Raw genomic sequence first — 69534 nt, forward strand, 5'->3', positions numbered from 1 at the left:
CTGTGCGACTGTGGGTAAGCGTCTTGGGCTCTCTGGGCCTCAGTGCCCTGCCTGTCAAGTGGGGGGGACTACAGGATCTACCCCATAATGCTGCCAAGGGTCAAACCATCAGAACCTTGCAGGATGTGGGGGCACCGGAGCCCTCAATAAATGATACATCTGAAATCCTTACCTCGGGACCTTGGGTGAGTCACTTTTCCTTCTTCAGGACTCTGCTCCCCAGGATCCTTCCGGGGCCGACTCTACAGCTGTGTGCCCATCCTCCCCGCGCCCGTCTAGAACACGGCGCCGGCATGGGACCGCGAGGGCCACGCTCCAAGTGGCAGAATGACGTGGGCAGTGGGAGGAGTCAATGAGCTGGGGTGGAGAGAAGCCTTTCTGTACTTGAGGATTTCATTTTGTCCAAATGCAGGATTTAAAAAAAATTTTTGCTTTATTTATTTCGTTAGTTAGTTATGAGAAAGAGAGTGTGTGTGAGCAGGGGAGGAGTAGAGGGAAAGAGGGAGAGAGAGAATCTCAAGCAGGCTCCACTCTCAGCGCAGAGCCCCATGTGGGGCTTGATCCCATGACCTGAGCCAAAATCAAGAGCTGGACACTTAGCCGACCGAGCCATCCCGGTGCCCCCAAACACAGGATTCTACTTAAAAATCAGGTTGCGGTTTTCTCCACTAGAGAAGTAAGCTAAGTGTCCATGAGGGCATTTGGAAGAGGGCATCGGCTCTCATTTCTCTGCCCTCACCCCCCAAGCTTCCAAATGTTCCATGCTTTCCACATCTCCAGGCCTTCACCCCTGCTTCTGGACACTCACTTTCTGCTCCTCTTTTAAAACCCCACTCCGGGAGCACCTGGGGGGCTCAGTTGGTTAAGCATCTGATTTCGGCTCAGGTCGTGATCTCACAGTTGGTGGGTTCGAGCCCCCCGTCGGGCTCTGTGCTGACAGCTCGGAGCCTGGAGCCTGTTTCGGATTCTGTGTCTCCCTCTCTCTCTCTGCCCCTCCTCCTCCTCTCTCTCTCTCTCAAAAATAAAAATAAGCATTAAAAAACAAAATTTAAAACCCCACTCTGGTGTTTTCTCTGTGACGCTCTCCTGAGCTCTCTCAGACTTATTCACTTCTGTTACCTCTCTGTCCTCTCTGTTTTGTGCCTGTTCTTTCCCGTGCCTTCCTTTACCTTGATTATTTATTTAACACAGCTGTCTCTTCCCGAGTTCTGGAGGGTAGGGATTATGGATCACTTATTTGTTTAGTCCCCAAATTTATCGTGACGCGTCTTACAAATATTTGTAGAGTTAATCACATTGAATACACGTGGGGCATACACTTGTTCGAGCAGATTGAGTTTCTTCTCTGATGATTTCCTTTTGGTATAATAAGTTTGTTTTCAGTTTAAGGAATCGAAGCATAATTGGATATGTATTCCTATATGGATTAAAATAACTTCGATATATTCCCAGTGTTGAGGTTTGCAGGACTGGAAAGCAAAAAAAAAAAAAAAAAAGATTTTTCCCCTTATTTGTGTCTGAATGAGAGAAAGAATGAGGGGAGGGGAATGCCTTCAACATTTCATCTGTGACGGAAAAAAAACGGTACAAGTAGAAAAATAATGACTTGCAGATCTAACTTCTGGTTCCTACGAAAGAAAGAATGTGAAAACTGGGAAGGCTGGTTTGTCCACAAGAACCTTTTATTTTGGGTTGCATAGCTCAACGCGCCCACCCAAGACCTCTGGTGAGAACGCAGTTCGGTATGAAGGCAGAAATAAGTTAAATAAAGATCCCAGGTGGTTAATATTAACTTTTTCTCTCATGAATACACTGTCATCCGGAACAAATGGGTGACAACTCACATGTCTTTCAACTAAACCAGGAAATGGCAAACTTTCTGGGACAGGCCAGCTGGTAAATGTATTTTATTATTATTTAAAAAAAAAACAGTTTATGTTTATTCATTTTTGAAAGACAGAGAGAGACAGACAGAGCACAAGCAGGGGTGGGGCAGAGAGAGGGAGACACAGAATCCGAAGCAGGCTCCAGGCTCCGAGCTGTCAGCGCAGAGCCTGAGGCGGGGCTCGAACTCACGGACCGCGAGATCATGACCTGAGCCGAAGTCAGCCGCTTAACCGACTGAGCCACCCAGGCGCCCCCCGGGTGTTGCCATTTTAACACAGAATCAAATGAGTGGAAACAAGCAAACCTCTCGAGTCTGAATGGCGGCTTTTTTTTTTTTTTCAGTCTGCCTTAAGAGTTTATTTTTTTTTTCAATATATGAAATTTATTGTCAAATTGGTTTCCATACAACACCCAGTGCTCATCCCAAAAGGTGCCCTCCTCAATACCCATCACCCAGCCTCCCCTCCCTCCCACCCCCCGTCAACCCTCAGTTTGTTCTCAGTTTTTAAGGGTCTCTTATGCTTTGGCTCTCTCCCTCTCTAACCTCTTTTTCTTTTTCCTTCCCCTCCCCCATGGGTTCCTGTTAAGTTTCTCAGGATCCACATAAGAGTGAAAACATATGGTATCTGTCTTTCTCTGTAGGACTTATTTCACTTAGCATCACACTCTCCAGTTCCGTCCACGTTGCTACAAAGGGCCAGATTTCATTCTTTCTCATTGCCACGTAGTACTCCATTGTGTATATAAACCACAATTTCTTTATCCATTCATCAGTTGATGGACATTTAGGCTCTTTCCATAATTTGGCTATTTTTTGAGAGTGCTGCTATAAACATTGGGGTACGAGTGCCCCTATGCATCAGTACTCCTGTATCCCTTGGGTCAATTCCTAGCAGTGCTATTGCTGGGTCATAGGGTAGGTCTATTTTAATTTTCTGAGGAACCTCCACACTGCTTTCCAGAGCGGCTGCACCAGTTTGCATTCCCACCAACAGTGCAAGAGGGTTCTCGTTTCTCCACATCCTCTCCAGCATCTATAGTCTCCTGATTTGTTCATTTTGGCCACTCTGACCGGGGTGAGGTGATATCTGAGTGTGGTTTTGATTTGTATTTCCCTGATGAGGAGCGACGTTGAGCATCTTTTCACGTGCCTGTGGGCCATCCGGATGTCTTCTTTAGAGAAGTGTCTTGAATGGTGGCTTCTGATCCAGAAGGACGGCTGGCCTCTAGCCAGGGCAGAGCTCACTTCCTGCTGTTGCTGACCCCTTCCTTGCCCAGCCCCCCATTATCTTCCAGGTCTGTTTGCCCAGAAGGGAGCCTGCGGGCTGTGTTGATCTACTGCAGGGTGGGGAGGGTACAAAACTATGCAGAACCTTGGGGCCGGCAGCGTGGCTGAGAAAGCCCCATACGGCCTGACTGGAAGTGTTGACTTTTAATCAATGTAGGACAGTAAATTTGCTTTTGGTATCACTCAGGAGATTTTTCGCGGCTTCCTGTATTAGCCGGGGTTCTCCGGAGAAACAGAACCCATAAGATATATAGAGTGACGTATATGTAAGAGGAAGCTTATTACAGGAGTTGCTTACATGATGGCAGAGGTTGAGAAGGCCCACCATCTCTCGTCTGCAAGCTGGAGATCCCGGAAAGCGGTGGCACAATTCAGTCCGAGTCCGAAAGGCTTGAGAATGGAGAGCGCCAATGTCCAAGGGCAGGAGAAGATGGGGTCCCCAAGCTGAGAGTGAGAACTCACCCTTCCTCCTTTCTGTTCTGATCAGAACCTTCGGCCACACAGGTGAAGACATCTCTTTACCTGATCTGCCGATTCAAATGCTAATGTCTTCTGGAAACACTCTCCCAGAAGCTCCCAGAAATGATGTTTCACCAGCTGTTTGGGCATCCCTTAGCTCTGAGAAGTTGACACATAGAACCAACCATCACAACTACCATTAAAGTAACGTTTACCAAAAGAAAAGTAAGATCAAAGTTAAAAAAAAAATCGTGGTTTCTAAGAATATATTTAAGAATATACATAAGAATATATTTAAGCCCTGTTATCAAACTTATTTATGTTTAACAACCCCAATGAGATAGAGTAGAGTGGTCTTTGGAAACTGCAAGCCTGACTACACTTCCCTCCAGAGCCCCACATGTAGTTCACAGAATCAAGTGTAAACTTCTTCGCCGTGGAGTGCAGCGAGGCTGGGTTATGCCGCAGTGAGAAACTCCCCCCAAGGACAACTGGCTTTTAACAGCAAATATTTAGCTCTTACCTAGGCTCCGTGTCGATCACACGTTAGCCAGGGGATCTGTTCAGTGACAGGACCCCTGGGACAGAGCTGCCGCCATCTTGAACGTTGCCATCACTGTGGCACAGAGGAAGACCATTTGAGAACTTTCAGCAGAACTGATGGCCGAAGTCCAGAAGCGACGCATTCAATTTTGCTCACGAGTCATTGGCTGGAGATTCCAAGATGGACCACTCCATTCCAAGATGGAAAGTGCATTCCTACCATAGACCCAGGAGGACAGGCTTGCTATCAGACAGAGCATTCTAGAGCTACCATAGCCCTCCGGTTTCGCTTCCCATCTGTGACAGGTCTAGTTTGTAAGAACACGGTTAGGAATTTGTGCTTTGATAGTGTGTGTATGTGGGGGGGGGGGGGGCAACTAGGAGAAATTCTCTGGCCAAAGAGCGTCACAAGGTTAGTTTAAAATGAGAACATTACCCGGGCGCCTGGGTGGCTCAGTCGGTTAAGCATCTGACTCAGGGCATGAGCTCACAGTTTGTGAGTTCGAGTCCCACTTTGGGTGAGCTCCACTTTTCTCTCTCTGCCCCTTGTAGGATTCTCTCTCTTTTTCTCTGTGCCCCTCGATCACTTTCTCTCTCTGTCTCAAAAAAAAAAAAAAAAAAGAGAACATTACCTTGATTACTCATCTGCTTAAACTTCTGGGTTAGTAATGTCAGAGGAATTGGTGGGACCGTAGCCAGCATCAGGAAGCAAGAATTCCTGTCCCCTTCAAGGGTCATTCTAGCTGGACTAAGAATCAATAGCAGGAGGAAAGCAGATTTAATAGCATACGTACAGAGAATCCACACAGACGTGGAAACTCCAAAGACAGGCAAAATGAGGTACGTATGCCATTCTGAACTAAGGAGAAGGGGGTAGGGGTCTCAGACTCCAAAGGGAAAGAATGTAATTCACAGGAAGATGAAAAGGAGTACATGTTTGGAAAACCAACATTTGCCCTGCCATGCAGATGGGTCACTCAAGATAAAACTTATCTCTGGTAATAACCCTTATTTCTGGAAAGATCCTCTGATTTAGATTCTTTTACATAGTTGAAAGAGGGGCAAACGTTTCTCTTGAGCCTGTAGGGTCTCAATTGCCTTCAGCTCAAAATAATCCCCATGCCAGTGTGGCTCATCTTGAGACAGGCTGCCCTCGGGCCTCTGCTAGTCCACACTGTACCTTTTTTGGGGGGGGAGGGGACACAGCCCTGATGCACAGGGGACAGCTGGGTGCGTGGAGGATGGCTGAACGGCAGCCTCTTCCGGCTCCTGGGTCAGGCGCTTTTGTTCAGTAAATAATCTGTACAACCCTACGTGTGGGGTGACCAACTCGTGGGTCGAAAGTCCCACAACCCAGGAATACGCTCAGTCCTGGGCAAACAGAGACGGTTGGTCACCCGTACCTACACGGTAACTCTGGGTACCACGGTGGTCATTCCTTACACGGAGGTCAATTCTGCTGATTTTCTCGATATTTGGTTGGAGCCAGAATAACAAAAAGACCACGGGGACTCGACGGACTTGGGTTCGAGTCCCACCATTGTGACTTCCTAGCTTCAAGACCTTAGGCAAGTCCACTGCCCCTCTGAGCCTCGGCTTTGCCGTCCATAAAACGGAGGAAGGAGGTTGCGGAGAGGCTCCTTTAAGGAACCAAGGTCTGTAAAGGGACCAGGAAGTGCCAGCTGTGCCCCCTGGGTGATGGTTGATTGAATTCCACAGGACGGGAGGTCCTTCCCAGCAGGAGGACCTGTGCAAATAATTCATGGGCCGGGACTTCAATACCACGTACAAGTTAAAACACTGTGAATGAAAGGGCCGAGCAAACTTAATATTTAACCCGAGCTTTGACTGGAGACTTCTGTTCCTTTCGCTGCTGAGTTCACTGGAAAATTCTCAGGCCTCCCAGGAGAAGCAGGAATGGACGCATCTTCCCAGCTCTCTGGGGCCACGGGCTGGTTCTGTGCAGAGGGGACCAGCCTGACAGCAGTTTCCACACTGCAGAGTCGCCGTTCCTCGTGGGGATGTTTGAACTTAAAGCTGGACATTTCATGGTTTCGTGGGTTGTTTTTTTTTTATTTTTTAATGTTTATTTTTGAGAGACAGAGTGCGAGCTGGGGAGAGACAGAGAGAGAGAGGGAGACACAGCATCCCAAGCAGGCTCCAGGCTCTGAGCTGTCAGCACAGAGCCCGACGCGGGCCTGGAACCCACAAGTCCACATCTGCACAGGCTTCCCTGTCCGCACCCCACCGCCGTCCTCCCCCCTCTCCCCACCCCTGCCACACAACTTCCTCAGGATGGAAAATAACTCTAATGAAGCCTAGAGTCAAGTACGGGCCAGGTGTGGGTGCCTGAACCTGGAGTAGCCCAGCTCTAGCGGGCCCATCGGTAACTACCACACCCCAACCAGAGCTCCCCATTCCAGGTCAAAACTCACCGGGAAGAGAATGTTTCTTACACGGCAGCAGAGCTCTACGCCGGGGACCCGATCCGTTTTTCCTTACGCGTGAACTGGGTGAGGCCGGAGGACGATGCCTTGTCCACACGAAGACCTTCCCCCAGTCTTCTGGCTCGTCCCCCTACTTCTCGCTCCCAGCTGCGTTCACATCTGCTGACAGAGTCCCAGGGCCTCACTGTCAGACACTGACTCTCGTTTCCTCTGCAGGCCCCGACATACCGTAGGCTGTAATTTCTCTTCCTGTTCCATCTGGAACCTCTCTACGATCAGCTGTCCATCTTCGAGAAAGGTGCTGAGATGTTCTCTGTGATTTTCTCTCCCTTTACAATGCCTTCCCCATCCCTTTTTCTTTTTCACTTCGATATCTTGATTGCAGGGGGGAGGTCTCCAGTAATGAGAAGCAAAAGGTGCCCGACCTGCCATTTTGAACCAGAAGTCCATAGATTTCTCTTCAAGCAATGAGAACAGGTCACCCAATGGAAAGCCTGCACCTTTTTTATTATTATTATTATTTTTTAATGTTTATTTGAGACAGAGACACAGCATGAACAGGGGAGGGGCAGAGAGAGAAGGAGACACAGAATGTGAAGCAGGCTCCAGGCTCTGAGCTGTCAGCACAGAGCCCGACGCGGGGCTCGAGCTCACAAACTGGGAGATCATGACCTGAGCCGAAGTCGGACGCTTAACCGACTGAGCCACCCGGGCGCCCCGAAAGCCTGCACCTTAAACCCTGCTCTTCCACCTTTTAAGAGGGGTAGGAGTCACCCAAGTTTTACCGCATATGATCACAACTTTTTACAATGTTATAGAATCTATCGTGATGTACGCATGCCAACTCTGAGGACTTAAGATTTTTTTTATTTTTTTTTTTTATTTTTTTTTAACATTTATTTTTGAGACAGAGAGAGACAGAGCATGAACGGGGGAGGGTCAGAGAGAGGGAGACACAGAATCCAAAACAGGCTTCAGGCTCTGAGCTGTCAGCACAGAGCCCGACGCAGGGCTCGAACTCACGGACCGCGAGATCATGACCTGAGCCGAAGTCGGACGCTCAACCGACTGAGCCACCCAGGCGCCCCAAGATTTCTTTTTAAAAAAAATGTTTTACGTGTTTTTGGAAGAGAGAGAGACAGAGTGTAAGCGGGAGAGGGACAGAGAGAGAGGGAGACACAGAACCCCACGCAGGCTCCAGGCTCCGAGCTGTCAGCACAGAGCCCGACGCGGGGCTCGAACCCACGAACCATGAGATCACGACCTGAGCCAAAGTCAGACGCCTGACTGAGCCACTCAGGTGCCCCAAGATTTCTGAGTAAGCACTGCAAGAGAGTTCTGTAACTCATTAATTAGCCTTAATGAAGAGCGTTGCCTCTTCCTTTCTCCCCACCCCTCTCACTGGTGAAACCATGAGACCAAATGCAAAAGCTTGGACGCTTTGCAAGAAGACAATAGCAATTATATGAGATACTGCCCTCCAAACGTATCAGCAATAATTGATAGCATCGTGGCTCTCTCAAGTTACTAAGCATTGAAAATAGAAACACGGCTGGCCTGTGTTTCAAATGCTGCATCAGTTTTTGTCTGACCATAAATACTTCCTGTATGTTCCTAATAACCAGACCCTACACGGTGTATCTTTCCTACATAACCGCTGGTGATGCATCGGGAATGGTGGACGATTGTGGAGGTCCCTGCTGCCTCCCGAGCAGGGAGAGGAGATCTGGAGAGTCCTTGAAGCAGGGCGCTTGATTTGGGCTTTAAAAGGGGGGTGGTCCAAGGGCGTTATTGTTCCCCAAGAGTTAAGCAGAGACTCCCAAGCGGGGCCTCGTCTTCCACCCCCCTCACCAGCCACCACCACTGCATAAAGAAGTCCTTTAGGTGAAGAGGTGTGGCCACTATGCTTCCTAAAGAAGGATTAGACCCCATTCCCAATGTCCCAACATTCCCGGGATTTTGCCAACCCCTTGGGGCAAAGAGATTCTTGTTTCTTTCTAGTGATCTTAGGAGGTGTTAGTCATGTGGGAAAGCTTAGGTTGTTTGCTTATTAGGGGAAACTTCTAAAAAAAAAAAATCGATCTGGGTTTTTAGCATATTTGATAGAAGCCAGCTCTCCAAATGTAGCTGATTTTAAATGGATTCTCAAGTGGAAAGAACACAGGCTTTGGCGCGACTGTTACTGAAGCCAAGCCAGCTAGACAAGTCTGGGGAAACAAGATTGGAATCAAGAGAAGTCAGAGAGACATCAGTTGCCCTGGGAGGTGAACACAGGAGCTCTGGATGTATTTAAACTATGAGTCACATGACTAGACTCTACTTGGGCCGAAGTAAAACATGTTTTCCTTTAGATGATTATTCTTAGTTGAACTTAGTTCAAGAGAATGTCCTTTTCCCTCTGAATGTTTTTTTTTTTTTTTCTCCAGGCTTAAAGAGTTTCAAGATGAGATTTGTTTTCTTAAAGAGAAAACTTAAATCAATAGCTTCCAAATTAGACACATCTGTGGACTTAGAACACCCAGATGAGTTTAAATAATGATATAGTGGGCCCATCTCCCACATCTGGATGGTTAAGACTGCACGTCAAAAAAAAGGGGGGGGGTAGTTAGAAAGCTTTCTTTGGTCTGTTGAGAATAAGACAAATGGATATGGACTTGAATCCCATGTTTATTCCATTTTCTCCCGCATGAAGTTTTTTTTTTTTTTTTTCTTCAACGTTTTTTTTTTTTTTTTTTTTTTTATTTTTTATTTTTGGGACAGAGAGAGACAGAGCATGAACGGGGGAGGGGCAGAGAGAGAGGGAGACACAGAATCGGAAACGGGCTCCAGGCTCCGAGCCGTCAGCCCAGAGCCCGACGCGGGGCTCGAACTCACGGACCGCGAGATCGCGGCATGAAGTTTTAATCCCTACTCCTGGAGTGATAAAACAGTAACATTTCAAGTCCGTGGTTGGGAAAGGTTAGCCTACATCTCATCTCACCAATCGTTCTGCAACTCAAGTCAGGATTCTGGTTGACTCCAAGTCAAGATGGGTAAGCAAGGCTCACGATGTTGGCATTCACTTACTTTGGAAAAGTTGGGTTCTTAAGTAAGTGGGAAAGAGAGAAAGGAATCAAGAGTAAATCCAACACAGGCACGACCAACAATAACATCCCTGGGGTTGAAGGAGTCAGCTCTGAGGAGTCTCCTGCCCTTATTTGGGGGGTTAGTTCACTCGGAATAAGCGTTTTCTTTTATTAGCCAATGACCAAAAGCTAGAATTAACGGTCAGTACCTATTGGTATTTCCTTTGCTTTTTTTTTTTTTTTTTTTTTTTTTTTCCTGGGAGGGGAGAGGATGCTTTCTCTGTTCCCCCTTTTTGTAATTTTCCTTTCCTAACAGTGATTACTCTTTATGATGAGGGTTTTGGAAGAGGGGCAGCGTTCGGGCGCAGGCATGGGGCAGGAGGGGAGGGGCGGGAAGCCGAGGCTCGCCCCTGCCTGCCGCTGAGCTCGCTCGCTGGCTCAAAGAAAGGCTGGATGGGGATCTTCCCTTCTTCGCTCCTTCAGTCTCCTCTTAGGTCCCTCCGTGCGCGGGAGGGAGAGGGGCGGAGATTTGAGGCTGGGGGGACCACTGAGGTGCGAGGCCCTGCTCATCATCTTACACAACCTTCAGGTGTTTGTACCCCTTCCCCCGGGTGAACCATTGAGGGATGGTGGGGCTCTGGTGGGGCAAGGCTGTGATGTCACCTGCCTACACTCATCACGTCCTCTCGAGGGCCTGGCTGAGCGTTTGCCTGGGGAGTGTTTCCCGTAAACGAACGAAAAGCCCAGTCAAGTTCTCCCCAAGGCCTGTCCGCGCCCTGGTGGTTTCAGTGCCCCGAGGGCGGCGGAGCGAGAGCCCGGCAGGCGGACCTGCTAGGGGGTCCCGACCCCAGGCGGGAGGAGGAGCCGAAGAAGGCGACTGAGGAGGAGGGGATGCTCCGTTGCGATGTCCTCCACCCCCTACCCCAGTGCTCCGCACTCAGCTCTGGCTCCGCACCACCTCGCACGGGCTAGGGCCGCACCCCCGCCTCCCTCCCGGCCGCCCCTGGCTCTGGCCCTCCTCTCGGGGTCTGGACCCCTCACCCCCGGCCCGGATCCGCGCCAGCCGAAGTCTGCCCCCCACCTCCGCGTCCCCCAGGCCCGGGTCTGCATCCCCGCATCTCATCCACGTCCCTCAAGCCCGGATCTGCACCCCGGTCCTCCGGCCGCCCCTCTAGTCCCCCCATCCCCAGGCCCGCATCCGCACCTCCAATCCCCGGCCGCACCCCCTCCCGAGTCCCCGCCCCCAACCCTGACCGCGTCCTCACCCCGCCGCGGGGTCCGCGCCCCCAACCCCCGGCCGCACCCCTTCCCGAGTCCCCACCCCCAACCCTGACCTCGTCCTCACCCCGCCGCGGGGTCCGCGACCCCATCCCCCGGCCGCACCCCTTCCCGAGTCCCCGCCCCCAACCCTGACCTCGTCCTCACCCCGCCGCGGGGTCCGCGCCCCCATCCCCCGGCCGCACGCCCTCCCGAGTCGCCGCCCCCATTCCCGGATCGCGTGCCCCCCCCCTCTATTCCGGGCCCGCACCCCCGCCCCGGCCGCGCCCCCTCCCGCGTCCCCGCCCCGGCCGCGCTCCCGCCCCGGGGCCGCGCTCCCGCGGGGAGACGGGCCTGCTCGGCGGGCGGCGGGGGCGCCATGGGCAGCGGCAGCAGCCGGAGCGGCCGGGCCCTGAGGCGGCTGCGCGGCCCCGACAGCCGGCCTGCGGGACCCGGCGGGGCAGCCTCGGAGGGAGGGACGCGGCCTCTGGTCTCGGTGACGGCGGCCGCCGCCCCGGAGGAGGCCCGGGAGGCGGAGGCGGCTGAGGGGGCGGCCGACCCCGGCCCCGACCCGGGCCCCGCGGCGCCCCCCGACGGCGGGGACGAGACCCTGCGCCTGCTGGACCAGCTGCTGGCCGAGTCGGCGGCCTGGGGCCCGGGCGAGCCGGCCCCGCGGGGCCCGACGCGGCCCCGACCCGCAGCCGGCGCCCGGAGCCCGGTGAGTGTCGGCGGGGCCCGCGGAGCCGTTGGGGCCGCGCCCTGTCCCCCCCAGCGCCCCAGCCGCGTGCTCGCCCCCACCCGCCGCCGCGCCCGCGGTGCCCTGCCCCCCTCTGCCTCGAGGGTCGCCCACCGTCTCCGTGTCTCCGAATGCCTCCGAGGTCTCTGCCGATCACGGGGCCTCTCCTTGCCTGACCCCCCCCCCTCCCCGCCCCGATCGTCTCCCTCTCTGCCTCTTCCGGGTGCTGGTCTCACTGCCTCGAGTTTGGGGTGACCGTGCCGGGAGCAGCCTCGAAGAGCTGGGGGGGGGGGGGGGTGAGTACACACCCTTTGGCAGATGAGCGTCTCCCGGGCTGTCTTCCGGCCAGAGCTCGCCTTCCTTGGCTTTTAGAGCCGTGCGAGCACCCTCACAGCCCGGCATCCCAGACTCCTTCCAGCCCCGGTGGGAGCCGGCCAGGGCTCCCGTCTCAAGAGGAGGCTGTTAACGTGGTGGGACCGGTAGCCAACGGTGGCTCCCCAACGCCCCGCGCGTCAGACCCATCAAGGTCCTTGCCTTGCTAGTCAAGCAATTCCCAAGCTACTGGCTATTTTTACGATGCTGTGGGATCTGTTTTTGGCTTCCCGACCCTGTCTTCCAGCACACTTGTAATAACAGCCCCGTTGTTCTAGAAAAACAATAAGAACGAGCTCTCCGGTTTGGCAACAGTCTTCGCTCCAGCAGAGCAGAATGCACAAGACCTTTACTATCAGCTCCTGGGCTTGGGGAGGACACCAGAGGCAGCACCCCCTTCCCCGGGGCCCCCACAGGCTTTGCTTAACTGCTGGGGACCGTGGGGCAGGGGACTGGGGGGGGGGGGACGCGAGGAAGGGGTCTTCCCGGGCAGCCACCAAACAGTAGAACCCTGAAAAAGCCCCCGTGAGGGCTGGGGAAGAGCAACGGTTCAAGGCAGACAGTGCCGGGCGACTTCCTCCGGGTCCTCTGGCCCGTCCCCTGCATCCTCCCAAAGTGAGCCGTAGTAGGTGGGACTTGATTAGTTCACGAGATTCCTTCAGGACTACGTCACCGTTCAGTTATATAACCCTGAAGATGGCCACACAGTTGAGAAATTGGGGGGAAATTCTGAGACAGCATGGAAGCAGTCCTTTAGCGCTCCGTCTTCCGGTGCCGTGGAAACTTCCCAAGTGAGAAGGGGAAAGAGACAAAAAGCATGGATTTCCCCTGATGTGCTGAGCATCACAGTGAGTCTCGGGGTGCAGGGCCGCCTCACGCACCCTTGCAGACATTTCTGTGTGCCCGGCACCGCTCCAGGTGCCAAAGCGGACACGGAAGGCACTCGGTCCTTGCCTGAAAGAAATCCGCAGTCTAATGGGGGGGGGGGGGAGACCCGACAAAAAGCAGAGACAGACCTGCATAAAGAGCCCACAGGAGGAGCCCCCTGGAGAAGCCAGGGTGGCCCTCCAGAAGGACAGCAGTGGACCCAAATCTGGAAGGATCTGTGGCATGAGCCAGGCAAATGAGCCAAGGAGAGGAGGGCATCTGCGCAGAGAGAACCCCAGTGCATGTGCAGAGGCGAGGGGCCGGGGTCGGCGGTGCGCAGTCTGTGGGTGGCAGGGACATGGGTTGAAGAGGTCCCAAAGGGTGCGTGCCATGCTGTCATAGGTCATGCTAGGACTTTCCCATGGGAGGGAGTTCAGACTTTGCCGTGAAAGCTCTGGGTGCCTTTGAAGGGGTAGGCAGAGTGATCTTCTGTGTTTTGGGAAGATTACACAAGCAGCTGTGGGAGGGGCTGGGCCAAGCAAGTTTGGAGCCCAGATGGCCAGCTGGGGGCTGCCTCAGTGGTCTGGTGAGCAGGTCCTGGGCGAAGCAGGACAGCCAGGGGGCTGAAGGGGAGATCCAGTCCAGAGGTACCTAAAGGTAAAATCAGCCAGCAGTGGTTGTTCTTATGGATGTGGATTATATGTATCCTCTGTGCCATAAATATTTCTTGAGTGGATCCTAGAATCACAGATTATTCGATCTGTAAGAAAGCTCCTTGGGGCGCCTGGGTGGCTCAGTCGGTTAAGCGGCCGACTTCGGCTCAGGTCATGATTTTGCGTTCCGTGAGTTCGAGCCCCGTGTCGGGCTCTGTGCTGACAGCTCAGAGCCTGGAGCCTACTTCGGATTCTGTGTCTCCTTCTCTCCCTGCCCCTCCCCTGCTCATGCTCTATCTCTCTGTGTCTCAAAAATAGATAAAAACACCAAAAACATAAATAAATAAAAATAAAAATTTTACCCACTGTTGATTAGAATTTCTTGGAGACTAATTATGTACACTATCTCTGAACCATTATCCTGAATATTATGTATTACATTTGACTATGTTCAAGAATAGTTAAAGCTAATATTTTAATGTGCACTGGGGTCCCAAACATGCATGAACTCTTTTAATCTTTAACATTAGCATCATCCATTTTTACGGATGGGAAAGAGGAAACAGGCACAGAGAGGTCAAGCAACTTAACTAAAGCCACACAGCTACGGCAGAGCAGAGATCAGACTCTTGACAGCTCCTGTACCCTTACTATCAAGGTGTCCCCACCAGCTGTGATACCTGTGATGCGTCTCTGCCTTGGTCCACAGTCAGCTGGCAACTGTCACAGCCTCTCTGTATCCCCTGGCCTGGTGGAGCCCTCTCTGGGTGCTGCCCTTCGGGGGTGGAATCACATAAGCACGGGGCTGGTGGCGATTGCTTCAGTTGATCAAGTTCTCTTTTTTTGTCTTCTTTCTCAATTCTTGGCTGTTTTCCCGATACAGTTAAGGTTATTGGATAGGAATGAAGTATTGTCATATTCTAAAGCTGGAATTTTTAAAATGAAGTGTGAAGAAGTATTTCAATCAATCATATATATCTGTACAGATGACATATGTCTCTTTCTCTATAGAGGCATAGAAGGGATATATATCTACATAGAGGGGATACTGCAGTGGTCCTGGTGGCATTGTGTTGACATCATTGAAATGACAATATTCTATTTTGAATTTTTATACTTAATCTCATAACCGGCTTCTCATACTGCTGCATAATATTCTTTTTTTTTTTTTAATTTTCTTTAAGTTTCTTTATTTTTGAAAGAGAGAGTGAGACGGGAGGGGCAGAGAGAGAGGGGAGCAGAGGATCCAAAGTGGGCTCTGTGTTGACAGCCGACAGCCCTGGGCGGGGCTCGAACTCAGGAACCCTGAGATCATGACCTGAGCAGCTGGACGCTTAACCAACTGAGCCACCCAGGCGTCCCTGCTGGATGATATCCTTAATTATTATTTTATTTATTTATTTATTTATTTATTTATTTATTTTTAACGTTTATTTACTTTTGAGACAGAGAGAGACAGAGCATGAACGGGGGAGGGTCAGAGAGAGAGAGGGAGACACAGAATCCGAAACAGGCTCCAGGCTCCGAGCTGTCAGCACAGAGCCCGACGCGGGGCTCGAACTCACAGACCGTGAGATCATGACCTGAGCCGAAGTCGGACGCTTAACCGACTGAGCCACCCAGGTGCCCCAATTATTATTTTAATAAATGCAAAATATCCACCAAATTCATGTACTTTAATTCACTAAACCATCGTCTATTATGTCCTGGATTAATTTCCAACTTCCTGCCTATGCAGTGTTAGGGGTGCAAGGCAGAATTCCTCTCACCGAGTCCGTGGAACTTTAAAATTAACATTATTTAGTGGGATGTTGAAGCTGAAAACTATTTAGGTTGGGAAAAGTATGTGAGAAAAGCTGATGATTTGGATTTGTGTTTTATTAAGTTATGTAATCAAATTATAATTAAAAAAAATTTTTTTAACGTTTATTTTTTTTCTTATTTTTTTTTAATTTTTTTTAACGTTTATTTATTTTTGAGACAGAGAGAGAGCATGAACGGGGGAGGGGCAGAGAGAGAGGGAGACACAGAATCCGAAGCAGACTCCAGGCTCTGAGCCATCAGCCCAGAGCCCGACGCGGGGCTCGAACTCACGGACCGTGAGATCGTGACCTGAGCTGAAGTCGGACGCTTAACCGACTGAGCCACCCAGGCGCCCCTTTAACGTTTATTTTTGAGACAGAGAGAGACAGAGCATGAACGGGGGAGGGTCAGAGAGAGGGAGACACAGAATCTGAAACAGGCTCCAGGCTCTGAGCTGTCAGCACAGAGCCCGACACGGGGCTCGAACTCACAGACCGTGAGATCATGACCTGAGCCGAAGTCGGACGCTTAACCGACTGAGCCACCCAGGTACCCCTCAAATTATAATTTTTAAAAAATGCAGCAGTATCTCTGCCACTCAGTGCTCTATTAATTGGGGAAATGTACCATCTAATATCGACCCATGCATTCAATATATACTATTAGAGCACGTTCATGTGCTAGGTACTGCTCTGGGTGCTGGTCGTACATCAGTGAACCAAATAGACAAATAGACAAAACCTCCCCTAACATTCTGATCGTGTTAAGTCCAACAGTGAACAAAATAAAGAAAGGGGTCCAAGATGACCCCAAAGTTTTTGGTTTGAGCAGCTAGAAGGATGTAGCTGCTGTCAGCTGACGTGGAAATATGGAAGGGACAGGTCTGGGGTCCCTCTCCTTGTAAGAGCCTGGCGCTCAGGGGAGAGGTGGGGTTTGGAGCCAAGAGTGTGGGACTTGGCAGAAGAGAGGAGCTCGGAACTTCGACCAGGGCACCGCTTACAACGATGCCGGCTGGCACCTGCCTGTGTCCCGGGCGCTGGTGTTTGAGCGGGTGACCTCGTTCCCTGGGGGAGAGCAGTGGGGGAAGCCCGATGGGCTGTGGTTCGTGGGGAATGGGAGGCGAGCAGCCAGAGTGTAGTCACCGCTTTCAGGAGGGTTCTTTTTACAGAGCAGCGATAGTGGATAGCCAAGGATGGCTCTGGTAGGATATTGGCCATAAAATCTCAGTCCCAGAATGGGCCAGATAAGTGAAGTGTTTGAGATGCAGTGCGCTAATAAAATTCAAGGGCACCCTCAAAGAGGAAATTTTGCTTCCCATCCAGTGCACATAAATTCAGCACCTTTGCTACCAGATTATGGTTCAGACTTTGTCCTCCCCTGCCTAATAAATCTGGGTCGCTCAAGGTCTAGGGAGGTTTGTTTTCTGGGAACTTTATTGTTGCTACAAATGTAGCACTTTTTTTTTTTTTTTTTTACCAGAAGGTCTAGGCCAATAATGTCTTCTAGTTAGGGTGAATGAATCCACCTTCCAGCATTTTTGCAAAGGCTCCATTTTGGTCTAGCAAAGGAAGACCAGGGTCAATCTTGTCTATTACCATCAGCCAGGACTTCAGAGTAATTCTGGTTCACAGCTGCTATGGGATGTGATGGTGAGAACGAGCGATCAAACTAATTTCATGGCTGGAAAGTAGCTCACAGAGAGACTTAAAAAGTGACGGGTAATGGGATGCCTGGATGGATCAGTCAGTTGAGCATCTGACTCTTGACTTGGGCTCAGGTCATGATCCCAGGGTCGTGGGATCGAATCCCATGTCGGGCTGAGCTTGAGCCTGCTTAAAATTCTCTCTCTCTTTCTTTCTCTCTCTCTCCCCCTCTGCCCCTGTCCCCCCCCCAAAAAAAACCCCAAAAGTGATGGGTAATATGATAGACTTTTGGCAAAAAAGCCACTATTTTGAAGACACTTACCCTCTGTCTGCTTTCAGACCTAACCTATAGCAAAGAACACAACTTTTTTTTTTTTTTTTTTTGGCAGCAGCCTTATATAGTTTTTTATTATTTATTTATGGCATTTATTTATTTATTTACTTATTATAATTTATTGTCAAGTTAACTAACATACAGTGTCTACAATGTGCTCTTGGCTTTGGCGGTAGATTCCCGTGATTCATCGCTTACATACAGCACCCAGTGCTCATCCCAACAAGCGCCCTCCTCCATGCCCATCACCCATTTTCCCTTCTCCCCCATCCCCCCATCAACCCTCAGTTTCTCTTCTGTATTTAAGAGCCTCTTATAGTTTACCTCTCTCTCTGACACTATTTTTTCCCCTTCCCTTGCCCCATAGTCTTCTGTTAAGTTTCTCAAGTTCCATATATGAATGAAAATATATATCTTTCTCTGGCTGACTTATTTCACTTAGCATAATACCCTCTAGTTCCATCCATGTTGCTGTAAATGGCCAGCTTTCATTCTTTCTCATTGCCAAGTAGTATTCCATTGCATATACAAACCACATCTTTATCCATTCATCAGTTGGTGGGCTAGTTTTTTTTTTTTTTTAATGTTTATTTATTTTTGAGAGACAATGCAAGTGGGGGAGGCTCAGAGGGAGAGGGGGACAGAAGATCTGAAGTGGGCTCTGTACTGACAGTAGAGAGCCTGATGTGGGGCTCAAACTCACGAACCATGAGATCATGACCTGAGCCAAAGTCAGACACTTAACCAACTGAGCCACCCAGGCGTCCCAGCAAAGAACACAAATTTAAGTGGTAGTAAGTGGTATTTGATCAATCTAGGATTAAAGAGTAAAACATAGTGCTGACCCCAAAAATGTCGTAACTCTGTTGTGGAGGGTTGTGTAAACGCACAAGCGTCTTTCAGCATGGAAGCCGTGCAGCGGGAGCACGGAGGGGGTGTTATAGACACACAAGGAGTCAGATAATCCCATCTAAGGGAGGGGTCTTCCCAGTGGACCTGATGCCCGAGTTGGTTCTAAAGGATCCGTTGAGTTTTCCAGCAGTGGGAAAAGGATGGAACATTCCATCCAGAGGGAACAGAGTGTAGAAAAACCCGGAGGGATGTGGGTGCTGTAGGAGAATGGCCTGTGGCCCAACATGGCTGGACAGCAAGGTGAGGCCAGAGGCAGCATAAAAGGCAACCGTATGGCTTTGGGTCATGATTTCATGACCTTCTAGGCTGAGGGATGGAACTTCAGCCTGTAGGCAGTGGGAAGCTGGTAGAAGTTTCCTGTTGTTTATTATATTTAAATGTCAGGGCACCTGGGTGGCTCAGTCTGTTAAGTGTCTGACTTCCGCCCAGGTCATGATCTCACGGTTCGTGGGTTCGAGCCCCCGCATCGGGCTCTGTGCTGACAGCTCAGAGCCTGGAGCCTGCCTCCGATTCTGTGTCTTCCTCACTCTCTGCCCCTCCTCCGTGCCCTCTCTCTCAAAAATAAATAAACATTTTTTTTTAAATGTTGATTTAAAAACCAGAATAGGTAATATACATGCACAGGAGAAAAAAATGTAAAAGGTGCCCTGAAAATAGGGTTTCCCTTCTACCGTCCCCACCTTTTCCTGGGTTCCCTTCCCTGGAGACACCACTGTCTTCTCGAGCCTCCTTGCCAGCCTCGCTTCAGAAAAGTCAGAGGCGGCAGGAGGGAGGGAAGGAGAGGAGACTGCAGGAAGCAGGACAGCTCAGATAGGAGGGTACTAATCGAGGTCAGAGAAGGTGGGAGAAGACAAGGTGACACGTGGCCGTGACCAGCAAAGGTAGAGGAGGTTTTAGACGGGCTCCAAGGCTTCTGGCTTGTGTAGTTGAGTGGATAATGATGCTCAGTGTTGTGCAAATTAGGTTTTGTTGTGCAAATTATGTGCGAGTCAGACAGGTTCCCTCGGGCTGTCAGAAATTCACGACCAGTGTAGACAGCCCCGTGGACGGGCCGCAGCCGCCGCCAGCCAAGGCAGTCGGGGGGGGGTGGGGGGGGGGAGGGAGGGAGCGGAGAAGCCTGTGGATTGGAGGAGAAGAGTGCTAAGCCTGGAGAACATCAAACACTGAAAGCAGAATCTGTCCCTCAGGGGATCTACAAAAACAGTGAGATCTCAAACCGTGAGAGGTACAGTGCCAGGAGCTGCGGGGAGGACGGATGACCCCAGAGGGCTCCCTCCCTCCACGGTCGCAGGTTGTTGGCTGCTGTGCTGGGCGGCGGGGCGGGGGTGGGGGTGGGGAGGCTAGCTGTGTTAAGGGCTGAGAGCACGGTCCCGCCGCGCCTGGCCCGCCGCCAGGCCTCAGCAATTGCTACTGAGCGCCGGGCGTAGAGGTGAAGGAATGCAGTGGGCAGGGTGTCGCGCAGCGTGCATGACCTCCGGGGGGCGCTGGCGAAGACTTTCTGGGGCAGGTGATTCAGATTTGGGCTTGGGACAAGCCCTACCTGCGCTCCGGTGAAGGAGGGCCAGCAGTGGCCGGGGCAGAACGGGGGGTTCTTGCGTTTCTCAATGCCAGGGGCCCGTGACCGGCAAGGAAGGTAGCTCCCAGCCCAAGGCCACCAGCTAAGGTGGCCTCTGGACTCTTTTTCCGACGGCCAACGTCGGTAGTCTCTTTAGTTTGAGGATCAGATTGCTAGCGCTGAAGGGTCCTGAGAGACCATGAGGCCCACATCTCATTTACATCGGAGGCCTCTGGGGCTCAGCAGGGGGAGTTGCCCAAGGGTCCGGCAGGCCCAAGATCCTCGCCAGGTCATTTCCCTGCCGGTGCAAGGACACACCGGCTGGGCGGGGGAGGACCCTAGGGTGGGCAACAGGCCCAACTGTAGCCCATCTGTGAGTCTAGCCAAGCCCTCGGTGTTTATAATTATGTGATCAACGTACGTGAGTGTGATTTATAAGGTGATAAAAGGCTATATAAATGCAATTTATTGTCATTTTCCTCCAATTCCGCCCCTTTTAGCTTCTCCGGCGCCGCCTGGCCTTCATTCTCTCCGGAAACCCTTTCCGAAAGGCGTGGCCTCGTGGAGGGAGGTGGGGGCTCCGGAAGGCGGGGCCTCGTGGAGGGAGGTGGGGGCTCCGGAAGGCGTGGCCTCGTGGAGGGAGGTGGGGGCTCCGGAAGGCGTGGCCTCGTGGAGGGAGGTGGGGGCTCCGGAAGGCGTGGCCTCGTGGAGGGAGGTGGGGGCTCCGGAAGGCGGGGCCTCGTGGAGGGAGGTGGGGGCTCCGGAAGGCGTGGCCTGTGGAGGGAGGTGGAGGCTCCGGAAGGCGTGGCCTCGTGGAGGGAGGTGGGGGCTCCGGAAGGCGTGGCCTCGTGGAGGGAGGTGGGGGCTCCGGAAGGCGGGGCCTCGTGGAGGGAGGTGGGGGCTCCGGAAGGCGGGGCCTCGTGGAGGGGGGGGGGGGGTGGCTCCAGGACTGGTGGTCTCGGAGTCAGAACCTCTTTTTGAAAAAGTCTGGTTGTCATTTTAACAATGCAGAACAGGTCTCCTGCAGAGCCCACCGTGGCCCGCAGCGTTTGCTGCCTGGGAAGCGGCGGACAGGGGCTGTGTGGGGACAGGAGCGCCCGCTGGCGGTGGGAGGGCTGGGCCCGAGGGCAAAACCCTGGAAATGGCTGAGGCCGGGAGGTCGGGTACCAGGAATTCCCCTACACTGTTCTCTCTACTGCATGTGTTCCAATGTCCGTAATGAAACATAAAATACCCAATCAACCAAACAAACGTGAGCTTCAAAGAAGGATAATTCTTCACCAACGAAGAAGGGGAAAGTCTATCCGTGCTGTGGAATATTACCCAGCAGCAAGAGGGAGTAAACTATTGGGGCGCCTGTCTGGCTCAGTCTGTAGAGCACTTGACTCTTGATCCCAGGGTCATGAGTTCAAGCCTGGCATTGGGTGTAGAGTTTACCTAAAAAAAAAAGTTGTTTTTTTTTAAGGGAGTGAGTTATTGATACAACAAGGATGGATCTCAGAATCATACTGAATGAAAGAAGCCAGAAAATGGGTGCGCGCTCTATGATTCCATGCGTCTTGGCTTCCAAAGAAAGTACACGAATCTGCAGTGACAGGAAGCAGATCGATGGTTGCCTGGAGACAGCAGGGCAGCGGAGGGAAGGAGGGACCACAGAGGGCATGACTGCGATGATGGTCGGTATACACTTGTCGAAGCCTACCAGATTGAATTCTTTCAGCATCTGTGGCTTGTTCTATGTCAATTACCGCATCCTTGATATGTGTATGTATATATACATACAAATCTGTTAAACATGAAGAGTTAGTGGGGAGGAATCTCTAAACAAAAGAAGCAGAATGTGTACATTTTGGTAAATAAAAGCTGCAGTGGATTTTCTAAAAATCCACCATTGATCCCTCACCTTTCTCGAAAACCCTTAGTTGTAAGAGTCTGAGAAGACTGCAAGAGACCGTTTTATTCACTTCCTCCTCCTCTTTTCTGCTTCTCCGTCAGCTCTGGCTTCTTCAAAGCCTCGGTAAGATCTCGAGTGATGACACATCCCCCGCCCGCCCATACGCACTCACGCGCTCCCCTGAGCTCAGCCCAGTTCCCACGGCCGGCCCCAGCCCAGGCGCCACGGTCCCCCACCGCCCCCCCCCCCCCCCCCCCACCGTCCCGGTGTCTGGCCCAGGGGAGGCAGGCCGCCAGCAGGCAGGCGGCGGGAACTCGTGGCTGCACTAGGTCTGGAGCAGCCGGCAGGGGCCGCTGTGTCTTTGCTTTTCATCCAAACTCCCCGGCGGCTTCTGCAAGCTGTGTTTCTGCGAGGGCATCTAACCCAGTCCGCCTGTGAGAGTCAAGTTAAAGGCTTAAACAAACTGGCAAGGAAAGGACCCTGCGTTCAAACCGCAGGCACAGAAGGAAGCCTCAGTAAGCCTTAAGCAGGTGGAACAGGGCTGAGCCATCAGGGAAATTACAAAAGCAAGAGTATGACCTTCCTTCCGAACCCCGCCGTAGGGTGTGCGGTTCACGTGGGGGATGGCGTTCACGTGGTGGATGCGGTTCCGCGTCATCGGTGCCCTGCGTGGCCGGCAGTGCGTCCCCGTCAGGCTGATCCTGCGAAGGTTTGACCCTCGGTTGCCCTCCCGATGGGAGAAACTACATTTGTAACAACCCTATGACACAGTCTGGGGGGTATAGGGGAAAGCCAAAGCAGGTGACAACAGACGCTGGTTCCAGAAGCTGACCAGAGGGAACAAGCATCCAAACAGGATGATACCATAAAAAGTAGCTCCAGGGTGGTTGGGTAAAAAAGTACTACTTTTCTTCTCTGGCGTCTCTCAGCATGCACGCGGGCCCAGTGACTGAAAGCTGTAGGGAGGCAGGTTGGTACCGATATGAACGAGAACTTTCCGACGTGCCCAAGAGAATCCAAAGCAGGCATCAGCAAGATACGGTGCGTGTGTCCTGCGGGGTATTATTCAGCCTTGAAAAGGAAGGAAATTCCGGCACATGCTACAGCAGGGATGCAACTCAACGACATGCCAACTGAAATAAGCGAGACAGAAAAGGACAAATATTGTACGGCTCCTCTTAAATGAGGTGGCCACTCCGATTCATAGACAATAGAAGGGTGGTCACCAGGGATGTGCACAGGGACCGGGAGTTGTTTAACGAGCCCGAGTTTCTGTTTTGTAGGATGGAAAGAGCTCTTGAGATTGGTCGCACAACCCAATGAATGTACGTGATACCGAAATGTACTCTTAAAAATGGTTACGATGGTAAATTTTAGGCTATGTGTATTTTACGCCAATAAAGCATTTTTTTTTTTTTCAACCAAAAAGAGCATTTGGATAGTCTGCGCTGCTCTGAGAGGGGATGGGTGGCTTCGGGAGGCAGCGGAGGTAAGTGTGTGTGTGAGTTGTGTATGTGTGTATCACTTCCTGTCCTCTGTCTTTGCTCCACCCCCCACTCTCTGTCCCTCTTCCTATTGTGAATTCCCTGCTGACGTGGGAGTCGTCTCCTCTTCATCTTTCTACCCCCCAGAGGCAACAACGAGTGTTCAAAGAAACGTGCCATGATATTGGCTCCCCCATAGCACGATCGCCAGCCACCAGCAGCCGCAGCGGTACCCCTTGGGGTACCCCTGAGACGGGGCTGTGCACCTCTGCCATGCGGCCGGCCCCCACTTGCAGACAGCGTCGGGCGGGCAAGAACAATGCGGACAATGCGTTGAAGCTGGCTGGCCGTCCACTGCCCACCCCCACAGGGCCTGGGTTGGCAGGACATACCCAGTGCGTGCTTCCTTCCATTTCCCACCGCGGACGTTTCCCAAGGAACATGTCAGAACGCATTTCTCCAGGAACAACGTGTCATACTGGACCCTCTCCTTACGCCTTGAAGACCACGATGTTCCCTGGGCCAACCTCTTCATGTGCTCCAATTACCTTCCAGGGGGGCTTTGTCAGACGTCACTCTAGATCGCACGTTGGTTCGGATACTTATTGGTCGTCGATAGGGTGGGTGTTACACTAAGGATGAGCCGGATGGATAATGGGTAAGTCCCCATTATGCAGACGGGTAGACTGAGGCCCAGAGAGCCTCACGATCCGCCCGGAGGCATATCATTATTAAATGGCAGAACTGAGAATTGAACCCTTTTCCGTATTAATGCTATTTTTACTCAACTATGCCGACTGCTGTACAGATTTTAAACTCAACATTATAACAACCCAGCAACTTGACATACAACTTAATTTGGGAAATATTTCGTGTTTATTGTGTGCCCAGCTTGGAGAGCTGTAAACTTGGGAGAACTGATACTCTTGCTGGGGAGGACTAAGTAACGTCAACAGGTTAATAACTAGACGACAGTATAGAATACAGCATCGGTCCGATGATAGAAACGATAATAGCTGATACTGAGAACTTACTAAGTGCCAGGCGCTTTGGAATCACCCTAAAATATCTCACAGAAAACTTGGCGTTTCACACGGGAAACCAGGGGTGCCCAGGTGGCTCAGTCAATTAAGCGTCTGACTCTTGGTTTCGGCTCAGGTCACGATCTCACAGTTCGCGAGTTCAAGCCCCACGTGGGGCTCCGTGCTGACAGCATGGAGCCTGCTTGGGATTCTCTATCTCCCCCTCTCTCTCTGCCTCTACCCCACTAGCTCTCTATCTATCTCTCTCAAAAATAAATAAACATTGGGGCGCCTGGGTGGCTCAGTCGGTTAAGCGGCCGACATCAGCTCAGGTCATGATCTCGCGGTCCGTGAGTTCGAGCCCCGCGTCAGGCTCTGTGCTGACAGCTCAGAGCCTGGAGCCTGTTTCGGATTCTGTGTCTCCCTCTCTCTGACCCTCCCCTGTTCATGCTCTGTCTCTCCCTGTCTCAAAAATAAATAAAACGTTAAAAAAGATTAAAAAAATAAATAAATAAACATTAAAAGAAAGAAAGAGAAAGAAAGAAGAAAGAAAGAAGAAAGAAAGAAAGAAAGAAAGAAAGGAAGGAAGAAAGAAAGAAAGAAAGGAAGGAAGGAAGGAAGGAAGAAAAAAAGAAAAGCAAAGGTCAGGAAAACCACCCACAACCTCATAGCTGGTAGGGCAGGGTTTGGTCTATCACTCTTTCAAAATTCATGCCCTTGACTACCACATGCCCACACTATCCAACACTATCCACCCCCACAGTCTCTGTGCTCTTACACATATTGCCAGCTGTTTAATGTGTCTAAGACTCACTTCTCCAGTGACGTCGCCAGCACCTCAAGAACGTGCAGCGCACGTCTCCATGGCAGCTGATAGAGCCCTGGGCACGCTGGGGGCGCTGGGTGAATGGCTGTTGAATGATTGATCCGTGTGATTACATCTCCGACTCAGAGGAGGGAGGGGGGCTTTGAAAGAGAATGTGGAGAGAATATAAACAGCTTCCTATGGAAGCAAAGTCCTCTCTTTTCACAGTGTAGGATCATGGAATGAGGAACACAATTGCTGTACTATTACAACGAAGACACAAAACCTTTAAACCTTCCCAATGTCTGCAGAATAAGTAAGGTCCCTGTACCCGGCCTGAATGCATAGGTTTAATCTCAAGTGGTCCCAGACTGGAAATGCCCCTGAGGTGCCTGGCAAAAGTCATCTTACTCTTAAGCCTCAGAGGATACTCACAAAGAAGTTTCCAGGGACAATGAGCAGCAAACCATAAAAAAAATAACCGACTGTGGGGCACCTGGGTGGCTCAGTCAGTTGAGTGTCCAACTTCTACTCAGGTCATGATCTCACTGTTGGTGAGTTTGAGCCCCACGTCGGGCTCTCTGCTGTTGGCACAGAGCCTGCTTTGGATACTCTGTCCCTCTCTCTCTCTCTCTCTCTCTGCCCCTCCTTGCTTGTGCTCTCTCCCTCTCTCTCTCAAAAATAAATAAAACGTTAAAAAAAAAAAACAACAACTATGCAAGGGACCCAGTGGAAACTAGAAGAAATAATAGTCAGAAGGGGCACCTGGCTGGCTCAGTTGGTGGAGAGGGTAATTCTTGATCTCAGTGTTGTGAGTTTGAGCCCCACATTGGGTGTAGAGATTACTTAAAAATAAAATTAAAAAAATTTTTGCATTTCATTTATTTGAGAGAGAAAGAGAGAGAGCTTGTGTGAGCATGGGAGAGGGGCAGAGGGAAAGAAAGAAAATGTTAAGCAGGCTCCACGCTTAGCACGGGGCCCAGTGTGGGGCTCAATCTCACGACCCTGGATTGATGACTGGAACCAAATCCAGAGTCGAACGGATGCTCAACCAACTGAGCCACTCAGGTGCTCCCAAAATAAAATCTTGAAAAAATAGATCAGTGAAGACCTCAGTTATTTGGATTACCAGGCACAGGTTATAATCAATTTATGTTTATTCTGTTTAAAGAAAATACCTGCAAAGGACAAGGGCCTAGAGAAAGTGACCTAGTATATTTGAAAAAGAACCAAACAGAACTTGTAGAAATGGAAGCTAGAATAAACAAAGTTAAAGGTCCCGAAGTACAGGTTAGCAGGAGATTAGACAGACACAAAGAGAAGATTGGCGAGCTGGAAGACAGAACTGGAGAAATGACCCTGAGCGTAGCAGCCAGATGAGGGTCGGATCAAGAATGCTCGAGAAAAAAAACCACAGCAGACATTATGCTGTGGAACAATAGAAACTTTCCCTTTCAATAAGGGAGCAAGACAAAGATGGCTGTTATCATCACCTCTTTCCATGTGGTGCCAGAAGTACAGAAAGGTTAGGGGGAAATCAAATGGCCATTATTCCCAGAGAATGTGAATGGGAACAAAAACAATACAAAGAGAATCTATAAGTAGATTATTAAAATTAACAAGTGAATTGGTAAGTTCACTGACCACCCCCCTCACCAATATATAAATTTCTGTTATATTTTTGCAACAACAAGAGATATAAAATAAAATTTTATTTTAAAAAGATGACATAGGGGCTCCTGGGTGGCTCAGTTGGTTAAGCATTCGACTTCGGCTCAGGTCAGGATCTCACAGTTTGGTTCATGAGTTCGAGTCCCATGTCGGGCTCTGTGCTGACAGCTCAGAGCTGGGACCCTGCTTCAGATTTTGTCTCTCTCTCTCTCAAAAATAAATAAACATTAAAAAAAAAAAGATGATGTTGATGGAGCGACTGGATGGTTCAGTTGGGTAAGCATCAGAATCTTGGTTTCAGCTCAGGTCATGATCTCACAGTCGTGAGATCAAGCCCTACATCAGGCTCTGTGCTGATCATAGAGCCTGCTTAAGATTCTCTCCCTCTGCCCCTCCCCTCTTGCGTGCAGTCGTGTTCTTTCCCTCAAAAAACAATTAATTTAAAAAAATAAAACCAAAAAGATGTTGTTGATAATAGCATTGCAAACACCAACCATCTAGGAACTGGTCTAAAAAGAGACATCCATGGTCCCCACAGGGAAAATGAAAAAATCCCTTCAAAGACTAAACGAGGGGTGCTGGGTGGCTCAGTCAGTCAAGCTCTTGGTTTTGCCTCAGATCAGGATCTCACAGTTTGTGGGATCGACCCCCAAGTGTGGAGCCTGCTTGGGATTCTCTCTCCCCCTCTCTCTCTGTCCCTCCACCATTCTCTCTTGCTCTCTGTCAAAAAGAAAAAAATAATAAATCCACTTTAAAAAATAGTTGCTTAAAAAAAAAAAAAGACTCAATTAAAGAAGCCCTGAATGAATGGAGAAGATATCAGTTCCCTCCAAATGATCCATAGTTTAATATAAACCCAACAAAATCCCCAAGGTTTTTTTTTCCCATAAAGTATGACAAGTTGATCTCCATACATATATAGGGAAATTCAAAGAACCAAGAGTGGTCAAGACTCTTTTTTAAAAAAGGGGGGGCGGGGGAAGACTTGCATGAGCAGGTGTTCCGGCTCGTTCTAAAGCTGTGTGCGACCTATGGGGCGAGGCACTGACTCCCGGAAAAGCCCACACACAGCTGTGCACCGTGTCCGTGCACCCTTGTCTTGGGACAGAGACAGCTTGGCCGGGCAGAGAGGACGGCGGACGGTGACCCCTGGAGATGAGAGATGGGGGGGTAGCGGGGGTACCTGGCTGGGAGGCAGGGAGTTGCTTTGTGTGAGCTTTGCAAAGTCGCCCCCTCCCCCAGCCTCAGCCCTCCCACCTGTGAAATAAGCGGACGGAACTAGAAAGCGGGAGGGCAACTTTTCGGCGCTGGGTTGCCTAGTCCCGGGTTGAACGTGGTGGTGGCCGTCATCGGCCGGCAGAAGGCCAGAACGTTAGGCGGGGCGCACCGTTGCCAACATTTTGATGCTCCTTCCTTTTGTCCTTTTCCAGGTGTCCTCAAAGCAGAGCGCTGACGACCACCCAGGGAGCAGCAGTGTCTACGGGTAAGCGCTAGGTTGGGGCCAGCACGTTGCCTCTGCCATTTACTTTGAGGGAGGGAGAGAGAGAGTCCCAAGCAGGCTCCACACCGTCATCACAGAGCCCCATGCGGGTCTCGATCCCGTGAACTGAGAGATCATGGCCTGACACTTAAGAGTCAGACACTTAAACGACTGAGCCCCCCCCCGCCCTGCCGATGTCCCCGAAGCCACAGGTTCTTGTGTCGGCCAGCTGCCCGCAGAGCCCTTGTGGCTCACAGGTCGCCGTCCAGATGCGGCCCTGTCCTTACAGGGAGGGCCCCAGCCACAGGAGCTCAGAAGCCCTACGCCTCCCAGCTGCGTTGTTGATCTTCCTCCTGAGAAAGGCCAGCCTGACCCAGGTCATCCAGGGCATTCCCCACCTCGCTCGTTCGCTCCGAAACTGTGTGCAGGGGCGCATTTGTGGAAGAGACGCGGGCCTCAGCCTTCAGGAGTTTATAGCCTGAAGGGGTGACAGATGGGTCTCCTGTGATGGCATTACAATTTTCTCGGGAAAGTGCTTTTAAAACCCCTGTAGGGTTAGCTGAGGACCCCAGGCCTTCTCTGTTCCAGGCCATCCCGCCTGGCTCTGGGCCGAGTGACCAGCAGCCCAGCGGGAGGCAATGACTTTGGGCCCCTGTTCTGTTCCCCCCTGGACCCTGCCCTCCTGGCTTCCTCACCTCCAGTCTGATGACCGTGATCCGCCCTGTCACTGGCATGTGGGTGACTGTGGTATCCAGGACCATGGGTGGGGACAGGTGTCAAACTTTGGGCTTAACAGCTGTTTTTCTTACTGATTCCAAATGGTTTCAGGGCAAGAACCCTGCTGGTTTCCCTTACTTAACACACATTAAAAAAAAAAATTTTTTTTTAACGTTTATTTTTGAGAGACAGAGACTGAGCAGGGGAGGAGGAGAGAGAGAGGGAGACACGGGATCCGAAGCAGGCTCCAGGCTCCGAGCTGTCAGCACGGAGCCCGATGTGGGGCTCAGACTCACAGACCGCGAGATCATGACCTGAGCTGAAGTCAGCTGCTTAATGGACTGAGCCACCCAGGGGCCCCTTATCTGACACACGTTTGCAAGGGTCCTTCCTGGAGGAGCTTGGTCTCTTCAGAAGTGCAGGCAGCGGGGGGCGCCTGGGTGGCTCAGTCGGTTAAGCGTCCGACTTCAACTCAGGTCACGATCTCGCGGTCTGTGAGTTCGAGCCCCGCGTCGGGCTCTGTGCTGACCGCTCAGAGCCTGGAGCCTGTTTCAGATTCTGTCTCCCTCTCTCTCTGCCCCTCCCCCTTTCATGCTCTGTCTCTCTCTGTCTCAAAAATAAATAAATGTTAAAAAAAAAAAATTCTTTAAAAAAAAAAAAGTGCAGGCAGCGCGCTTAGGGGAGGTCAGAGAGGGGACAGGAGCAGCCTGAGGGCTCACGGAGGAGTTGGGGATGATGACAATGGTTTGAAGGCACGTGGGAGTTCACCAAGGGGAGGGGGTGGTCAGAGCAGCCTCTCTAGCGGAGGACACCGTGTGCAGGCAGGTGGCATCTGGGCACAGGGCGGTGAGGGCACGGAGGGCGGGAAGGTCTGGGTTGTAGAGAGGGCACTAAGTGCCTGTTGGAACCCCGACTTGGCGTAGAGGGTGAAGCGGTGAGAGCACATACCCCCACCCCCACCCCTGCACCAGCAGTCAAGGCCCAGAGCCTTATCAGCATCACGGAGAGCCCTGGGCCTCCTTCAAACCCTTCTCACGGCTCTGCCTGCCTGGAGGAAGTGGGCTTCGTGCTTGGCAGCCGGGTGTGGTCTCGTGAGCTGGGGCGGGACACCATGTCCCACTGTAACGCCTGCCCTGGGGGGCGCCCGAGCATGTGGCTCTTTCCTGGGGACCTGGGGACTTGGGGACAGGCCTGCCTATGGGTCCCCAGGAACGAACCGCCCACAGCTCAGTCCTGGATGAATATTTCCACTGATTTTAAAGAGAATTAGCGTGACTTTCTCCAGTTTCCCTTCAATTTAGAAGGGTTAAATTCTGCCACGAATGAATTCGTTATTTCTTCTTTTCGAGAGAAGAGGCCACACCCCAGGACGCCCCTCAGGCGTCCCCACCTTCCCCAGGAGTCTACTTACTCGCTGGCCCTGTCAGGCTCTTTCGGCCTGCCCCGGTGCCTCAGGAAGGAGGACAGGGTCACAGAGGCAAGCTCTGTGGGGGCGCTGACCCTCCCCAAGGTCAGGACAGGCGGCAGCCTGCCTCTGGTCCCCAAACTTGGGCTCCGCGGCCTTTGAGGAGAACCCCCTCGGGGAGTGAGCAGCAGGTCTCCTGCCCCACACCTGCTGTGGCTCCCGTTGCCTCTGGGCCCTCCGTGGCCCTTCTCCCCACTCCCTCCCTCCCCCCATGCAGCTCTCTGGGGCAGGCGGTGGCCACACTTCCTTCCCTGCCTCCTCCCCCACCCCCAGCTTTGCTGTCAGAACCTGTCAGAGCGGCATTTCTGGGAGAAATATCCTAACATCTGCAGTTTGCTTTGAAATACCTGCAGAAATCAGATGAAGTGGATGGTGTGATAAATACAGCAAAAAAAAAAATGTATTTACTTAATCGTTGAATCTACAATTTCAACCTTTCTCTATGCTTGGCAGTCTTTGTAATAAAATGTTGATGAGCAAAATCCTTCAAAGCCCGGTTAAAATATATCCCCCCCCCCCCCCCCAAACTCTCTCCCTCCCCTCTGTCCTCATCAAGCTGGTGTCTCTCCCTCCTTTATTGCCACCCAGCCTCCACACTTGTGACCTGTAACGTAGCAGCTACACAGGACAGGCGGGCTTATACCCTCGCCCAGCCTCAGGAAGGCAGGATGGGTCTCTGACTCATCCCTGGTCCCTCACAGCACTGGGCACATAGTAGGCGTCTCACAGATGCTTCTTGGAAAGGCCTGTTTGATGTAAACCTGGGCCACGGGGGCCTTGACCAAACGTGAAAACCTTTGACCCCCGAGACCTGATCATCCTTGATGACATCTGCGTCCTTCTGAGGGACGAGGGCGGAGACATGTAGAAGCATCAGGGCCGGGCCGGTCAGGCTGGCTTTGTGGACACGGCCGGCCTCCCCTGAGATCTCTGGGGATCGGGCCACAGAAGCTGAGGCCCCAGGAGGGGAAGCCTGGCGATCGAGGTGGCTCCGGTCTGCACCTGCCACTGAAGGTCCCCCAGGCCGGCCACCTGTGTTCATAGGTGGGGAAACGGACCTGGAAGGGGGGAGCCGGCCCAGCCCTCCGACCGGCAGGGCAGTGCGGGTTCCCTCTCCAGCACAGCAGCGAGCCTCCGGCAGGCAGGTGGGAGGTCCCCGCGACACGACCGGGGAGCGGCCGGAAAGAAAGGGAAGTTTGGGGTACAACGAACACCACCCAAAAGTCCCTACAAAGTCCAGAACGTCAGGGGGTGAACCATCAGGTGTAGGCTGGAGGGAAGCACTTTCTGAAGGCTGGGTAGCAGGAACAGGGGTCTGACTGTGGTCGCTTCTCCCGCGTCCAGTCCTGTCCGAATGCCGCACCTCCTGTGTGACCCCCGAGGGCGCGGGCCCAGCGCGTCAGTCAGGCAAACGGATGTCTGCAGTCACATTTGCGAGGGGCTGTGCAGCGTGTAAGATTCAGAGTCACACGCTGTCTGCACACGATATTATTTATGCCCTAGAATGAATTTATGGACACAGCTCCGTTTTATTTCGTTGTATTGTATTTTTTATTTATTTTTTGAGAGAGAGAGAGAGAGAGAGAGAGAGACAGAGAGCCAGCTGGGGAGGGGCAGAGAGAGAGGGAGACACAGAATCCGAAGCAGGCTCCAGGCTCCGAGCTGTCGGCACAGAGCCCCACGCGGGGCTCGAACTCACGGACTGTGACATCATGACCCGAGCTGAAGTCTGACGCTGAACCGACAGAGCCACCCAGGCGCCCCTGAGCACAGCTCCGTTTTAGAGGGAAAACATTTGATGCTCAGAGCTGCAAATGCCTCGGCCAGGCTCGCAGAGCTAGTAAGTGACAGAGCTGGGATCTGAACCCTGGCCCTTCTACCCTGAGGGCCCTGACCCTTAAACTTCCCAGCCGCTGGCTTCCTCACCTGGGTAAGTAGGGGGGAGTGAGGTCTTAGCGGATAATGTCATGGGCAACGAAGCCAGAGCAGTAGGCAGAGGCCTGCTCGTGTAAAAGATTAAGAAGGTATCCCACAAAGGTTTTCAGTTTGGGTCTGAGGACGGATCAGGAGTCCACGAAGGGGCCGTTGTAGAGATGACGAGTTTGAAGGTGACATCTTACCTCCTGACACCCTGTCCGTGTCTCCGGCCCGCAGAGCCCCAGACGGCAGCCACGGGAGGCCAGACGGGCAGTCGGACATCCCCGCCGTCTCGTATGACTACTCAGAGGAGGCGCTGATGGCCAGCATCGAGCAGGAATACTGTCGCTGAGGCCTGGCAGGCCCCCCGCCCCCGCCCGCCTCCGCCGCTCCTCTGCCACCGGTCCCACCTGACCCGACTGGGGTGGCGCCTCACCTCCCCCTGTCCAGGCTCTGGCTGGAGCTGAGCCCCCTCCAACATGCAGTTACTCCCGGCTCTTTCAAAAGACCCGGCTTCCAGCAAGCTGGCTCCAGGGGTCCGTCGTGCCCACCATGGCCTGAAGAGAGACCCCGGGGCTGCCCCACAGGTGCGTGGGCGGGGGATCTCCCCGACGCTCCTCTCAGTCCCCGGGGAGGGCTTGTCTACAAGGTCCTTCCCCTCTCCGATGGCCCTCTCTCTGTCTGGGCTGGGGACAGCTCACCGGCTCACCGGCTCCGGCTGCCCTCTGTGGGTCCCGGGGCAGGGCCTAGAGTCTGCATTTCTAACCAGCTCCCAGGTGAGACCCAGGCCCCCGGGGCCCCAGCCTCCCTTGGGGTAGGAGGGATTGAGTCTAAGCTGCAGACCTTCCTTCCTGGTGCTGGGCCTGGGTGACAGAGGGGAGCACAGGGCCGGGAGCTGGAGCCCCCGGTTCTGATCCTCCCTCTTGCACTCCCTTGCAGCCACTTTCCCCTTGTGGGCCTCAGTTTCCCTCTCCAGAAAGCGGGTCCTGGAGGTTCTTCCGGGCATTCTGGCCCTGACAGTCTGGAATTAGACAATTCCAGGCTTCCGTGATCCCTGCTGTTCCACCACCCGCTGGGGCACAGGGCTGCCCCCCGCCTGCTGAGGGTGGGCGCCCCTGTGCACCCGTCGGAGGTCTTGAGGGACACCCGCTCTCGGCAGACCACGGCCCGACGGGACTGTTTTACTCTCTTCCCACCGGGTAGAAGGTAGAAGGGCGTCAGAACAAAGGGGCACGTGGGGGCGACGTCAGCTTTGGCCGAAACCAGGATGGGTCTCAGCTTGCTGCATTTACCACCTCCCTGGCGTCGCCTGCAAGGTGCAAGAGCATCTCGGGAGCTGACGAAGGGCCCGTTGGCACCGTCCCCAGACCCACGGGCCTGCTGCCGTCATCGGCAGGCGGATGTTGCCATGAACTTTTATTACTCGACAAGAGAGCCTTTGATGGGCTGTTCCATGGCTGGGAGGTTCTTCCCGCTGAGCCAGAGGACGGCCCCACGGAGCCTTCCCACAGCCGCCCCTGAGGGATGGACCAGGACCTTGACAGTGACAGCTCTGCCCCATCCAAGCCCCAATCCTCTCTTTTGATCAGAGATGACAGCCATTACTGTTTTAATAATATGAAACACTCCTTTTAAGAGAAGTTAAAATGTTATTCAAGGACAAGGCCTTGAATTCAATGATGTAAAGTGTTTACAAGTTTACGTCGTTATTTTGTTAAAGCAGAAAACGTTCAGCCGGTTTCCGAGAGAAAGATGATACCCCTGCCTCGTCCAGGGGAAACCTCACACAACCCTTAAGGACACGAAAGTGTTAAGAAAATAAAATTCCTCGTGTCGTTACTGCAGTCTGTGTGGAAGTCAAGGTGAATGCCTGTAACCAAAGCGAAGCAGTTGTTCCCAGGTCTTTTATTTTTTTTTTAATTTCTTGGATTCAGAAAAGTGTCTTCTTTTTTTTTAAGTTTTTAATGTTGACTTTAAAAAAAATTTTTTTTTAATGCTTGTTTATTTTTGAGACAGATAGAGACAGAGCATGAACGGGGAGGGTCAGAGAGAGAGGGAGACACAGAATCCGAAACGGGCTCCAGGCTCCGCGCTGTCAGCACAGAGCCCGACGCGGGGCTCGAACTCACGGACCGGGAGATCATCCTGAGTTGTCCTGAGCCGAAGTCGGACGCTGAACCGACCAACTGAGCCACCCAGGTGCCCCTTGTGGTCCAGAGTCTCAAGCCATTTCACACCGGGCTGCCTTTCGTGGGCTGTGCCCCCCTGGAGGCCCTGCTCAACGCTGCCCAGGGCTGCGTCTTCCGAGCCCCTGCCACTTGGAGACTGGCCCTCCGCTGGATGCCAGGTTCGTGCGTGAGCCAGCTCTGGTCTCTGTTCGGCACGACGTGCTGTCTCCAGGGGCCGGCACACCCAGAAACATGTATTCACCCTGGAGAAGGTAAAGGCCGTGGGAGAGGTGTAGCCGACACCACACTGAAGGTCTAATCCACGTGGGTGGAGGTTTTTCTGGCGATAATTAGGCAGAAGAAAGGCCTTCTTGGGTGTCACCGGGAGGATAAAACACGTCTGAGGCTCAGGAAGGAGGCAACACGAAATCAGACCTTTGGTGTGGTGACATCTGGACCCCCTGGGGACAAATCCCACCTTGACAGGTGGCCAGGGCTCTATGTTCTGGCGTGCTGAAATCTTCAGTTTCCAGGGCTGGAAAGGAAAAGCTGCTTTTTCTGTGGGGTGTGGACACGGGGAAGGAAAGGCGACACTCGGTGTAAGTCCTGACGGACGCCCCGTGTAGCGGGTGTCTGGGGGGTGTGGCTACACAGGAGACTGAAGGAGTGCGTGGTTTCGTGTAGTGCTAAGGGCACGGGGCTGCCCTTCCCAGACCCCGACTTCCACCAGTGTCAGGGGCCTGTGGCCAGCTGTCAGCAGTGACACCACTTGGCAGCGAGAACCACCCGTGGCAGCGTCGCTTTGGCTTTCTTGGCTCGATCCCTGGGGAGCTGCAGCTGGGACGATCCCAACGTGGGCTGGCTGAGCCCCAAGAGGCTTTGGACAGTTTGTAGGGAAAGCGGAGAAAGTACAGAGGGAAGGGCTGGGTTCCTACTAATCTGGCAGGAGAGAATCTGAGTGGAAAATAAAAATAATACGACCTTGGTGGCACCTTACGCGAGTGAAGCACAGGTCACAGAACCATGGCGTGTGTGTGTGTGTGTGTGTGTGTGTGTGTGTGTGTGTAATTTGTATAAGTACCTGAAGAGGGTTTGCTCCCGCCAGGGTCTGTGCTAGGTGGGCCCCGGAGGTATAAAATGCACACGTGATAGGAGCGAGCCGAGTGCCGGGCGAGCAGGTGCAGGGAGCCGTTGGGGTCTGGACCCTGCAGGCCCGCTGCTCACGCGTCCTCGGAAAACGTGGGGTTGGAAGTAGCCAGGCTCCGCCTGGAGGCCGATCGGCTTCTCTCCGCAGCGAGAGCTGGGAGAGCGCCTCGTGGAGGGAGGAGGCCCGGACTCTGGTCTTGGCCTCACTTTCCAGTGATCCCGGCATCTTAGCGTCATTTTTCCAGCGGGCAGAGGTCTGTCCAGCCTGCCGCCCACGGTTACCGGGAGGCTTAAATGACAGACGTCTGGCTGCGTGCTCTGTCACTGCAAAGCCCATATAGGTAAGAAGTGGGGGCCTGGTCGTGAGGAAGGGGGACCCTGTCGGGCCCCTCGGTGTAGGTGGAGGGGCTGGTCTGTGCTCCGCAGGAGGCCAGTCGGGTCTGGGGTCTGGGGTCTGGTCTACCAAGAGGGCACAGCTCTTCCTCGGGGATGCCCCTGAGGCTGCCAGGGAGGACCCATGGCCTCAAGCCCCCCCTCCGTCTACCAGCAGGAATTCTGCATCTTTCTGGTATTCCCTGTGTTATGTTTGAGAGGTCCCCCGGCCGCGTACTCACAGGCCTGGGGACCCCATGCTCCGTCGTGCCCCCTTGAGGCCAACCACAAGGCTCTGGGCCTTGTGAGAAAACACGGTTGCCTCAAGGGTCCCAGCCGCTGCCAAGGCCAACGTCTTAGGGTCTTTTTTGGGGGCGGGATCACGCCACCCCCTCTGCGGTGCTTCGGTATCCCACAGCGACACTGCCTGGGCACTTTGACACAAAGTCCCCGGATTTGCACGCACAGCCATCTCCCTGGATTTGAACATGGAGCCCGGTGGGCACAGGGCTGGCCCGGCCAGTGTCCTGTCCCCCTGCGTGTACCCCTTGTGCCTCCTCCGACCAGCCTCGTTCTCAGAAGACGTCTAACCGTGTCAAGTCACTCTTCGAGAAGCCGATAGGAGCGATGGCCCCTCGGCCCAGAAAACGGACCCCTGCCCGTGTGTGACACGGCTCCCTTTGGCTTCAGGGTGTTGACGCCCCCGAGGTTTGTGCACGCGCGGATTGCTCGGGGGCACCTCGGCGGGTCTCCAGGATTCTCCGTACGGTCCTCTCTTCTCCGGCGCTCTGTCCTGTGATGTCTCACCGCCTTAGTGTCCCTGGACCGTCAGTGCCGTCTCAACCAGGGACTCCTCTGGGTCCTGCCTGGTGTCCCCTCCCTCCACGGCAGCCTGGACATTTCCTCAAGGCAGCAAACGGGGGCGATTGTAGGGTTCACCCCACTGATTTCCTGTCTCTCAGGGTGACCGTCTTTCATGGCCTAAGGTCCAGTTCCTTGGAAAAGCTGGCATCGTGCCCTCGCTCTTTCAGATGTGAGGGGGTATTCGGTTCTTGTTACTCCCTCTTGGGCAGGAATGGAATTCGTGTTTCTATTATTTTAATGTTCACGCTGTCACAAGTTGGCCCGTGGCCGTCCCTTTGAAAGGCTTCTTTGCTGTTTAGCACAGTCCCTGCCATTGTCAAAGGCAGCCGGCGATACGAGAATACGATGTAAGCCTGTTCTGGTATTTCTGGGCCCCAAACAGCTACCCTTCAAGGGGCCCCGGCTCCCTGGGGTAGGAAACAACTCAGCTTTTCTTCTACATGCGAAATAAAAGTGCCGGACGCTGAGACGGGCGTGTGATCTCTTGTCTTTACTTGGTCCTCATTTCACAAATGAGGAAATTAAAGTTCAGAAAGGTAGACTGTCTTCCAGCAACACAGGGCTGCAGGGGGTCGGCCTGCCTCAGCCAGGCTAGCGAAGTGGCCGGTCGGGAATCCAAGGCCTACGAGACCTCTTGGCGGAAAAGAGGGCCGCTCTCTTGCCCGCTGCCTCTGCACGCGCGCCCTCGGACTGGACACTGGGAGAGACAGGACTGCCCACCTCCTCGCCTTTCCTGTGGAGACCTCACAGCCTTTGCCTCTCAAAGACCATCTTTCTCCCATCCAAGTACTCACCAGGCCCGACCCTGCTTAGCTTCCGAGATCAGACGAGATCGGGCGCGTTCAGGGTGGTATGGCCGTAGACCATCTTTCTTTTTTTAATCTTTTTAAATGTTTATTTATTTTTGAGAGGGAGGGAGAGTACAAGTGGGGGAGGGGCAGAGAGAGAGAGGGAGGCACAGAATCCGAAGCGGGCTCCAGGCTCCGAGCTGTCGGCACAGAGCCCGACGTGGGGGCTCGAACTCACGAGCCCCAAGATCATGAGCTGAGCCGACGTCGGACGCTTAACTGGACAGCCGTCCAGGTGCCCCAAAGCCCACCTATTTCTCGACATGCTCCCTTCTCTCTGCTGGTCAGTGTCTCCTAACTGAACTCCTGCCCCAGCCTCACCCCTCCGGTCCCTTCCGCCAGAGCGGTCTGACCCGAGCATAAATTCCGCCCCCCCCACCCCTCACATTTAACAAACACTGAGAGAGTCACCTGAGCCCTGCAGGATGCTAGGCTTTAGGGACACAGACAAGCCACAGGGAGGGGTTGTCACCCCTGTCCCCAGGGAACCCAACGTCTATGGACGGGGGACAAACAGGCGGACACAGGGGTGTGGTTACAATGACAGGTCCCTGAAAGAAGGCCGGGCAGTTAATTCAGCCAGGAGAGGCGGTGGAGAGTGGGCACGAAAGGGAAGTTCAGGAAAGGGGGAGAAGGGCAAAGACCCGCAGCCTCCCCACATCCCTCCCCAGGATCCAGGTGAGTCCTGGAGCGGGTGTGGCCGCTTCCCTACTCCTGCCCCGGGGAGCCCTCAGCGACGCTTGCCTGGCCCTTAGGGAAGACACCAGACCACCTCCCCGGCAACACCCTCTCCGCTCCGCCGGGGGCCCTCACACCCCACCCTCTGGCACCTGCAGCCTGGGGCGTATGTCGGCATCCTTGTTCTGCGCACGCTGCCGTCCTCTTCGGGGCCTGGAAAACCTTCTCCTCACCTTCAGTTCAGATGTCCCCCCAGGAGGCTTTTCCAGTGGCGCCATCGGCCACTCACCGCACCGCGCTCCCCGACCGTCTGTCTTCTATCCTGTTTGCTGCTCAAAACGTTCCTCGTGTGCTTCCGCGTCTTACCTAGAGGACTGTGAGCTCTCTGGGGGCAGAAACCAGAATGACTCACCTCTGGGTTTCTGCCCCAACGCAACGGACTCCATTAAATGGTGCTGGGTGGTGGCTAAATGGATGGATGAGTGAGGGGTGGGTGGTAGATGGAGGGGTGGGTGGGTGGATGGACAGGGGGGTAGGTGGATGTGATCTGATCCCCGTCAAGGGGAGCTTACATTTCAGCAGGTAGATTAGACTCGCAACAAAATTCAATAACATATGACAGGTTTTAGCCTTGAGGACAGAACCTCTAGCCTTTTTTCTTTAATGTTTATTTTTGAGAGAGAGAGAGAGAGAGAGACAGGGCACGAGTGGGGGAGGGGCAGAGAGAGAGGGAGACACAGAATCGGAAGCGGGCTCCAGGCTCCGAGCTGTCGGCCCAGAGCCTGACACGGGCCACAAACCCACAAACCACGAGATCATGACCTGAGCCGAAGTTGGACGCTTCACCGACTGAGCCACCCAGGCTCCTGGACAGAAACTCTAGTCTTACGAGAGTCCAGAAAAGGGGGGAGAAGACTCCCCAGAGGCTGCCATCAGAACTGGGCACTGAGAGCTGAGGAGGAAGTGTGAATACTGTCACTACTTTGTAGCACTGCCATCTCCACTGGACCTGTGCAGCCCTGTCCAGCACTTGGCTCGTGGGATCTTATCAGCTCTGCTTGTTGGCCACTTTGTCCCCTGAGCTCAGCGAGACGTGCTGGGGAGCGGCAGGCTGCCTGCAGGGCCAGCTCGGGACAGTCGTGGAACCCACTAAACTTCTGAGTGGTGAGGGGCCTTTGGGAACGAACCTCCCTCACTCAGAGGGGACGGTGTCTCACCCTCTAGGGTGGGGAGTCCTGGTGCCTGGGCTTTCTCTCGAGAGGGGGTCACAGATATTAGGAAGATGTCTCAAGTTCCTCATCGTAGAAGTCCCTGAACGAAGGCAGGTTGAAGTATGAGGGAGAGCGGATGTTAGAGCCAGAAAGCAGTTAGCGGTTGGTGGCCACAGAGAGGACAACAGGTACAAAGGCAGAGGCTGGCCCCTGGCAACAAACACGTTCGGAGTCGGAGAGACTTTCCTAGGCGGATTGCTGAATTGCTGGATGCAAGGCCCATTGTAAATCTTTGATCCCCCCCAACCCCCACCTGCATGTGCACACGCACACACACGCACACACATGCACACGCACACGACCAGGAGCAGCGTGGCCTACTGAATCACTTCCCAGGTCGGCTGGCTTTGGGAGGCAGGGAGTCAACAGGCCCGTGACAGATGGCGTGTGAAGGGCGAAAGGAGTCCAGGTGACTCCAGGGTTGTCCACTGGGACGCTAGAAGGATGGACTCACTGTTCTAAAGACGGTGGGGCCAACTGTGAGGCACGTAGGTGTGGGAGAGACGCGGGGCTCGGTCATTCCAAGTTTGAGATGCTAAGTGGACACAGCCGGATATGGGACTCTGCTGCTCAGGTGAGAGGCGCACAGGACCGAGGCACACACGGGAGTCTCTACGGTAGAGATGTTATTTCGGAGTCACGAGACTGGAAAAGATCACATGGTTGGCGGGGCGGGGGGGGGGGGGGCGGCAGAAAGGGGGCAGGGAGAGGAGGGGTACCAGCGAAGGAGCAGACAGTGCAGCACGAGGGAGGCAGGAGTGTGGCCCGTGGGGCAGGGCTCAGCTCTGCCCAGCGCCGCTGGCAGAAACGGATGAAGACTGAGGCCTGAACTCGGGGAGGTCTCTGCTCCCTCAGTGAGGTGTGGACGCGGGCCCCAGCTGGAGTGGGTTCAAGACAGAACGTACCCCAAGAGCAGGAGTAAAGAGCGTGGCTCCGCAATACACTTGTCAAGTCCGGGCTGGAGCGGAGGGAAGAGGCTCCCTCCCGTTCCACCTTGTCACAGGTCACGTGGCTCTCACGGTCTCACCCTGCCAGAACCGGACCAGCGTGACCGCGGTCACACAGAGGCAGCCCCTTCCCTCATTTCCTTTGTAGAGAATCCTCCGAGGAATCTGAAGGGTGCCCCGGGAGCAGAACAGAACCCCGGACAACAGAAGGGTCGGGCTGGGCCAATATACAATGAATTTTGTTGATTCTTTTCTGAAAAGATACTGGGGTGTGTCCCGGGGCAGCTAAATGACACAGGACACAAGTTCAGTTTTGCAAATCAAAAAAGTTTTATAGGATTCAAAGAAAAAAGTTACATCACCCATGTTCATTTAAATAATGTCAAAGTCTGTTACATAAAACGTAATTCTGAAACATTTAAAATTTTATTATTGAAACTACAAAAGGCTCAAAGTCAAAAAAGATCAAGCAAACTGCTCAGGCAATAAAGTGCACGGGGGGGGGGGGGGGGTGAGGAGGGGGGGCTGCCGCACGAGCCCTGCTCCCAGCAGAGGGACTCCGTGCTGGGACGACACAAGGTTCTGGTTCTCAGGATAGTCTTTTTCAGATGGAAATTCTCCTAATTTATAGTCTTTCAGTGAACAAAACAGAGGGGGAAAAGTTTACAGAAGGTATTTCTAAATCTAATCAGGAAATGGAAGTAGAAATCAAAACCATTTTAACACATCTATTCTTTACAAACAACACTGCTCAGAGAATGAAGTTTAATGCGACGAGCAACCCGATTCTCAAACACCCTGTGTTATCAACAGTAGGACTTCCATTACTTTGCATAATTAAGAAAAATATGCAAATTGAATGCCATTTACGACATAGAGTCAGAAATATTTATGCTGATTTAAGATGTAAGTAGAAAGAGAAAAGACGGGGGGGGGGGTGAGGAAACACGAGCTACAATATTTAATTATGGTTCTCTTGCACCTGTCTTACGTCCCATGACCTGTAGGAATACTCAACAACGAAGTGTACAAAAATGTGAAGGCCATCTGCACGTAACAGCCAGCACTCAGACGTGTACGTCAATTAGCGGTTGATACCAAAGGGCAATTTACAGGGTGTCCAGGTGATGGTTATCATACTAAAAGGACCTGAACACAAAACCTAATTGTATTTATTTAATATTTCACCTTACCATCATTTTGATAAAAGTAAACGCCAATATAACAAAGACGCAAAGGCAAGACCTAAGTACATGCGGCACAATAAAACCCGTTCCCGGGCTCACGAGGCGGTGCCACGTTCACACGTTCCTTGCACGCACCGTGTTGCCTGGATTCCCAACGCCGTCCAGCAAGAGCCATCTCCGTGGCTCCCCGGACACCAGGGCCACAGTGTCTGTGTCATTAGGGCTTGAGATCACACGGATTCAAAGTGCTGCCGCGGGTCTCATCTTCTAGGCGGATTGCAAGATACCCCGTTCCAAGTAATTTCGTCTGATCAATTTCCTTCAAATCAAACGAACGAAAGAGAAGCTGGGTAGCACCAGTGCCATAGAGCGTAACTCGCACTTCCTAGAGTTCTTAAAGGAATCGGAATATTGGAGCTGGGCTGTCTGCATGTACACTTTAGCTCAGATCAACTGTACTCTGGTGGAAAGTTCCTCCAACCGGTAAGGACATTTTCTTCTTCTCTAAGGAGTCACTCTACCCACAAAACACTACGTGTAAGGCCACAGCAAAAGAAGTCGACTGACGACTGACGAAGCGGCTGGGTTTGAGTGCTTACGTTACCTTTTTTTGGCGTTTGAGGTACAAACAGGCAACTAAGTAGTTTGCTCTCGGTAAAGCGAGGGCCCCCAAAGACGCAGACGCTCAGATCCGACAGCAGCTCACCGCTCACCGGGTACCTACCAGGTATTTTAAATTATTCTCTGGGGCACATCCTTCACAAGTCACACTCCGGACATAGACAAATGACTCGTTCTACTTAATCAAAATTTCAATTCCTTGGGCCACAGCCTTAAAGGAATGGTTGCCTGGAATTTCCCTCGAAAATGCTATGAAAAAGTTAAACGCAAATCCCTTCCCCGCCCATTTAAGAAGCCCCTATTCAACCAGTTCTGATTCGTAACAATTCTTAAATCTAAAGGGCCTGATTATAGACTTGTAATTTTTTCTTTTTGTGGCCGAATAATGTGCCAAATTGACTAAAAGTAGAGTTATTGTGAAAAACATCGTTGAACGCTGAAAAGAAGACTGTAAGATCACCTATCTAGAAAGTGGTGATCTGAACACCAACAATATAAATATTTTAATAAAAAACAGTATAAAAATTAGTACCCTGTCTCATTTCTATAAAACACGAATAGAAAGGCTGTAAAAATCCAGATTTTGTAAACTTTATTGCCAAAATGTCTATTTGAACGCTGGTGATTCCGATGATCAAATTTTCTTCCATTTCCTCAAAAAAACAAAACAAACAAAACAAAACTTCTGAAACTACGAAAGATATCGAACAGGGTCCCAACCGAAAAAGGAAAAGTTAACATACTTTCATCAGAACCAGCTCCCCACTTTCTCCTAGCCCCCCCAAGAAAAAAAATTTTTTTTTGGGGGGGGACAGTTCCATTCCTGAAAAATGCTTTTTAAAATTTGCACTGGCAATTCCCTGGCTGACCTCTCAGGCAGAGGCTGGCAGGCCCACTAGCGGGCTCCCGCATTTCTCTGCCGAGGCGATTCCGTTCAGCTTGCCAACCTCTGCCTGCCAGCCAGGGGTCTTCCTGGCGGTCATGTGGCGCCGGGCGTGCTTCGTCAGGTGGTCACTGCGCATGAAACGCCGATCACACACGGGGCACACAAACTTCTTCTCCCCGGTGTGAGTTCTGCGGTGGCGAGAAAGTTCATCAGAACGGGCAAATTTTTTATCACAGCCATCCCAGCTACAGTTAAAAGGCTTCTCTCCTAAGAGGCAGGAAAACACACATTAAAGAAGACGTAAATGCTCAGCGGCTTTACCGGACAGGTTAATTCACGTCACTTTTAAATTATGTTCATCAAAATCTAAGAAAGTAGTATCCCCTTATTCTGGTACTGAGTTATTCAAATGTCAAGAATTCTTCCAAAATGCATTTCTTTTCGCCACACCCAAAATACAGAATATATATGTCAAGGCTCAAAGATGTCAAACTAATGTCACATTTCGCAAGAAATTTTTTCAAAGTGTATTTATTTTGAGAGAGAGAGAGAGGGAGAGAAGGGGGGAAGAGGCAGAGAGAGAGGGACAGAGAGAGAATCCCAAACCGGCTCTGCACTGTCAGCAGCGTGAGCCCGATGTGGGGCTTGAACCCATAAACCACCATATCATAACCTGAGCTTGAAATCAATGCTCCAGCAACTGAGCCACCCAGGTGCCCCAAAATACACCCAGGTGTTTTTTAAATAAAAACAAATCTTTCATTGGTATAGCCTAGGGTAGGGGGAAGATTCTTGAAAGAACAATTCCTTCCCTGAAAAGCAGAGCCCCTTAGAGGCACCCATCCACTCCAATACAGCCAGGACTCTCATGCCTCAATTCTAAACCCTGCTTCATTCTGCCGGTCGGAGCTGCCGATATTCAAGCTCTGATGTGCTAACCTAAACCCGCCTACCTGAGATGCATTGTGGAAAACAATACAATGATCACTCCTTCCAGTTCAGCCTTTCCTACGCTGTGTTCCACAACTCGCTATCGTCCTACAAGCCATCAGCAGACATTTCGGTGGAAGGGAGTTCCAAGATCAGGGTTTGTACTACAGACCCTGCGTGACCGGCTACCGAACTTACATCTATGTAAGGCTGCGACCCTCCGAAAGGGGAGCTTGGCAAGCAGACTGTTTAACCACAGGAGCCTCACAGACAGAACAGAACACCAACTCAAGGAACAAGAGTGCCACAGAACATTAGAGATATTCTGACCTAATCTACCAAAGCTGAAACTCTACCAGGCAGCTCTCAGACCTCAGTCAAACACGAAGGCCACCAGCCCCATGTAGCTATGTAAGTATAAACTTAATGAAAAAGTTACTTCCTTGGTCCCACTGTCCGCATGTCAAGCACGTGCGGCTAGTGGCTACCTTAACTGGGCAGAGAACACTTCCCTCGTTGCCCAAAATTCTACTGGACCGAGCCGATGAGATAAAGATGTCACCAAGTCATCAGAGTCTCGGAGTTCTTCCGAATAAGAAACCGTATGTTCCCCCAAATGAGAAAACTCCATGCCCTTAAAGTTCACATATTTTTGAATTCAAACTTTTCCATACTTTAGAGACACCTTTCCCCAGAGGGAACCAAAATATTCCGTAAACTGATGTTTACGGAATGTGAAATCCATGTTTTCTAAAATGCTGAAAGAAAGACTGAGGAGTTTCCGGCAACGTGAAGAGAAAGGGACAGTACGAGCACCACCTGAGAAACCTATCAAAGAACCACGATCCCAGAACCACACGTTCTATGTGCGGGGATGAGCGGACGGCACGTTCCAGAAAAACCAATGATGGTTATGCTCGTGTGAACCCCAATCCCTACAAGACCACGAGGGTTTTTCAGGACCAAAGGAAACAGGCCAGATTTCCTCTCCTCCCGGTGGTTTTCACGTGTCCCTCCCACCGGAGGCAGGCTCAGGCGCGTCTCCTGAACACAGGACCCGGCGTCCTCACGCCTGTCAGGACTCACCTGTGTGAGTGCGGACATGGGCCTTGAGGTGGGAACTTTTGAAGTAGGTTTTCCGGCAGCCTGGGACGTTGCAAACATAATTTCTCCTTCGGGAAAAGTCTACCTGAGGGGCACAGTTCTGACCGGAGGCGATGAACACTGGAGCAGGGGCCAGGGGCAGGAACCTCGTCCCGCCCACGGCCATCCCGCCGGGTGAGGCGGCGGCAGGCGGGGGCAGGGGCCCCTGGGGCAGAACGAGCATCACGGCTCCCTGAGGCACAGGCGGCCCCACGAACACAGGCTGGGGCACCGGAGCAGCATGGGGTAGGATGGGTTTCACGGTCCCCACAGACACCTGGGGAGGAGGCTTCAGAAAAGCCGGTAACGTGCCACTCTGTCCGGTCACGGGGATCATTTGGCAAAAGACAGGGGAACTGGGGACAGGGACGGAGATCACAGGGGTGGCTTTCTTCGGCAAGTCACTCTCAGAATTCTTTGGTGAGCAGGTTTGAACTGCGACAGGCCACACTGCCTGCCGGCCTCTGTCCGTGGGGATCAGGCCACCAGACTCGCGCAAGCAAGGCTGACAGGACAACGAGTCAGTGTTCAGTAGACTGTCCGTGAGTCGTGTGCCCGGCAAAGCTTCGATGTGTCCCAGAAACCGTGCTTCTCCTTCTCTGTTGACGGGAAGCTGGCGTTCTTGAACCTGGGCAGTAGGAATGTGGCCACGAGCAGGACTCCCCCCGGTGTGGCGGATGACACTCGTCACCACGGGCCTGCAGGAGGGGCCGGGGTCTGGCTCCAGTGGCTCCGGCTTCAAACCAGGAAGGCCCCTCTCCGCCTTCCCGCTCGGCACTTGGGCCGCCTCAGCAGAGGCTGGGGGCACGGCCGTGACCATGCACGCTTTGGAATCAGTTACTTGGGAAGCAACAAGTGTCCCTGTCGATGGCTCCACACGATCAGGGCTCTGAGGAGGAGTCATGCACTTAAAAAAAAAGTACTGTGTGAAAAGGTTGTTTTGGTTACATTTTAAAGGGGACTCACTTTGATCACGTTGTCCCCAATGCCTTCAAAGAGTATCTAGAAAAAATTCATCCAAGCCCGCTCGCAACGGCACCCAGCACGTTTCAAGGCAACGTGAGATACCTTACTTCCTAGGCTTCTTCCCCCTTATCGGACCTCTCCCAAACCAATCAATTTGCTTAGTTTTAAGAATGTCAGTGTCCTGGGGCACGTGGGTGGCTCAGTCGGTTAAGCGTCCGACTTCAGCTCAGGTCATGACCTCACACTCCGTGAGTTCAAGCCCCCCCGTCAGACTCTGTGCTGACAGCTCGGAGCCTGGAGCCTGGAGCCTGCTTTGGATTCTGGGTCTCTCTGTCTCTCTGCCCCTCCCCTGCTCATGCTCTGTCTCTGTCTCAAAAGTAAATAAAAACATTAAAAAAAAAATTAAAAAAAAAAGAACGTCAGTGCCCTCCTGGCTTGCACGGCCACTGAAACGAGCAATTTGAAGTATTAGGACTACAAAGGAGAGAACTAATTTATATTCAAACTAAGAGCTTTTCCCAAGAATTTTTGATTCTCAATTTTTTTCAAAAAAACCCCCCGGCGTTAGCCATTCCACACACACTTATCCAGAGCCTACTGGATGCGAGGTAAAGATCTGCTGGAACGATCCCCCAAAGGCCAGGCTCCCACCAGCGGCGCTGCCTGAACCGAGCCTCCCTCGTAGCACCCGACACCTCCCGCCTACGGAGCCCGGTGCCAAGTAACTGTGCGAGGGGGTTCTGGCTCACTGTTCGTCTAATTCTCCCCACTGTCCACAAGTCCCTTCTCCTCCCTCCTCCCCAGTCCGCCCTCCACACTCTCCTTCCAGTGCAAGCTTCCAGCCCAGCACCACAAGATTCTGATTTTCGCTTCTGTTACCAACGGACCGTCCTCAACTTCTCCAAGCCGAGAAGCGGTCTCTCCCAGCGATCCTGTAGCGCCAGCAAGGTGAGAAAACAAACACGAAACCTTGCTTGACTGCACTCAACTGGCACACGTGAGAAGCGGGTTTGCTCTGGGGAGGCAGAGGCCAGCACTCCAACCCAGCTAATGAAGGCCAAAGCACAGGCTGTCTCTGGCCGCCACCCGTCCTTCCTGATCCCGGACGGGGGCATCGGGGCGGGGGGCGGGGAACTAAGCCCCCACTCCGCAATTCCCCAGGGAAACGAGTGCGTTTTACCTCCTCGCATCGATCTGCAGATTTCATCTTATGAACGCTGTGCCCTGTGGCTGCGCGCTATGATCTATCAGCGGAAAGAGCGCATTTTGAAGGGAGAAGTTTGCACCCTGAGGGTCCACAGAGGTTATGCACTCGACTAGCAGCACGCCAATGACTCTACCCCGCAAGGTCTTCAACACATTTATTTAACGTAATCCAGCCACTACATAAAATGCTCTTCTCCCCGCTTCTTACCAGAGTCGATAAAGAATCGAAGTCCTTTGGTAGCTCAGGCGCGGCTGCGTCAACATGCACAGCGGTAGTGACATCCCCAGAGTCCGAGACAGGCGTGAGGGGTCTTATCTTTAACAGGTCACCTTTCTGGGATCTTTGACCCCAGGCGCTCATGCAGACAAGAGCCTCCACGGCTTCGATGTCATTCTGCTCCAAGACGCTGCACGTAGACCTTTCGCTGTCGTGCCGCTTCCTCTCCAGGATCGACTCACAGATGTCCACGAGGTCCACCTGAAGGCGACACAACACAATGGCTTCTCAGTCCGGGCAAGCGGAGGGCGCGACCCCGAGGGGCGCGTGGATACGCACCCCAAGCACGTGCACTGCACACGTCACACACACACGTGACTCCACACACAAACCCCGTGTCCTAGAAAAATACGCCAACGGAACATTCACGTCAATTTCACTTTTTTTTTTTTTTTTTTTAAGCCAACGTTCTGAAGAGTGAGGACGACTGGACTCGGCTGGCAAGCCAGTGTCCACGGAAAACCCCGATTGTTAAAAAAAAAAGCTAAGTTAATGTATTCTTCCAGTAAATGACCAGTAAGCCTTTAATGCCACAGGTGTAAGCCCCGGGGGAGACACGGACTCGGACTCTGAGTCTTCGGCTGGCGAGAGGAAACACGGCTCTTCAGAGCTGGCACCGCCACCCGAAGAGCATCCCTACGGATGCGTTTCTGGAACTCTCTGAAGCACTGAGCACAGCCTTCTAAACTCGGGGCATCACCACATGCAGAACTTCCCGGCGGCTGAACTCCACGTGTGCCAGGAAGGTGGAGCCCATGCTGGTTTAGCCATGTTCCCCACGCTCAGAACACTCAGTCACTCCTTAACGCCACAAGGCGAGGCGGCAGACAGGAAGAAGAATTTTAAAAAGCTACTGCAACCCAGGAGAGGGACATCTTTCCTGCGTGTCACACCGGTCTTTCCAAGCAGGAAGGGGGGCCAGAAGCAACTGGAATCCACTGATCCCTTCCCAAAGACCCTTTAAATCTGCAAAGATACACGTTTCCACTCAGCTCGCCTCAGCATCAAATCCTTCTGTCCCGCGGGTCCCCCCAGAGCAGGCCAGGAGCGTGACCGCCGCTGGCCGGGCTTCTGACCTCGGCCTGGTCCCCGGAATCATGAGGTCACAGACAGGAGGCTGCGGACGGCAGGTATGCAGCGCACTCAGACCTCTCTCTCTCAAGCCCTCAGGGTCCTCGAGTCTCGACGACCAAGGTCTTAGCCGCCTTCAAGCCCGGACACGAGGTGGCCAAGGCTGAGGAAATAAGCACCCTACTTCACCTCCCCCGCCCCGCCTTCTTTTCAGCTTTGCCCCGCCCTCTTCCCCTCACCCATCGAATGTGGTCTTCACGCCAGCTCTGCCCCGCCCACCGCATCTGGTCTTCAGGCCAGTTTTACCCCGCCCCTGCCCCGCCTCCCCGTCCGCTTTGCCCCGCCCTCCAGCCCCACCTACCGCAAGTGGTCTTCCAACGAGCTTGCTCCGCCCCCTAACGTACCGCCCCCCCCCCCCCCCCCCCCCCCCCCCCCCCCCCCCCCCGTCAGCTTTGCCCCTCTCTGTACCCCCACCCACCACCTGTGGTCTTCAGGCCGGCCTTGCCCCGCCCCCATGTACTGCCTTCTTTGCAGTCTTGCCCCGCCCCTCACGTACCATCTTCCTTCCAACTCTGCCCCTCCCCTGCCCCGCCTTCCCGCCAGCTTTGCCCCGCCCCCTACGTCGCCCACCGCCTGCCGGCTTCCCGCCAGACTTTGCCCCACCCCCAATCCCGCCCGCCCCACCCCCCGCGTGCCACCTTCCCGCCAGCTTTTACCCCGCCCCCCTCTCCCTTTCCATCATCCGGACCCCGCCGTCCGCGTGTCGCGTTCCCGCCCGCCGCGCCCCGCCCAACGGCCGCCTCCTCACACGGCCTGGTGACGTCATGGCTGGAAATAGCCCCGCGCTGGGAGCCGGCAAAGCGGGGGCCGCTGCGGATACTCCAGACAAAGATACGCGTAGGGCGGCGCGGGGCACATGCCCCCGCGCCACCCGGCGCGTCCCTGCACGGCTGCTGCCCCTCCCAGCTCCTGAGCCCGCTCTGGCCCCTGACCGCACGGCTCCGCCAAGGCCCCGTGCGTCCCCGCCCTCCTCCACGCCCCGGCCCCGCACAGGCGGCACGTCCCCGCCTCGCTCCGCGCTCAGATGGGCGCTCACTCACCGCATGCGCGTCGCCCGGGCCCACGGAGCCCGGAGTGTGCATGGTGCCGGCGGCCCGGAGGCAACAAAGCGGCCGCGGGCGGGAGCTCAGCGCACGGCAGCAGCCGCACGTGCGCCGCGGGCGGCGGCGGCGACCCTGAGCTCCTGCGGCCGGCGCGAGCCTCCGCCCGCCCGCGCCGCTCTGCCCCGGCGCGGCCCTCGCGGTGCGGGAGGGGCGGGGCGGCCGCGGAGGGAGCGGCCGTGGGGGCGTGGCGCGAAGGCAAACCAAAATACACCGCGCCCCCACCGGGGCGGGGCCGGGCGCCCACCAGCCAGTCCGCGCCGGGCCCTTGCGCCGCCGGCCAATGGGCGCCGCGGGGAGCCGCGTGATCGGAGCCTGGTCGAGGCGTGATCTGGCAGGGCGGGATGCGGCACGTGTTTTGGTCCGAGCGAGGGGCGGGGCCTGAGGACCTGGAAAGTAGGGGAAAGGTCCCGGCGGCCGCGGCCGCGGCGGGACTGAGGGGCGGTGCCCACGGTGCTGGGGAAGTACCCTGGCAGGGCTGGCTGGGGAGTGCCACGCCGTTTAAAGGGGTACCGCCCGCAGCCTGCCCAAGTGCAGGACCCGTGGAGTGGATTCGACTCGTAGAGGGAACCCACTGGGTTTTGCTTGCTTGTTTTTATTTTGATTGATCTATCGTCGGCTCCTAGGAGTGCATCCCTGACCAGGAAGAGTTCTGAAAGCAGGCTGGCTCCCGGTGACCCTCCTGCATCCATGGCTCCTTGCAGGCACCCAGATCCCAAGCCTCTAGGCCTGAGCCTGCCTTTGACGCCCCTTCCCAGGCAGCTCTGGGCCGCAGTTTCCACTTTTTTAAGTGGGAGCGGGAGAAACCCACCCATTCTTCCCAGACCCGGTGTAAGCGTCACCCCCTCTAGGAAGTCCTCGGGCCTGAGTGAGATACCCATTGACATCTTTCTTTTTCCCTGTATTTGGGTTGACCATGACTCTGGGTATGGTTTATCCACTTCTGCAGCTCTAAGTTCTTGAAGATCAGGGACCAATCTGTGTGTATGTGTACCCCTGCAGCCTGCAGCTCAGCGCGGGACAGCCTTTCATCCATTGGCGCTGCCCATACTTGCTGAGCTCTGATGTGGGTGGATACAGCTAAGGTGCAGAGGCCACAGCGAAGAGTCCTCGGCCCTAAAAGCCAAGGGCAGGGGAAAGTAGAGGATCCCTGCACTGTGGGTGCTGTGCTCTGAGCAACAGAAGCCCTGGGTCCAAGGGACAGGCCACAGGAGCGGGCAGGACCTCCTCCTTATACTGGTGAGGCCAAGGGATCTGACCACTGCTTGTTCCTCACAGGCCTGGTTGGGTAGAGGCAGGGTAAGCTGGCCGCCTTCTCTCCATTTCTTCCTCAGGTCCTCCGTGGCACGGTTCACGACCCGTCCCTGTTCTGTCTCTTTAGTTACTTAATTGCCTCCCCACCAGAAGGAACCCTCCCTAGGTTAGGGAGCTTGTCCGGTGACTGGCACACAGTAGCGATTGGTTGAATGAGCCACTGAAGACAAACACCCCCCTGCTCCACCCCCGCGACTCAGCCATCCTGCCGACACCTCTAATTCCGCGTCCTGGAGACTGAACTCACATTCTCCCCACATCCGGATTGCTCACCTCTGGGAAGGGCATCACCAGATACCCCGCTACTTCTACCCAGACACCAGAGTCACTTTGGCCCCTTCCCTTCCCTGCACTTGCTTCCTTTTTCCCAGCTACTTCGTGCCTGCCCTTCTTCCCAAGTATCTCTCAAATTACTGGCTTGTCTTCATCACCCACTCCTGCCCCAGCCCAGGCCACCCCCCTTTCTCACCTGAATTCTTGCCGCCTCCTCCCAGCATGTCTCGCTGCCGCCAGCCTCATGGCTTTCCGTCTGCTCTTCATCGCACTGCTAGGATGATCTTCTGGAAGCAGAGCTGGTACCACGGTAGGATGCAAACTCTCAACTGGCATCCGAGTAGCTACTGGACTGAGCCTCGCTCGCTCGTTAGGCAAGTATCTCTGACCCTGCATAACCGGCCCAGGCCATCGTCCCTCACCTCTACCCAGATACCGCTTCTGCACGAAGCCTTTCTACACACATGTGCGTGCGCGCGCGCGCACACACACACACACACACACACACACGCCACGTGGTGGTTGCTCCCAAAGCCCGGATGCTGGTCCTGCCTGTAGCCCGAGGGGCGTTGACACGTTTCTCAACTAAAGACACTTACAGTCATTCGCTCGGGGACATTTCTGAGGCCCCGGTCGGTACCAGGCCCCACAGACCCTCAGACAGGGGTGGACAGCCCAGACGTGGACACAGAGGACTCCTATGCGAAGGGGCCTTCTGGACACGACGTATCTGCAAACATGCTGTTTACGCAGAGGGTGGTGCTCCGCGCACCTTCTGAATCTTGCCGGCTCGTTTCGCGACCTGTCTTCCAGGGTGTGACCGATCAGCTCACGGAGACCAGTCTCATGCCTCGTAAGGGTTAAAGAATATTACCCTACAGGCAAGTGACATAATTTATTTAAGCACCCCTGGCTAAATCACCAGGGTGCTTAGGTTATTTGAAGTTTGCTAGGGCCTGATGGCCAAGCATGGTTTGCCCACGTGCAAGGGGACTTACCGGATCGCTTCCTCCAACCGGAATTGCTGGGTCACCCTACACGTCTCGTTCTGTTCTGTCCTTTTTCCTTTGGGTAAATGTTATGGAAGTACAGTACAGATGCAGGAAAACGTGAAAAGCGCAGGGTTTTCTGAATTTTCACAAAGCACACGCTTGTGTCACTGGCACCCGGGGCAAGAAACAGAGCCACCCGGTGCCCCCCATCATGGTTCCTCACACCATAGGATATTGTACTGAAGCTTGTACAGAGAAAATCCCAGAGCGTGTTCTTTTTTGGGTCTGGCATGTAGTTGCGTGCAGTTGGAATTCATTTATTCTTGTGGCTGTAGAACAGACCATGATGCCTGGGCCCATTCTTCTGTTGATGGACATCCGGATTGTTTCCAGTCTGCCATGAATAACGCTGCGATAAAAATTTTGATACCTGAGCGTGTTTATTTCAAACTCAGAAAGATTGTCAAATGTTCCTCCAAACATGAACTTGTGCCTATTTATCCCCCCAACAATGGGCTGCAGAGCCAGTCCCCTGTTTCTTCACAAATGCTGAGCCTCCGCGAATTTTCTGACCTTTACCAAGCTAAGTGGAAAAGATGAGAACTCATCATATTATATTGTATTTCTTTGGTGGAGTTGCCTTTGGAGTTTTACGTGTATTTAAAAGCCATCTTGGGCGCCTGGGTGGCTCGGTCGGTTAAGTGTCTGACTTCGGCTCAGGTCACGATCTCACAGTTCATGAGTTCGAGCCCTCTGTCGGGCTCTGTGCTGACAGCTCGGAGCCTGGAGCCTGCTTCAGATTCTGTGTCTCCCTCTCTCTCTACCCTTCCTCTGCTCATGCTTTCTCTCTCTCTCTCTCAAAAATAAATAAACATTAAAAACATTTTTTTTACTTAAAAAAAAGCCATCTTGATTTTTCTATGAACTTTGCAAGGAACTTTGTTTTACTTTATTTACTTAAAAAAATTTTTTTTAATGTTTATTTATTTTTTGAGAAAGAGAGACAGAGCGCAAGCAGGGGAGGGGCAGAGGGAGAGGGAGACACAGAATCCGAAGCAGGCTCCAGGCTCCGAGCTGTCAGCATGGAGCCCGACACGGCTCAAACTCATGAGATCATGACCTGAACTGATCATGACTGAGCCACCCAGGTGCCCCAGAAGAATTTTTAAATGACAGTAGAGAAACTTGAGCATATTTAAATGCTGGAGACCAGGGGCCAGTGGAGAAAAATTGATGAGAGAGACAGGAAGAGAGAGGTTGACGGTACAAGGGGGTGGGGAAGTATGTGTTGAGGAGGACGAGGGGTCCTTGTCACCATGGGGATGCTGGTCCGGCGCAGGAAGAAGGACTTGCCTCATGGGAGAACAGGGGAAGGGAGAGAAAATGGCTGGAGATCCAGGAAGATTCTGGAATGGAGAGGAGAGAAGGCCAGGGTGTTCACGTATGATCCACCTTCTTGGTGATATAGGAGTCATCTACCGGGGAGGGGGCCCTGACATTTGGAACAGACACGGCCAGGGATGGGATAGTGACAGCGATTGCCCTCCACACTGAGGTCCCAGTCGCACTGTTGGAGTGAATTCAACTGTTGTCCTAGCTCCTGGTATGATGGTGCTGGGTCACCTAGAATGGGCCTCTTTCTCACCTGTGAGCCTCAGCTTCCTGACTTGCAAAATGGCGGTGGATTAGCTTCGTGATCCTAATCCGTCCCGAACTATGATCAAGTTGGTCTTTGTGGTTTTGTTGCATTGTTTTTTTCATGTAGTTAAGTACCACCTAAGGACTGTCGTTTATTCAGAGACGATATTCTCTTCATGTTTTCTTGTTAGAATGTCCTGTGTTGTAGGCAGAGGCAGGGATCGCAGACAGGACAGGACGCCCTAACCTGTGAAAACAAAACACTGGCCCTCCCAGGTTTGTTCGGAAAGTCTGTGGTCAGTGAAATGCCCAAATCCGAGGATCTCTGGACTAGATGTTTTCTGAGGCCCATTCCATCTCTGATGACTGTGATTATCCAAGGGCTGCCTGGACTGGCCTCCAAGCTCAGCTAGAGGAGCTGACTTCAAAGCCTTGGAGGAAACAGATGGGTGGAGTTGACATTCCTCGCACTCTGGCCTGGGTGCCCCCCCTCCCCCCCCAGAGCCCTGGACCCACAGCAGGCTGACTCACTCCTCCTCCTGACCCTCAGTACCCCTCCCCCGGGTCCCCGACTGGCAGTCCCAGGCGTTGCCAGCTCTTGAGTGTTTTGGCCTTGGCCGGAGCCCAGCTGTGGAACCAAGAGCTGCAAAGCAAAGCAGGCTGCGGGGGGATGGGGGACAGGCAGGGGGCAGGCAGAGTGGATGTGAGGGGACAGCTGGCTCCCCATGGGGCCTGGGTCCCATCCTTCCCTCTTTCCCCCTGGCTTGAGCTCACTGGCTGGAAGCCACACAAGGACCAGGACGTGCTGCAAACTGACTAGCTTGTGGACTGTGGTCTGGTTGACTAAATGACCCACTTAATCACTGACTGACTGGTGGAGGGATTAATGAGTCACCAACCCACCAGTCTCCCACCTGTTGGGTGATCGATTCACCAACCGTGGGCATCTGCCATGCCTAACACCCTAGGGCCCCTGTCCCCACCCCTGCTGGGGGCACTGGCATTGGATGGGCTTGTGAGGGTAGCTGAGGCATGCATCATCCAGAGCAATCCATTCATTTTACAGATGGGGAAATTGAGGCCCAGCGGGTCTGCAAGGAGCCACTTTGCTCCGGAGAGAAATGATAGTGATGTCTAATGTGAGATATAGATAGATAGATAGATAGATAGAAATAGATATCTATATCTATCTGTGTGTGTGTGTGTGTGTGTGTGTGTATATATATATATATATATATATATATATATTTTTTTTTTTTTTTTTTTTTTTTTTTTTTTAAGTAGGCTCCACACCCAGCTTGGAGCCCAATGCAGGGCTTGAATTCATGACCCTGAATCAAGACCTGAGCTGAGATCAAGAGTCAAACGTTTAACGAACTGAGCCGCCCAGGTGCCCCGCTGAGTGGTATAAAGGAGGTTCAGCTCAACAGACATTTATTAGGTATCAAATGTGGGTCAGTGCGGGTCAAGAGTTCTGCAAGGTGCCAGCTCTTCCTCCCTTTTAATCCTCTGGTTCAGCCCCATTTTATGATGAAGAAACTGAGAAGTCGAGAGGCCGAGCCACCTGTCCATTGTCGCCGGCTGGGGCTGCCCCAGCCGGGACCCGTCTCCTGGACTCCAGTCCAGAGCTTCTTTTTCCCAACTGTCTCCCAGGAAACAGGTGCTGAGAGCACATGTGAGTCCCTGTAAGTGGGCCTGGGGTGGCAGCGGCGCCCCCCCCTCCACCAGACACGAGGGGAGGGCCCAGTCTCGTCCCTCCAGGGGCGGGGTGGGGGGTGAGGTGAGTGAGGAAGCTCTGCTCCTGCTCTGCTTCTGCTGACCATGACCCCCGTGACCCTGTGTCTCCGGCTCGAGCGCAGCCTGTGTGTTATGTCCTCACACCTTCCAAGAGGGAGAACCACGTTATATCTATGGGTCAGGCCCCCAGGCTCGGGGAGAAGGGTCACGTGAGCCTCAACCAGCAACTTTTGCCCAAGGAAAGCCTGAGGATGGGCCCCTAGAGGCTTCTCTGGGGGGGAAGGTACTCGGTGGGGGCCTTGAGAGCCCAGGCAGGGCAGCCTATGATGTTGGGAAGGAGACCCCTGCTCTGTGCCGGGTGCTCTGGGACCACGGAGGAAGAAGACCCACCCCGGCCCTTCCAGTCCCGTTTGGCAGGAGAAACCGATCCACAGACAAGGGAATGTACCTCGAGCCATGCTGGATGCGCAGGTGCAGAGGGAGAAGAGGACATCCGACTACTTCTGCCTTCGGGCCTGGCGGGGGGGTGGTCTGGTACGGTGTCCCTTAGAGGATGCCATCGGAACTAGAAGTAAGGGGCCGGTGGGCGGGAGCCATCCAGGGAACGGAAGTGATGTTTTGGCATTCGTGACACATCACCTCCACGCTGCCTACACAGTGGGTGCCCGATAGAGCGGGGGAGCCTCGGGAAAAGACCTGTGAGAGTATCCAGGTCCGTTGTCACGCTGAGCAGCACCAGAATTCCCCGGGGGGGAGTGTTAGAACACAGGCTGCTGGGCCCAGTGGGTCTCCGACGGGGTCTGAGACTCCGTGTTTCTAACCAGTTCCCAGGTGTTGTTGATATACCACTGGTCCGGGGACCGTGCGGCGAGAACCGCTGATCTAGGCCAGTCCCCTCATTTCGTGGGAGGAGAAGGAGACCCAGGGAGCAGAAGCAACTTGTCCAAATTGTCCTCTGAGTGTGCTCGGAGAAGCTACTAGAACCCACACCTCCAAACTGTCTCCCAGCTCGGTGCCCCCTGGACGGATGCCCCCGGGCTGCTGTCCCGGGAACAGCCCCAGAAGAAAGGCTTTGGAGGCCAGTGTGGCATTGGACTACCTGCTGGCCTGGGAGGGCAGCCTTCCAAGTATCTCCCTGGCCACCCAGCCCGTCTGCCTGGCCATCTGCCTGCAGCTGGGGACGCCGCCAGCCTGGCTTCTGCAGCGGGCCCAGTGCGGGGCCGGCAACAGCCCAGCCCGGCTGCAGGGCCAGCCGGGCAGTAGCTCAAGGCGTTGGCACAGTGGCCCGTGAAGGAGCGTCTCACAGCAGGGTTTGTAGGGACCCTGCAGGGGCCTGAGCCTGGATCTGTCCTGCTCCTCCTCACTCCTGCCCTGTGGGGAGTGCTGGGCCGAGCCTCTGTCAGGCTGCCCTGCTCCTGTAGCCCCCCGCTGGCCAGCCCCCTGACTCAGCAGAGGAACGCATTGCAACCCCTTGAAGGAGATGCCCTATGTGTGCAGGCCAGCTATGGCGCAGGGCCGAGCATAGCGGAACCAGGAGCCTCCGGGCCCGCTGCCAGCTCCTTCCCGGGCACCAAGGGACAGCTGGGTGGAGGCCCCTGCTGGCTGTGATTCCCCCTCTGCCCGGAAGTGCCCACCCCAGGCTGCAGTCAGTGCCCCTCTTCGGTGTCCTCATGTGGCATCTGTTCACCCACGTTTATCAGAATTACCGTTTCCCACTCATCTCCACCCTGAACTAGGAGCTCCAGCCGCTCTGAGCACAGGGGAGGTGGCTGTCGGCTGGGCTCACCCCGCACGGGGAAGTTAGGGAACCGCCTCGCCAGGATGAGCTTAGAAAACGCCTCCTGCCCTGATTTGTCCCGAGCCCTTTCCGAAATACCTTCCTTGGGTCACTCCCTGGGCGTCTGCAGAGCGGGGGGTTGGGGGGGAGCAAGGGCTCCACGCTCACTGTTCGGGGTTTGGGAGCGGCTTCATTGCCTTTCCCTCTGCCTCCTGCCAGGTGGAGACTCAGGAGGGCAGGAGGGACATCGCTGGTGCTGCTGGTCCCTGGGCCAGAGGGCGGGAGGTAATGGACAGAGGCAGTTATCAAGACGGACAGCCTGGGGTTTGCTGCATTTGTCGCAAAGCAAGTGTTTCCTGCTGAGGCCTGGTGCTCAGCTCGCCGGTGGGGAGAGATGGGTGTGACACAGTTCTTGCCCTCATGGGGTCCACTTACGACCTTTGTGACCCTGGGCAGGTTGCTTAACCTCTCTGAACCTGTTTCCTCTACTTATAGGAATGTCATGGGGATTAAATGAGATGATGCTCGTACAAATTCTTGGCAAAGGTGCCTGCCACCTTTGTGTCAACTACTCAATAAATGACGACTAAAAACCTGTCCTGTGATCGGGAGGCTCACAAAGAAAGTAATGATAATGATATGGCCTGATAAGTGCAACGGGAGAGGAGAGTATCGTGGGGCTGTGGCAATACCTGGGGCAGAGCTATTTTATTTTATCTTATTTTATTTTATTTTATTTTATTTTATTTTATTTTATTTTATCTTATCTTATCTTATTTTATTTATTTTATTTTATTTATTTATTTTATTTTATTTTTTAAATGTTTACTTATTTTGGAGAGAGCGCAAGTGGGGGAGGGGCAGAGAGAGGGGACAGAGGATCCGAAACGGGCTCTGTGCTGACAGCGGCGAGCCGGATGTGGGGCTCAGACTCACAAACCACAAGATCATGACCCCGAACCAAAGTCGGACGCTCAACCGACCGAGTCACCCAGGTGCCCCGGCCAGAGCTATTTTAGCCACTCATCTCCGAGGTTCTTAAAGAGGAGATAAATGCATTGTAATTAAGCAAACACGAGAGAGGGGACAGTTGTCTGCTATAGAAGAGTCCCAGTCATATCAGACAGAATGGCCTCCAGGGAGGGAAGCTTCAGCCTTGTCCCCTGGAGTGGGCTGGACTTGGCGACTGGCTTCTAACAAAGTACAGAAAGGGAACATAGTAACTCTGCAGTGGGAAGAGTTTGCAGACATGCCCAAGCAGGGGGTGGGAGGTGGGCACTACCCTCAGTTGTAAGTTGCACTGGCGTTATGGACCCCCAAGAGAGGTGAGCAGGCACTTCTGCTCTGTGTTATTCTTCCTCAATTCCATGACCCCGGTCAAATCATGAGCATCGCTGGACAAACCCAAATCAAAGGACACTCTGAAAAATGCCTCATCAGGAGTCTTTAAAGGAGTCCAAGTCATGACTCAAGGAGAGACTGAGGAACCATCCCAGATGGGAGGAGACTAAGGAGACATAGGACTAATTGCACCGTGGTCCCCGGATGGGACCCAGGAATCATGAAAGCGCATTGGTGGGAAAACTGGCAAACTCCGAACAAAGCCTGAGGTTAAGTCTGTAGTATTATCTCATTGTTGATTTCTCAGTTCTGAGGAACAGACCCTGTCACGTAAGATGCTGGCATTAAGGAAGCTGGGTGCAAGGTATCCCAGAACTCTCTGTACCATCTTGGCAACTCTTCAGTAAATCTAAACTTATTACCAAATTAAAAAAATTTTTTTTAACGTTTATTTATTTTTGAGAGAGAGAGAGAGAGAGAGACAGAACACGAGCTGGGGAGGGGCAGAGAAAGAGAGGGAGACACAGAATCGGAAGCAGGCTCCAGGCTCTGAGCTGTCAGCACAGAGCCCGACGCGGGGCTCGAACTCACAAACTGCGAGACTGTGACCTGAGCCAAAGTCGGACGCCCAACCGACTGGGCCACCCAGGCCCCCATTTTTTTTTTTTTTAAATAACATGCCGTCAGAAATGAATTGGAGCAGGTTTCCAGGTAGCACACGTGTGTGTGTATGCGTGTACATACGTGGATTAGGGAGCGGTATGTGCATGCCACGTGGGCTGGAGGGGAGGCCGTGAAGACTCGGCGGGAGCCTTGAGCATGCCTGGATCTGAGTGTCAGGGGGTCCTGGGAGACAGGCAGGGCCACTGGGGGCAAAGTCTCTGCTAAGCCACAGTGAGGAGCTTGGGTTTCCAGGAAAGGGGATGTGTTGTGCCAGCCAGAGCTGACACCTCAACTCTCAGGGAAACCGGACGGATGACTGGGCAGGGACGGGTGTCCCTCAGGGTGGGCCACGAAGGCACCTGACCAGCCATTCCAAAATGCAGTGGGGGAGTCGAGTCCCGGAGGAGGGGCCGCAGGGCTGGGCACAGGGCGTGCAGAGGAAGGGGGATTTAGAGCCAGGGGTGGGCGGCTCCGGGCGGGGACGGGCTACTCCTGACTCGCCAAGGTCGCCTGAGGCCTGTGGACTGGTCTGCCATGCCAGGCTGACTCTTGGGGGGGCCCAGGGGCGTCCCGGAGGGTGGTGGGGCGAGATTGCCAAGTGGCCGTGGGATGTCTGCCCTTCTTCAGGGGGATCCACTGTGCTACCTGCACAGAGACAATAGGTGACCAGCTGTGGCAGGTGGCTCCCACGTGTGAATCCAGGCCACCTCTGTTCCCTCGGGCACGTGGACAAGGGCACCCGCAGAGGGAACGCCAGCTAACTGCTCATTAACCCACGGAGCCGATCTCCATCAGCGCGAGGTGGGGCGAGGCCGTAAGGTAACCCAGATAAACGTCACTGGGAAATTTGTAGCATAGAAAGTGTGCAAAGGATCAACTCGCATGTGAACTCTGAGAAAGCTTTGGGACTTATTAACAAAATGCTTTCAATTCATGCCAAGCACTCCGGATTTCTCACTCCTGTTATTAGGAGTGGGAGCGATATCATGTTAACATAAAGTAAACGAACGGTTAATGACGTTGGCCACCATTTATCACAGGAGGTGTGCCGGTCACTGTCGGCACAGGGGTTTTCATGATCTCATTTCATTTTTACACGGACTTCGCATCATAGGCACAGATGACCCCCATCTTCCAGAGGGGGCATTTGAGGACGGGGAGGTTAGGGAACTTGTCCAGATCATACAGCTGATTGGTGGTAGGGGGTGGGGTGCCAGCTCGGCCCTTTGCCCGTTTGCCCCTGACCTTGCCCGTAGTGAGAGCGCTCTGAAGGCCATCATGTGCCGCTGTCTGGAAACTCCTTGAACAACGTTCTTGTGGCTGGTCCAATTGAAGATTTATTTTAATAATTTTACATCATAATTCAAATAAATGTTAATATTATTACTGCAAAACTAACCGTCCTCATTATAGAAAACAGAGAAATAGAGAACAGTACGTGAAAAGAAAGTGGAGAACTCCTGCGTGGCTCAGTCGGTTAAGCGTCCGCCTCTTGGTTGCGACTCGGGTAGTGATCTCACGGTTCACGAGTTCAAGCCCCGCATCGGGCTCCGCGCTGAGAGCGCAGGGTCCTCTTGGGATCCTCTCTCTCCCTCCCTCTCTGTGCCTCCCTGCCTCTCTCTCTCAAAATAAATAAATAAACTTAAAAAAAATTTTTTAAAAAGAAAGTAACATTTTTCTCTGCTCCTTCCCCCTCTCTGCCTCCCCTCTGCCTCTCCTTCCTCTCTCTCATCCTGCGGACAAACAGTGAAAGTCTCCCCCCTTTTCCCATCCACTCTGCCTCCGAAGGCAGGTTATCGGCACCAGACCTATTTCTCTATGTTTACATATAGAACACACATTTTCTTTTAGTTTGGGTTTGGCTTTTGGAAGTCATGCGTGCATCCAGTGAGCTATATGTCACCCCGCAGTTCTCCTTCCGCCCTGGACGTCTTCTGTCCGGGCCCACACTGACAGCCTTCGCCCTTTGTTTTACGGACCCGCAGGAGCCCACTTATCCCAGATCCTCAGTCTCTTGAACTTTAAAATGGGAGTAACTGGGGCACCTGGGGGGCTCCGTCGGTTAAGCGTCCGACTTCGGCTCGGGTCATGATCTCGCGGTTCGTGGGTTCGAGCCCCGCGTCGGGGTCTGTGCTGACAGCTCGGAGCCCGGAGCCTGCTTCAGATTCTGTGTCTCCCTCTCTCTGCCCTTCCCCTGCTCATGCTCTGTCTGTCTCTCTCTCTCAAAAATAAACATTAAAAAAATTAAAATAAATAAATAGATGGGAGTAATAATACTTCCCCAGCCAACATGTTTTAAGAATTAGAGGTTCTGTTCCACAAAACGTGGCCCTTAGAGAAATCAAATCGCCCGCGCCAGGGACGGGTTGCTTTGGTTTCACTGGGCCCAACCTTCCCTGCTGTCGGACGGGTTTGTGTGCGATGTGGGCTGGAGGGGACAGCCGGCCGCCTCACTCTGTGGGACCCCCGGAAACCCCGGGAGGGGCAGGGCCCGGAGTCCCACAAGCGGGGGAGGCAGCTCCCGAGCTCAGGTGCAGAAGGCCACCGAGTTTGCACCCCCAGGCTGGCGGGCCAGGCCCGGGCTGGGTGGTCCCAGGGAGCTCTTGGGGTGCGCACCGACCTACAGCCAGGCCTTAGAGCATTCTGGACACCACCTCACGGGCTTTGCTCCTGAGACGTTTCAGCGCCGGGCTCGGAGACCATTTAAGTTCCCAGCTCTCGGGCTCCCCGGCTCTAGTTCACAAAGCTCTGGGTGGGGGAGGAAGGGAGGGGACAAGGGTGTCACAGGCCCAGCGCATTCTTCTGGGTGGGGCTGGTCAGAGGGGTGCTGGAAGCTCCCTGTACCACAGGGTCCTACTGAGGGCTTTGTCTGGTACTCGGGGAGCAGGAAACTCCCCACCCTGGGAAAATTCCTCCCAGCACAGGGGTGGGCCCGGCCACCACTTCCTCTGCAGAGGGACATATCCACGCTGATGGCCTCAGCAGCCAGTGGGGAGGAGGCCGGGAGTGGTCATGGGGAAGCGGGCTCCTCTCTGCCCCAGACTCGGTTTCCCCTTCTGGCTAGCAGAGGATGTTGTTAGTACGGTGGCAAAGGGCTAGCAGAAGGTGGGCTCAAACAGCCCACGTGGGCTTCAACCAGCCCCTCTGGATTCCAGCACATGTCTGGGCTCCAGGATCTGGGAGTGGGGTCGGGGAGCATTTGTCCTCAAGATCGCCCCATCCGTGTGTACCCCTGCTCTTGACTGAGAGGGCGCGAACAGGTTAAATGAGCCCCACCCCCATCCATGAATTCATCTCAGCTGATGGCCTGAGACAGCGAACTTTGAGTACACGCACGGTCTGGGGGTGGGGGACTGTGGGGGACACACAGGTGACCGGGCATCAGGGACGGGACCAGAGGAAGTAAGCGAGGTAGGAGGGACCGGAGGCAGACAGGCACCTCATCCTAGGCTCAGAACACCGCCTCCCGGCCATGTTTGAGCTGAGCTTCAAAGAGGAAGGGGAGGGGCCTCTGGGTGGCTCAGTGGGTTGAGCATCTGACTCTTGCTTTCGGCTCAGGTTCATGAGTTCAAGCCCCGCGTCGGGCTCTGTGCTGACAGCGCAGAACCTGCTGGGGATTCTCTCTCTCCTCTCTGACCCTCTCTTGTTTGCTCTCTCAAAATAAATAAGTACACTTTTAAAAAGGGGGGAAGAAAAGTGTGTGTGCGTGTGTGTGCGCGTAGGGGAGGTTCGGGGTCACAGAGCAGGCTACCCTGTCCCCAGGGCTTCACACAGATGCGTGCACGGCCCAGGACTCGGGGAAGGACTTCTGATCAAGCCCAGGGGCGGAGCTAACAGTGGGTTCTCAGACCCCCTCTTTGCTGACCAACCCCGGCACCCGGGCCTGACGAGCAATGCCTCGGTCTGCCCAGATGCGGGGAAGAAGCTCCGGTTCTCAAGCCCAGGGCCCTGCCTCTGCTACTTGAAAGGAAGAGAGTAGGAGACGGGCTGTGGTGCTTGACCCCAGAGCGCTTTCCACCCTAACAGCTGCCCTGAAGATAAGGCTGAGCCCGGAACTCTGCGTCCCCACGAGAAAAAAATGCTTCTACCACACACGGTGCCCGCCCGGGGCTCCCTCGCCTTATCTGAGCCGCCGATCGCCGATCTCTGCAGGTTGTCACATGCCGCAGCCAGCTCGCACCGGCCCATTGCACCCATGTCCTCGTTTCCATTTGCAGCGATGCTATCTTGGTAGCTTGAAATCAGCCACGATGGGAATATTTACACCGCAGAAATCAGCAAACACTGCAGATGAGCTCCCCGTGCTGTGGTTTAGAACGCCCCTGGGCTGCCCCCTCCCCCCCCCCCCCCACGGCGGAAAGCGGGAGCCGTCCCCAAGTTTACCCTCTCGAGGAACCACAGCCCCCCGCCGTGCCTCCCAGCGTTTCATAGAACCTGCCCCAGTTTTTCGTTATTTACAGCCGCAAGCTGGGTCCGATATCTGTTGCCCTCCGATGGCTGCAGGTGGCGTCGCAGGGAGTCCTGTGTAAATTCAGACCGTGGGCTCCTGTTCTTTCTCACCGGCGCAGCTACGTATATCCTGTTGCTGCATTAAAGATCCCCAGAATGTCCCACGCTTGTGTGCCCCTCCCCCGTGCCCCCAGCCAGAACACTGACCACTCCCCACCGCGCATGCGCTCCTGCTCGCCCTGTAAAACCTGTGTGTCTCCCGTTTGAGGGTCAGACCCCTGAGAGGTCGGTGAGGGCAGGTGGTTCCACCGCCTTGGTCCCCGCTACATCCCACTCCCACGCCTGGATGTGTGTTGAACAAAGGATAAAGCAGCACACGCGTGTGCACACACACGCACACACGTGATTCATGCAGGCTTCAGAGCAGGCCCTGCATGCTCACGGATCTCGGGTACGTGGCAGTGTTTCGTGGCCTCTGGCCGGGAATCCCTGTGGCAGGTGCCCCCCCTGGGAAAGGAGGCTGGCAGCCTGGCTCCTGGGTCTCTGTGCCCTCGGACCCCCGCGCTCCACCCCCCCCCCCCCCCCCCCCCCCCCCCCCCCCCCCCCCCCCCCCCCCCCCGCCCTCAGCAGCTGCAGGGGAAGGAGGTGAGCCCTGGCCAGGGGGCTGCTGTGTACACAGCCTTATCTCCCAGAGCGGAGGCCCGGGCGCTGTCGGAAGTACAGAGAAATGCCGTGTGTTTGCTGTTTTAGTTCTTCCAGGAAACCAGAGCCACCTTTCCAGAAGGCCACCTGGCTCTGAGCCTGCTGCCCAGGCCCCTGCTCTGGGGGAGGAGATGGCCCGAGGCGGGACCCGGGCGATGCCAGGACAGGCCAGAGGGACAGCAGGTGAGGTGGGACGGAAATCGCGCTGCCTTCCCTCCGCGGGAAGGTTCGTTCAGGGAAAGCGGAGATCCCCCTTCCCTCCACATCCAAACAGCCACCAAGTAGGGTCAGTACTTCCCTGTCACCCCTGCTCACGGAGCCCCCTCTGTCTGTCCCCTCCCCCTGCCCCACCTCTTTTGTGTCTGGATTTCTACCACGGCCTTCTCAGTAGTCCCCTGCCTTCTGCTGTCTCCCATCCCTTGTCCGGCTCTAGCCAGACTCCTCGGGTCTAGAACTTGCCTGTTCAAGGCCCCTCAGTGGCTCCACCCACTCTCTGGGAGTGAGAAATTCAGAGTCCCAGGCCTGGGGCTGCACCCACAGCTGTGTCCTGGCTGGGTAAGGCAGGCGTCCGGGGAAGGACCGGGGAGGGCGCTCTAGGTCAGCTGGGACAGGCAATGGGAGGGGATCCTGCCCCTTTCCGGGGAAGGAGATCCTTGAAGACCCTTGAAGGAAGGAGGCAGATGGCTCTGATAGGACACTTTGTCTCCAGCCCGAGTCCCTGCTCTTGGTCCCTGCAGCAAAGCCGGGCCTACTTTGAAGCAGGCTCCCAGGCTTTCCATGTTTCCAGGGGGCTCCTGCCAGCCATCCTGACCAGTCACCTCCTCCAGGAAGGCTTCCGAGACCACAACCCCTCAGGCCTCTCTGTGCAGCCCCTGACACTCTGGATGCTGCCCACCTTTCCGGTGGTCCTGAGACACTGGGGATGTGAGCACACGCGGTCCCCGGGCCCTTCTTGTCTCTGGGAAACCTGGTTAGAAACTCTTAGACGGAGGCAGGCTTGTGTCCTTCTGCAGAAGCCCTGGGTTAATCCTCCTCACCCTTCTGGGGCCTCAGCCAAGCCTCCACCCTCAGAGATACCTACAGGGGGCCCAGGAGGCCTGGTGGGGAGCCCCGCATCCACCAGCGACAGGGTGGATGGAGGACATATCCTGGGCAGCCATGGGCGTGGCCCATTTCTGGGCACGGCCTTGGCCACGGTTCCTGCCTGTTTTCTCATGTTGGTTTCCCAGCTCTCTGCCTCAGAGAGTTTTCTCTGCAACCAGGAGCCCTGCAAGCCGGCAGAATCCCCCACACCCACCCAGCACGGCGCCCAGATTTGAGCCCGGGGAAGGTTAGCTTCTGCCCTTCCTGTTTGCCCTCGGAAGGCAGCCCTCCGTCTCCAGGCCGATGCCCCCACCTGATGGCAGATTTCCCCGGGGGCAGAAACAGAAGGGAGGAACAGCGTCCCAGGAAGCAGGCTGACTGTGTATAACTTCCCAGGGATTCGGGGCCAGCCTCACACAGCCCCCTCCCCGTAGCCCCCTTCCCAGAAGCCCAGGCCACTGGAAACCCGCCGGGCTGAGCCATCTGCCCCCCCCGCCCCCCCGCCACCCCATGCGCACACCTGCACGTGTGTGCACAGTGCACACGCACCCGTCGCTGCCGTTCCTTACCTGGGCAAGGCCTTGGTGACAGCCTGCACTACCCAGTGCCCCCCTCGAGCACTGCGATCTCAGGGGCGCTCCCTCGCTTGAACACCCCCTTTCAGGGCTCTCCAACTACACTGGAGCCAGATTTGTTTCCTGTCTTCCCACCGCCCAGCCCCTTCGGCTGCTTGGGGTCAAACACCTCCCTGTTCTCCAGAGGTCTTCATTGAGTCACGGTTCTGCCCTCTCTCCCCCGCCTGCCACCCCACCCCCCGCTCTCAGGCCGGAGTCTGGCAACGTCCATGGACAGGCGCTCCCTAGGGACCCCTCTCCAGTGCCCTGGGCATTGTCTACACAGCAGACCTTCACTACGCTGGTGAGATGGAACAAGTACCCCGGATGGAGAAGGCCCTGACTTCGGACGATGTTTTAGGAAACTGTCGGGCCAGAGAATTGTCTGAGGTATCCCTGGGGGTGGGGGAGGGGCCCACTCGGGGCATCCGTCTGGGTTCCCCGGACTCTACTTAATAGTTAGAATTAGGCGGGGCACCTTTGGGAGGAACACCTCCTAAGGGATGCCGTGGTCTTCTCGGTGCAACCGTCTCCGCGTCCGGTATCGATTTCTCCTGTTGCTAATATTGTTCATTTTGATCACTCGCCTAAGGTGACGTCTGCCGGGCTTTCCGCTGTAGACGCGCTGCTCTTTTATTCCGTAATTCGTAAATATTCTGAGGGATGACGCTCTGAAAGTACGTGAATACCTGATTCTTTATTAAAAATTGGGTGTGTTCTGTCAGTTTACATCTGTGTGTACGTAAGATTATGATCTTCTATTTTGTTCTGTGACAGTCACTTATTCTGAAGCCCGAGCTGTCCTAGATTTGGCCGGTGGAGCCCCGTTGAGCTGACACTGGGGTCCTTCCACCGTGTCCCCATCCTTGAGCACGTTCTTGCTTTCTGCTCAACGGGGTGCTCTGGGCTCATCTTGTGCTCCTCCCCGCCCCCGTCCCCGGCACTGGCCGTTTCTCCAAGGAGCTCGAACTCCTTCTGGTGGAGAAGGGCTCTGGGATGCCCGGGTTTGGGCCTCAAGTGTGCCCACTGTTGTAAGGGGGTCCCAGCTCCCAGGCCCTCTCAGCTGCCCTGGGAGAGCAGCTACACACACATGCACACACACACACACACACATACACGCACACATGCACACGGACATGCACACACGGACATGCACACACATTCGTGCACGCACACACATGTACATGCATGCACACGCTCATGCGCGTGTGCACACGCATGCACACACACACACGTGCATACACATGCACGTTGATACTTCTGAATCTGTAAATATTGGAAACTTGGGTTCCTGGAGGGAGTGTCTCCAGTTCCAACCAACAACGTAGGTCCGCTCTAATTCCCTCCTTTTCCGTGTTCTTCTAACCCTTCTCTGACAGGGAGAAAGCCGGCTTCCATCATGTATTCACCTCTCAGACCAGCCCCTGGGTGCAGCACCCAGGCATCCGGCTCCCTGGACGTTTCCAGATGTCTGGGACACATCTAGAAATACAATTAGATTCCCCTTTTCACCTGCCCCAGGCCCCCAAGCTCTGGGCCCTCCTCACCAGGTATGATGTCCTTTCAAGCTCTGGATAAGGGCTGTAGTCATCCCCCGGCCCCCACCCCACACAGCCTGTGAGCCCCGGGAACTGTCCCTGAGGGGACAGGAAGGCAGGGAGCCCACCCAGGAGCTGGGCAGGTGCAGGTTGCCCGGCACTTGCCCAGGGCTGGCAGCCGGAGGAGGCTGGCCTGGGAAGGGCACAGCCCCTGGAGATCTGGAAGGAAGCCCCAGGGCTCTGTGGGTGGCCTGGGACACCACTGCCTGGCTTGCTTGCTGATAAGTCCCCACTGCTTCCCCAGACCACTGTCTTGACTCTGGTGCCTCTGTCCTACAATCCCCAAGCAGTCGGGACAGTTCTGTTGCCGCCTCTGATAAGGCAGCAGGCTGGAGGCGCTTTACGGGAGGTGGGGGGAGGGCATCTGATGTCTGCCGGCTTCCATCTAGATGGGGCTCCCTGACACGCTGGGGAGGGGTAGCCAAGGCGGCCTCCCTACATCCCCTCTCTGATCAGGGAGCTACGGAGGCAGGATCGGGGCCTGGCCCCGTGTCCCTCTGGGGAAGTGGCTTTTCCTGCCCCTCAGGCAGGGGTGAGGAGGCTGGGAGCCCCCAGCCCCCTGCATCCCTGCCTCCCCAAAGCCAGCTCTTTGCTCCGGGGTCTGGGCAGGGCCTGAGGTTGGGGCTGGGGGTCACCAGGGCCCAGTCTGTCTGGCCTCCGCTCGCCTCTGTGCCTCAGTTTCTCCATCCGTGCCTTGGGCTCAGGAGTGGGAAGACCGGGCGTATCGAGGTCGAGGGAATTAGAAGCAGACAACAGAGGCTGGGGATGCGGGGAGGGTCCCATGATGATGACTGAGAGAAAGTGGGTCACTGAGGCCCCACCCTCGGGACTAAACGCCGACCAGCGACATGCGGGGGGCTGGGAAGGTCGCGGAGGTTGGGCAGGGCGGGCGCTGTGCTGATCCGGGGCAGGCGCCGGGGGCCTCAGTGCACAGAGGGTGACCCCCCCGTCCCGCTCTAGCCTGGTCCCAGCCCTGCAGGCCTGCGATGGACCTCCTCGGGGGGCCCCGGTTCCCTTCCCTATTTGCCACTGTGGCCTTCAGGCCCAAGCAAGGGCGGGGGTGCTGGGAATCGACCGAGAAGCCCTGCGCCGGCAACATGTGACTCCTGGAAACTTTAGGGGCCTGGAATCATCTGGAGGCCCGGGCTGGAAGTGGGGGAAAGGTCTCAGCGTCGCGCCAGCCGTGGGCTGTGCGCCAGGGCCGGCGGGAGAAAGGCAGCCGGCGGCCAGCTGGGCCAGACACCCACAGGCCGGCCCCTGCCTGGCCGTCAGCCACCCGGGAAGGCTGCACAAACCTCACACGGGCCTGGCCAGCATCTGGCCTCCCAGGCGGGCG

The 69534-nt window shown here is 54.3% G+C and overlaps 2 protein-coding genes and 1 long non-coding RNA gene across 6 annotated transcripts; 2 read left to right on the forward strand and 1 right to left on the reverse strand.

Moving 5' to 3' along the window:
- The first annotated feature begins 11325 nt into the window (after nucleotides 1–11325).
- CYS1 (cystin 1) lies at nucleotides 11326–12165 on the forward strand. Its single transcript, XM_042930345.1, has 2 exons — nucleotides 11326–11664; nucleotides 12055–12165. Exons 1-2 carry the CDS (start codon nucleotides 11326–11328, stop codon nucleotides 12163–12165), a joined length of 450 nt encoding a protein of 149 aa, XP_042786279.1.
- Nucleotides 12166–12544: 379 nt separating this feature from the next.
- On the forward strand, nucleotides 12545–34229 carry LOC122216630. Its single transcript, XR_006201005.1, has 3 exons — nucleotides 12545–12902; nucleotides 28128–28180; nucleotides 32514–34229. It is a non-coding gene; the product is annotated as an uncharacterized LOC122216630 (long non-coding RNA).
- A 6647-nt stretch (nucleotides 34230–40876) lies between these two features.
- KLF11 (Kruppel like factor 11) lies at nucleotides 40877–50107 on the reverse strand. Of its 4 annotated transcripts, XM_042933699.1 has the most exons (5): nucleotides 49958–49982; nucleotides 48863–49020; nucleotides 47718–47987; nucleotides 45281–46259; nucleotides 40877–43531 (listed from the first exon to the last, which is right to left on the reverse strand). In XM_042933699.1, exons 3-5 carry the CDS (start codon nucleotides 47868–47870, stop codon nucleotides 43251–43253), a joined length of 1413 nt encoding a protein of 470 aa, XP_042789633.1. In that variant the 5' UTR covers nucleotides 47871–47987; nucleotides 48863–49020; nucleotides 49958–49982; the 3' UTR covers nucleotides 40877–43250. The 4 variants fall into 4 exon arrangements, with proteins under 4 accessions (XP_042789633.1, XP_042789630.1, XP_042789629.1 ...); XM_042933696.1 differs by lacking the exon at nucleotides 48863–49020 and having other exon boundaries at nucleotides 45281–46244; nucleotides 49958–50107; XM_042933695.1 differs by lacking the exon at nucleotides 48863–49020 and having other exon boundaries at nucleotides 49958–50107.
- Nucleotides 50108–69534: the final 19427 nt, after the last annotated feature.

Source organism: Panthera leo, chromosome A3 (assembly GCF_018350215.1).
Source record: "Panthera leo isolate Ple1 chromosome A3, P.leo_Ple1_pat1.1, whole genome shotgun sequence".
Taxonomy (NCBI): Eukaryota; Metazoa; Chordata; class Mammalia; order Carnivora; family Felidae; genus Panthera; species Panthera leo.

Excerpts from the sequence above, each read along its gene's own strand:
- CYS1 (XM_042930345.1), top strand. The coding sequence starts at position 11,326 with ATGGGCAGCGGCAGCAGCCGGAGCGGCCGGGCCCTGAGGCGGCTGCGC. Across the intron at positions 11,665-12,054 it reads CAGCCGGCGCCCGGAGCCCG|AGCCGTGCGAGCACCCTCAC; the intron begins GTGAGTGTCGGC and ends CTTGGCTTTTAG.
- KLF11 (XM_042933695.1), bottom strand. The coding sequence starts at position 49,999 with ATGCACACTCCGGGCTCCGTGGGCCCGGGCGACGCGCATGCG. Across the intron at positions 47,988-49,957 it reads GCCCGGGCGACGCGCATGCG|GTGGACCTCGTGGACATCTG; the intron begins GTGAGTGAGCGC and ends TGTCGCCTTCAG. Across the intron at positions 43,532-45,280 it reads CCATGTCCGCACTCACACAG|GAGAGAAGCCTTTTAACTGT; the intron begins GTGAGTCCTGAC and ends CCTGCCTCTTAG.